The sequence below is a fragment of the Saccostrea echinata genome, unplaced genomic scaffold, assembly GCF_033153115.1.
Source record: "Saccostrea echinata isolate AGI-Se365-2 ecotype Australia unplaced genomic scaffold, CSIRO_AGI_Sech_v1 ptg000040l, whole genome shotgun sequence".
In the NCBI taxonomy this organism is placed as follows: domain Eukaryota; kingdom Metazoa; phylum Mollusca; class Bivalvia; order Ostreida; family Ostreidae; genus Saccostrea; species Saccostrea echinata.
In genome coordinates, this window is record NW_026889789.1 from 298,804 (window position 1) to 370,892 (window position 72,089).

The 72,089-nt window shown below is 32.3% G+C and overlaps 1 protein-coding gene and 1 pseudogene across 1 annotated transcript; one reads left to right on the top strand and one right to left on the bottom strand.

The window, feature by feature from the left end:
• Positions 1-5,812: 5,812 nt before the first annotated feature.
• On the bottom strand, positions 5,813-12,254 carry LOC133200616 (uncharacterized). Its single transcript, XM_061336406.1, has 8 exons — positions 12,177-12,254; positions 11,744-11,816; positions 10,712-10,833; positions 8,540-8,614; positions 7,740-7,859; positions 7,410-7,538; positions 7,128-7,223; positions 5,813-5,900 (listed from the first exon to the last, which is right to left on the bottom strand). The coding sequence occupies exons 1-8, from the start codon at positions 12,213-12,215 to the stop codon at positions 5,820-5,822; spliced, it is 735 nt and encodes a 244-aa protein (XP_061192390.1). The 5' UTR covers positions 12,216-12,254; the 3' UTR covers positions 5,813-5,819.
• A 12,154-nt stretch (positions 12,255-24,408) lies between these two features.
• LOC133200468 (uncharacterized) lies at positions 24,409-29,495 on the top strand (annotated as a pseudogene).
• The last annotated feature ends 42,594 nt before the right edge of the window (positions 29,496-72,089 follow it).

The following is a 72,089-nucleotide window of genomic DNA, read 5'->3' on the forward strand; positions in this document are numbered from 1 at the left end:
CAATGTAGGAAGATTATGTTTCAGAAGTTTTAATGCATACATCGTCATCAATTTGACATTTTTTATCTCAAAATAATGAATTCTCACTCATTAGTACCGTAAATCAGAGATTTCATTAAAAAACATCGCTGGAAATGATTTTAAAACATGATATTTACATTTCCAATGTCTTTGTCCGAGATAAAATTACAAATTGTAAAAATACTTTATTTCTACATAAATCTACTGGTTCATCGATAGGCGCGGTTAAAAAAAAATCACGTGCGGGGCGGGACAAATAGAGACAGAAGCGGGGCTATTAGCACGGGAATTTGCAGAATCAGGAGCATGTAAATATAAGGAATAACTGTCAGATTTTTTGGATTCATGACGATGATCAATCGATTGGCTTGCGTGATAATTTTATGCATAAACGCCTTCGGCGTTTATGCAAATTATCACGCAAGCCACTCGATTGATCACATCATGAATCCAAAAAATAAGACAGTTATTCCTTAAATAAAACTGTTGCAGCCGACCACCTATTTTGATTTTGTTTTACATGCCATTTCAATATACAAATGAAATACAACCTTATAAACCAAAATTGTGCATAAAAATCTAGTCAGACACATGCATTTTATGAGATATTTAATAAGTTTGCGTTTTTCTGGGACATCCCTCGTATATGAATAATTAAACTTTCAGTTTTCAACTATCCCTAAATAATTTTTAGATATAGAAAATTTGTTTATGTTATACTTCAAGAAAGCTTTATCCTAGATAAATATGTCAGTATTTTCCAAAATACATGGACTGCGAACAGTGGGTAAATTATAACGGTAGAATATGTACATTGTAGGCATTTAGAATCTGTATTTAACATTATGTGATTTTTTAAACTTTCTTACAGATGATAATTTTGTCTTCCAATTAAAGGTTAATCGCATTCATCTTTGCAATTTACAATGTACGATTGCTATGGTCTGTAGATGAAGATAATTTATGCGTAATAGAATAAATGCTCCCATACTGCCTAGTATTTGTTTCTCAAGAAATAGAAACTGTACTTACTTTACATTGTTATAACTATTTAAAAAACTTACAAAGTTATCAATCAATCATAAAAAGACTTCCCCTAAGATTTGCAAATTGTATATACTCCTTTCCTTAGCGCATGTTTATATTGTTGAAGTAGTAAATGGCCTTTACGAGGGCTTTTTATTTTTTGACTGTGTAATGTGCCTTTTTGACTGCTCATTCTTCAAGTTGATACACTCTGAAAGACTGTCCACAGAATGCATACAGTTGCAGGGAATAAATATCATCGGGTTTAACTTAGCAAGAATTTCAAGAGGTCGGCGATACATCTATGGTCTGTGTTTGTATATTAGAAAAAGGTTTCATATGTTAGAAAAATGTGTAATTTTAGGAATTAGTGATATAATTGTAAATTATTTTTCAGAGTCAATTTTGCGAGAGCTCGCAAAAAGGTACTTAAGTTTTAAAAGACCTATCATACAATTAAATACCTACCTCAACGTTAACTGTCTATTATTTAGTTCCGAAAGTATTCGAAAATTGAAATTATTTCATTCAAACTTATGTTCTGTCGATTTTGAATGACTGTTATTTTACATGGTTTGAAAATAGATTTTTTACCAGTATATTATGACAAACGTATGTGATTTTTTTAATCAAGAACTTCATTAAAACTGTTAGATTCTTACCTTGAAAAATAAAGATAACGAACATTTATCAAGATTTAAAGTCCATTGAAACAATACAAATGGAGAACAGAGTAATCATTTAAGGAATTCTTATTTGAGTGCTCGTGGTGCAACTTCCTGGATGGTGTGAAGACTGTTTGCCGACATTTGACGCGCATATTTTTAGGGAGGGGGCTATGTATTAATATCTTTCTTTCAATTTTATGTTTTAAAATCTGCACGAGGCGTTTTTTCCTGATGTCAAAGATTTATTCAAGCATCATTTTTTTTATTTTCCCCCGAGAGACTAGTAAAGGTAGTAGAAACCCCTGTGAAATCAATTTTAAATCATTTTCCTAAAATCACTCTGATGTCATTGATCAATAATTTTTGGAAGAAAAATACATAAACATTGACATGTTTTTACCCTGTTCTATAAAATCATCCCATGTATTGGACATTCTCACGTCTACATTTAGAATGTTTTTATGTTATCTACATGCATTTAATGAATTGCAACTTTTCCTTCCTTTATAGTATAGGCCTTATATTTGGACACATATATGAGGAGTCTCCTTGATTTATGTGCATTAAAAGTCAAGATTATATTAAGAAGTAAAAGGTCAAAAAGTCAAATTTGCGACTTTATTTACCGATTCTTCTTATTTTGTTGACTCTGAATTTTTTTAACCTGCAAAATATCTAAAACCCATGGTTCAATTTCCCCATTTTTGATTTTAGTCTTTAATTCATTTCAATTATTTTGTCGAAATTTTGTTAAATTTGAATTCTACATTTTTTCTAGAAAATCTTCATTTTTTTTAAATTAAAGTGCTCTCAAATATAATATTTAAATCTATTATACTGGTATCAATTAATTTTAATAATTTGAACATTTTTATAAACAAATACAGTCAAACCTTGTTATCTTCAACTCGAAGTTCGAGATTTCCGAGGATTCGAGATATCGACAGCAACATTCTAAAAGAATAAGCAGTTGAGGCTTCTCAATCAGCTCGACTTATCAATGGTATTTGAGATACTGGCGTTTGAGATACTAAAGTTAAGCTGTAAGTTGTTTACTCCACAGGCAGAACTGTAGTATTATGTATTATACATCTCTTAATGAAACATAAGTTGCGATAATGTGTTCATACATTAAAGTTTTCAATACTTGCCAAACTGACAATTGTAGAAAAAAATCATGTTTTTCTGAAAAATATTATTACTTTTTAGTATTTTGTCTGTCGGTTTTATACCACCTATTTGAAAAAAAATGAGAGGGGTGTGTTTTATTGGCGATGTCCGTCCTTTAGAGTAGCAATCTCTTGTCTGAAAGTCCTATTTCGTGTACACCACTGAATGTACATGTATTTCCCTTAGCAAAACATAGATACCAATATGTGAGCAGAGGTATCATTTTGTAAGCTCAGTCCTCGATCAGATTACCCACAGTTTTTTTCCATCTACAAACATTTATGCATATATTAGTTCCAAAATTTTGAATACCAGTGTTGAGGCATCCTGTGGCGGGGTTACAGGTGAGCATCTTTCCTGCATTTTTTTTCCATACAATGGGTAGGGACAAATAAAGCTGCAGTTTTCCCCCATGTATCCGTCCATGCATTCTATAAAAAGAAAACAAAGTATTCGGTATACAATGTATATCGATGTCTGTGAGTATTACCTGATTAGTCTAAGCAATGTATTCACAAAATCCAGATTTGTCTTTAATTTGAGTACGAGATCTAATTAATCTAGAGACGCTGTGCGCATTTAGCTCACAAAATGTTTCCCCACCCCATATGCGTTTTTTTTATGCTTTTGGAAATCCGGAATATTTGTTCATTCAGAGCATAAAATAGGTGTGAACAATAAGAAATCCCTGATCAGTGTCTAATATCGAAATTCAATCAAACAAAACTCAGAAGGAAGAATACCTTTTATTGTTATCAAACACTGCTGTTAAACAAAGTGACACCGACCTTCAATATGACTTTAAATTCAATTTATTCTTATATGTCAAAGTAAGGAAAATTTCAATTATAAAATGTTAAGAATCTCAGCAATATTCTTAAATGAAAGAGGACGACAGACTGACAAAAGAAAATGAATGATAACAAAGAGCCAATCGTCTCTGTGATAAAAAAGATAAAATGATACATAGAAAATTGAATTGCAATTATCTGAAAGTACGTTTCGCAAAAAATCAGATTTCACTGTGAATGTTCCCAGCGCAGCTATTTAAAGCTTCATTCCAGAAGTATCCATAGCAGCATCCTTTGTAAAGCCTGAAAATATATTCTTTGCAAAATCAAGGTAAGTAAATTCTAAGTCCACTAACTAACTTAACGTGTTCTAGAGAAGTGCAGAAAGAAAATGACAGAGAATGAAACGAGTCAATGAAAAAGTATTACTTATTTTAAGTGTTCTTCTCTGATTTGGGGTTGTAAAAAAAGAAACCAAGGTGCATGATAACGCTTAAAATAGAAAACTTGGAAAGACCTAACTTATCCTGACCATTCTTGATCTTCATCAGCACATACTTTTCCTTATATATTCACATGTAAAATTTGTTCACCCATTGCAGCCGAAGCCTAAACGCCAGGGTAAAGTTTTAAACAGATTCGAATTTACACTTTATGAGGATGCTATCTTATAAATATGACTTATCATGATTTTGGTGTTTCTGTGAAAAAAAAAAATGTTTATAGATCTTTTAAGTATTCCAATGTTAAAGTTTGATCGCCAATTGCGGTGCAATTCTACACAGGCAAAAGTGGCTCGCATAAATTTTATATGAAATTCGCATGAATTTCGTGTAAATTTTTCGCATGAAAAAGAGACGAAAAACAAATCGCATGAAATTTATGCGAAAACTTTATGTGATTTTGACATAATTTTCATATAAAGGATGACTGCACTTAAGGACATGCGGAATTTGCGACAAAATAATCTTTCAAAACAAGCATTTTTCTTTTCATTGCAAGAATGATCAACATCCAATCTACAACTTTATGTAATTACGCTTAATAAAAGTGTGTATTTACGAAGTTCGAATCTGTTTTCAAAGGCAGGGGTCATCACAATTTCTTGAATTTCCGTTCAATAATGAGGACGCCCACTTTTTTACTGACTTTATACATAGTCAGCGCATGTTTGTCTATTGTTCGCCGTTTAACAGTAGTTGTATATTTGCATAAATAATAATGTATCAAAAGGAGATTAATAGACAAACATGCGCTCATGGTTAAAAAGAGAAAAAAATGCTTCTTCTTACATTCGCTCTCTGTGTTGTAACCAAGGATTGTGACATGTTGAATATTATAATTCACCACGTGATTTCTTACTTCAGGTAACTTTGTGAATACTAAATTCCGACACGTGACTTGTAAGGAAGCATGTTTTGTGCTAACTAGGACATTGTGTTCGAACACATTAAGTCATCTGGCATTGATATAAAATCTGCTTTAATTACATTGACGTGCTCATATTGTTAATTTCGTTTTGAAACCTTTGTCAGAAGTGTATTTATGCCATACAGAATGGAGAGGAGATTGGAAAGAGTGATCACATTCGCTTTTTCAAACATGTCATTGTTATTTATCAGCTGTTTATGTAGTCTAATTTTAGAGCCATTCTTACAATGATAGCTCCACCTCTCATGCATATCTAATGTTCAATCAAGGGCAGGTAAGTGTAAATTCACTATATTTGGAAAGCAGTAAGGACAAAAAACATTGAATCATTTTATTGTATCACAGTCTAAAATCATTTTAAGATTAAAATGTGCTTCCAAATTGACAGTATTCTTTCATAAACATACAAAAGTGAGATAAGGTTTAGACATAAAAGCAGCACAAGCAACCGAAAAAGACCCAAAAACAGGCGTTAAGTGCAGTCATCCTTTCATATGATTTAAAATTCGCACGATATTCATGCGAAAATTTTTATGCACATTCATTGGATGATTTTCTGAATAATGTCATTTCATTTTACTTGAGATTCTCACTTAAGATAGACAATTATTTTTTTCTAATGGTATTGAATTTATATCCTGTGTTTCTTTTGATTACAATAATTGTATTATCATACAACTGGAACAATCACAACAAACACTGTGGTTTTTTTTCAATCTTCTTTATTTGAAGCTTCAATTTTTTTGACAATTCTCTGTTCCAATGCAACCCATCGTTCTGGAGACTGTTTCATCTGCAAAATAAAAAATAAAATAAAAAATTGCTTACTGCATGAGAATTCTGTATTAATGCTACTTCAATTGCTGTATCATACAACATGTAGTGGTATGTATATCTAAAGTTCCAACACAATTTTGTATATTTACATTTCCAAATATTTTTCCTTGAGATTCTTTGCAAATTAGAAGACCGTTCATTTTCTCATGAACTACGTACCATGGATGAGCATGAATATCTTCATTGTTATGTCATAATACCACATTATAAAAGATGGACAGAAGGACGGAAGATGGACATGACAAACACTATATGCCCCGGCCATATTCATGAAGGGGCATAAAAATGACAGTTAAATGGCGTAATTTGTGGCAACTCATCAGAAAAATAAAGTAAATATAAGAAATGAATTCAATTTTTGAAAATTCATGAGATATATGAACTTCAACGCTTCACACTGGCATATTCATGAGAAAGCGTCAACGCACTTCATGGAATATGCCGGCATGAAGTGTCATAGTTCATGTCCTCATGAATCTTCAAAAATTAAAATCATTTCTTACATAAATGTGGCCATGAACTTGCCAAAATGTTTTCGGTTAAAAAAAATATTCATTGTCTGGTCATACTTATCTTTGCGTGAAATGGATATCCAAAGTTTCTCCAATAGAGAATAATATATGAAAATGTCAATCAGGTCTTCTTATGTTCCTTTTTGTAAGATTTTGACCCCCCCCCCTCTCCCCCAGGGACCACTATTTACAAAAGGATCATTCAATATTTAATAATATGAATGACTTATCATAGCTTTATACCTTTCTTGAAAAGATTTTTAAAAAAACTCTTCTCAATATAACATTCCCATGATAAACTTTGATCCCCCTACACTAGCCCCACCCTACCCTCTGTGCCATGATTTGAATAAATTTGAATCTACACTTTGTCAGGAAGGCTTCATAAAAATTTCACCTTCTCTGGCCTAGTGAATTTTGCTGAGATTTTCTAAATTCCAATTAATTTTTTTTTCACTCTTTCTTAATTATCTCCCCTTGAAAGATTGCAAATTTAATGTACCCCTTTTATCCACATATGCTTTGTGATAAGTTGATTGCACTTGGCAAGGTGCTTCTGAAGGAATCCACAATTGTTTCAAGTTGACAAAAACATGGACAGACTGACAGACAATGTTGACAGGTGATCAGAATAAAATTTAACATTTGGTATGGGTGTGCAGAAACCTTACCATAGCATCAATGTTCTTCCTGAATGCCCTCCAGAAGTCAATGGAGGTTGCATCGGAACTTTTCTTAAACAACTTGTGCCCGTCGGCGAATGCTCTCTGTAAACAAAGTGAAGAAATAAAAACATCAGCAAGCAGAATGCACTGTGAATTTCACAAATTCTATCTGGTCCTGAGAAGAACATATTGGTAAAGTAAAAGAAAAATTGATTTTAGATTATAAATGTACCGAATGATGTCAATTTATTTACTGCTTTTTCTGCATAAAATGAAATGAAATCTTACCAGGGCAAGGGTCACTTTAAAGTTTGTCTTTTCATCAATGGGAGATGGACATACCCAGAAGGCACTGTAGAGGTACCTCTGCAGTGCCTTCAGAGGCATCCCCTCCACATTTTTTTCTGGAGTGACCAGCTGAAATACAGCATATTCATAGGTAAAAATATATATACATATATAATTGATACATGTATTATTTATGAATTTAACCGAATATCAAATATACCGCATATATCACAATAATCTGCATCCCAATTATTTTTCAAAGGATATTATTTTTATTTTTATGAATGCTATATGTATAGTTAAATAAATTGTCATATCTAATTAAGTTACCTTCTGTCTGACTTGGTTCCTCCAGCTGGTGAAGGAATGGGAGGCAAATGAGAAGCATGTGACCAGCATACTCCCATTTACCTCCCAACCACACTGGCTCAATATGGCTGTAATGTTTTGCTTAAAAGGGGATAAAAAAGAATTTTAAAAAAGAATATAAATCTTTGCCCCTAAAATTCAGGTTAAAAAAGAAATGAAATGCAGACATTTTGGAATTTAAACAAGTTGTTAGCTATAAAGAGTAACAACATGTTAGTATATATTACAATCAGTAGAGGAAAATGTATGTTCTTAATTTCAAGATTAAGTTTAGTTTTATGTATTATTTTACAAACACCAAAAAATACAATTTTCATAACCAGGAGATCTTATTAATTATGATACTTGGATGTTTCCAACAAAGATCAAATACAAACAAAACTCGATGAGTAACCTTGGTCTGTCATGTAAATTTATAACCTCGATATTAAATTTATGAACGATGACATCTTAGTTCTTTTAAAGAGTTAAAAAAAAATAATGATCTTTAAAAATTTTATATTTGCAGCAAATGGACATGTCAAAAGATAACAGATAGAATGATAAGAAATTTTACCCCTGTGATACCTTAATTTGAATAAATGCTGTAGACAGACATTGTGGTTTTTAAGTATCCCTAAAGCTTATCTGCTGGGAGAAGCTGGGGCATAATGAACACTTTTTTCCATTTCATGCTATGGCTAATTGATATACCAGGTACAAGCAAACTTGTTATAACATCATTTAAAGAAATTTGCTGCTTTCAGAAAGAATGAAGATACCTTTAGGTCATCATCTGTATCGCTGATCCAGGGATACATGAAGAATAAGGTCTTCAAAAAAGCTATTAGTGGTTTCTGTAAAAGATTTAAATAAATGTTTAAAGTAAAGAATGAATGTTATATTATCTATCCAAGTTATACATTTACTCTATTACCTGAATTGGGGAAATTTGGCAAAATTATCCAAACAAGTTATAAAATAATCTATAGGACAGCTATCAAATTTGAATTTATTTCTTAAAATCTAATTTTCTACCATTTAATAAAAACAAGGGCACTGCAAAGCAGAGCATCCCCTCGCAAAGAGCACATCTGAATTCCATATCATTCTATAAATCAAGCCACCATGCGACATCAATCCCGATGCAAATTACCTTCCGTTTCGCACAAGGACATTTAACTAACACACACACAAACTAACTCACAAATGTGTTACTGTATCTCTTTCAACTCCATTGCAAGGGGATAAAGTAAAACAAGAGGCCCATGGGCCACATTGCTCACCTGATCACATTGGCTAGGAAGAAGCAGAAATCAGTTCAGTATTGAACAGGGGGGATGCTTCTATAATAATATGACTAATCATGGCTTTGCTGAGCAAAAGATTTTTTCAAGATGGTTCCTATATATTCTTAAGCAAAACTTTGACCCTCTGTTGTGCCTCAAATCCCTGGGGCTTAGTTATTCTTGAGAAGAAGATTTCAAAGATATTTCCTATGTAACGTGTATGATCAGGTTCTTACAAGGGATATATAGGTTTTCCTTTTACTTTCAAGTTTGTCTGAGTTAATGACTGGAATGATTATTAAGATAGCTATGTCTGAGGGTATATCACACAGTACTTAAATTTTCTCTTATCTAGAGATGGGGACTGGGTTAAGCACTAACTTGCACTGAGTTTCTCCCATAGGTTCCCATTGATAGATAAGAACCAGGTGTCTCAATCTTCAGATTTACTACACCCATGCGCCAGAACTTAACATCAACTCCCTAGGATACTTGCTATTTGTTTTTATAACTTTTATACTTTTATTTTGCTCTTATCCTTAAGGTTTTCCATCCTGTATCCTTAAAAGTCCTTCACATACATAATACTCTGATATTAATTTAAAGCATTTTACAGTAGAAAAGGATTTACCAAGAGAAAGTGTCATAAATGTAACCAACTAAGCAGTAATTAATTAACAAAAACTGCATTGAAGTCTATGGGGACAAGTGATTTTTCAAAAATAAAAATTCAAATAATATCAATAAATAATGTGATGGAAAGATGCATTAAAACATTACAAATAGAATGACAATTGAAAATGATTTGGCTTATATACCCTTTGGTTTGACTAGTCTATTCCATGGGTTGTCAGATCATTCCTTCAATGCGTTTTACTTAAATGCTCCTTAACCATTACACCTATACATTCCTATGTATGTAAAACTTTGACCTACTGTTTTGGTCCCGCCCTACCCCCAGGGTTCATGATTCGAACAAACTTGAATCTTCACTACCTGAGGATACTTCTGTATTAATATGACTAATAATGGCCTAGCTGTTCTTGAGAAGAAGATTTTTAAAGACATTTCCTATATATTCCTATGGTAAACTTTGACCTACTGTTTTGGCCCCGCCCTACCCCCAGGGTTCATGATTTGAACAAACTTGAATCTACACTACCTGCATGAGGATACTTCTATTATAACATGACTATTCTGAAGAAGAAGATTTTTAAAGACATTTCCTATATATCCCTCTGTAAAACTTTGACCCCCTCTTATGGCCTGGCCCTGCCCCCAGGGGTTATGATATGAACAAACTAGAATCGAGAGTATGCAATGAAGCTTTCACGTAGGTTTCAGCTTCTCTTACCCAGTGGTTCTTGAGAAGATTTTTAAAAGATGCCACCAAATTTTCACAAATTCTTAATTATTTTTCCTTGAAAGAGGGTGTGGCACTTCCTGTGAACAAACTTTAATCCCCTTCACCCAAGGATGCTTTGTGGCAAGTTTGATTGAAATTGACACAGTGGTTTTCGAGAAGAAGTCGAAAATGTGAAAAGTTTGCAGACGACAGACACCAGACACTCTTCGATCAGAAAAGCTCACTTGAGCCTTTGGCTCAGGTGAGCTAAAATTGTGGTTATTCAAATACAATTACCATTGATATTACAATGAATGTACCTTGACATTTGATCCCTCCACTTGAAAGCTTCCAGGTTTTGTTGCACAGCTCGAACTCTTACTGACTTCCATTAGATTTCTTATCTCTTGTACTTCTTGTCTTAAACTACAGACCTCATCATCTGCAAGAGATTCAAGAAGCTCATTGATTGTAAATTCAACTGACTCATTTTAGCCTTAAATTTTCCAAGATTAAATTTTGAAGACCATCTCCCATTTAGAATGTTGTGTCCTCATTATAGCCCCAAGACATTATGAACAAACCTGAAAATATGCAACAAGGGCACACTAATATCAATATGACTGATTTGGCTTTGCTGTTCTGACTAGTAGAAGTGGTTTAAAGCAGATTTTATTGCCTGTACATAACTGTGACGTATAATTATTTCCTTTGTTTTAGCCAAATCCTGTCCATTAGAGCCATGCCTTTGTGTGGGTGGGGGAGTTATGATATCAATGGTTTTAAAAAAAATCATCCTTAATAACTTAACAATTTATATTCTCCCAGTCCACCTCCACCACATAAACACTTGCATCATTGCCTGTAAAATTACTAGCTGTTACAGGCCTTCCATTGTTGGAACCCACTGATTTTTCTCTTTGTTACACTACATTTGACGTTGAATGTAGTACGTGTAACGGAAAGAAAACTCATGGGTTTCGACGATGCAGCCCTTCTTAAGAAGCATGATTTCATTGATAAAAAGTTTGATACTCATAATTAGTTTTAAAAAGTTGACAAGGTAAAAGAAATATTATTACTATTCAAATACGGTAGATGTAAAATATTAAATACCACATGTAAACAAGAGCGGTTCTTGTTGTGATATTATGAAATTATGTGGGTTCTTAATTAATCCTCTATTAACAATTGATTAAAACAATGTATAAAACACATAAATATATATCTTGCAAAAATAATGACAGGGGTTCTTTTGATAAAAGCTTGAGGTCCTGGAAGGATACTTTTTTTTTATGATTTTTTCTCTCAATATTTTTTTTTTTAAATGTTAAATAAAGTTGAATACTTACAGATCATCTTCATGGTTACTGGTCTTTCCAGTGGAGGCAGATTAGGATTGGCAGAATGTGAATCTTGTGAACCCTTCAATTGAATAGTACTTTTACGATTACATTTTTAAAACTAATTACTTGGAACATACATTAATAAAAACGAGTTTAGCACACTGGTTTAATAGGAACAGGAGGGAGGGGGCGTGTGCCCCTAAAACATTTTTAATCTTGTCGACATATATGTACATATATATACTATAGAAAATCAGCTACTTCATGCTCATGCCCCCCCCCCCCCCCCCCATGATGCTATTATTCTCGTGTCAAGAATTTTTGCTTGGCAAATTGCCCTAATGAAAATATTTGGTTAACCCCCCCCCCCCCCCAAAAAAAAAAAAAAAGAAAAAAATATTTATATTTATATATATATTGCATCCTACAGGTAACTTACACGGAACAAATCTAGTGATTCTTGGGAATCGCTTGCCATTCTGATGTCAGATGAATCTATAGACAGTCTCAGCTTGTGTATCTACATATATGCATCCGATCCCGATGATAAATATAACAACGTGTTTTTGAGCGGCTCACTTGGATGGTAGATTCACACTGGTAATTAATTACCATCAATTCCATAGCTGGCACAAGACTAAAGGATTTATTGTTTATTACGAAAATTGAGCAGTTTTTAGGATCAAGGCTCTGTAATCCAGGTATTTGATTTAAAAGTTGATGAATCTAAAAACAAAATGGCGTCAGTGTACAAAACACGTGCTTCGACTGGGGTCAAGCAACCAAACAAAATGTATGAGGAGTGTATAACTGGAAGTGAACTTGATATTGCTTGTGAGAATGATGCCATTTTACACCAACAATGTGATGGCAAAATAAATAATATTACTTTCAAAACAAAGGACATCGAACTATGGAAATCTGTGTTACAAGACTTTTTTGAAAACACATGCGTATCAAACCCGAACAAAAGCAATTGTGTAATCAAGGTCATGTATGAAGAAAACAATTCTGTAAAATTCAACTTCTTCACTACAGGGACGGTAAACATTCAAGGAGCAACATGCTCATCTTTTTATAATAAATATTTCCAACAGCTTGAACACATTGTCATGTCCAAAAGATCAGACAGCAGCGAAAATACTCAACCCAAAACATTGCACAATGACTCAGACACCCATATTGACGGAACAAGCTCTGCCCACAACAACAATGATAACTCAGAAAACAACACTGATAACTCAGAAAAGGAAACACATGAACGTGAAGAGGTGAACTCACATTTACCTGACACAAACACCGACAAAAATAACAACCAACCAAAGCATGCATTACTGGTACAACCCGATCAGGGAAAACCTGAGCTGGAATTGATGGAATCTACATTAGTACAGGCTACAGATAAAATCTATAAACAGCTGACCAACATGATTTCAACCAAATTCCACGAGATCGAACAACAGCTAAACACAACCTGTGGCAAACAGGAATGTTTCCTAAAAACAAAAACTGACGAACTTAAGCAATCAATTGTGCTCCATGAAAAAAACGAAAAACAGAAAACAACAGACCAGCAAAAAATGGAGAAAGAAATTAAGCGCCTAGAGGAAACAGTTAACAAACTCCAAAAAACAAATGCTGACCTCACAAACCAAGTCTCTAATCTTCAATTTCAAAATGCTCTCCTTGAAGACAAATACAAAGGTGAGAAACAATCACATGAAACCACCAGATCTAACTTCAAGATCTTGAATGAAAGTCATCTGAAAGAAGATCAATACCTAACAATGAAACTAGAATCCAAAAACAAACAAATTGAAGAACTTGAAGTATCTCTTAACCACCTCAGGAAAATGCTAGACCAGAAGGAGGATGATATTTACAAGATGAAGTTACATATTGGGAGTGTAGCAGATACACAGGCAGGTAGTTTTATTGAAAAAGGAGGAGCCAGTCCCAACAGAGGAAACCAGGCAGGCAGTTCTATTGATAAAGAAGGAACCAGTCCAAAAAAAGGGAACCAAGCTTATGAACAAACACCAAAAAGAAAAACTGACAAGACATCCCTTGTTTTGATCGGAACATCTAACATTAAACACATAGAACCTCAAAGATGGTCTAAATACACTACAAGGAAAATCACTGCATATACCATTGAGGATGCTATCAACTACATTGGAACAATGAAAGAAGAACCAGATGTCATGGTATTCCACTCACTCACAAATGACATCAAACACATGACTCCAGATGAGTGTACTGCCAAAATGCTAGGTCTGCTCGAGAAAACTAAAAACAAAACTCCGGACACCAAAATCATTATCTCCCTGGCCACACCTAGAAGCGATTGTGAAGAATGGAACATCAAACAGGAAATAGTAAATGCCATGCTGAAACAAACATTGCGAGGAAAAGAAAAGGTATCCATATCCGAGAATAGTAACCTTGCCTACTATGGGCATCCTAAACGCGGATTAATAGAAAAAGACGGTGTACATTTGACAAGGGATGGGGCAGCTATTCTTGCATCAAATCTGAAAAGATCAGTCGACAAACTTTTTGACATTAACTCCGGAAACAGGAGATACTACCACCACCAGCGTGACTACCTCTACTATCCAATGAAGGGCTATTACTAAGGATCGAACCTCCGCCTCGTGCAGAAATCATTAACTTTTTTCATTTATCCTTTTTCCCTAATTCAGGGATATATTTTCTAGTCAACTGTATTATTATTATTATTATTATTATTATTATTATTTTTTTTTTTTTTTTTTTTTTTCTTCAGTCATACACGTTATCCTTTATTATGCCTTTTACACAGGCAGTTGAAAGTTATCTAAATATTTGTATGTGGAATGTAGGAGGTATGATTTCCGATGGTTTACATAAATCATCTGATAATTTATTCATCAAAAATGTGAAGGACCATGACTTAGTTCTACTTACTGAAACACATATTGGCTATGAAACATACATTGACATAGATGGTTTTATGTACTATCCCATAAGTAGGAAAAAATCTTCCAACAATAGATACTATGGTGGTTTAGGCATTCTAATTAAGAAAAATATAAGAAAAGGTCTTGCAATATTACAAAACACATCCACAGAATTTCAATGGCTTAGGCTCAAAAAAGAATTTTTCAAATTTAAGAAAGACGTTTATTTATGTTTAGCATATATATCCCCAGAAACATCATCTTTTAACAGAACACAAAATACAGACATATTAGAAGAGATAGAGAATGACATCATTAATAAATATAGTAAGCTTGGGAATATTATATTAACAGGTGACTTCAATGCAAGAACAGGTATTGAACTTGATTACATTAGGGGAGATTCAACCTCTTACATTCCTATAGACAATGAAATGTATAATATTGACATAGATATCGGGGTAAGACACAGTAGAGACAAAACACTAGACTGTAGAGGCAAAGATTTACTAGAAATGTGTATTACAAATAAACTAAGAATAACTAATGGCAGAACATTTGGTGATTGTCGAGGAAACTATACATGTCATAATTATGCAGGATCTAGTGTTGTAGATTATTTTATTGTTTCAGAGGAACTTTTAGAAGATATTTTATATGTTCATGTGGCAGATTTTATACCACTTTCAGATTGTCATTGTAGGTTATCTATGAAATTATTATCCTCTTTTGAACGTGAGAATGTTTGTGAGAATATGATACAAATGCCTAGTAGATACAAGTGGGACAATTTTTCAGTAGAAAATTTCCAAAAATCCTTTTCTCATCCTACAATTCAAAAAAATATAAACCAATTTTTGGAGAAACCTATTGAACAAAATGAAAAAAGCATAAACGATGCCACAAATTTTATTCACAATGTCATTGATTCAGTCGCAAAATTATCCCTTACACCCAAAAAATTACATAAAAGAAACAAAGCAGCAAATAAAAAATGGTTTGACCACGATCTCAAAAAGAAAAGAAAAGTATTAAATGAAAAAGCATTACTCCTTTCAAGATATCCTCAAAATCCACTCATTAGAGGCTCCTACTATAAATTCAATAAAGAATATGCTAAACTAAGAAAATACAAAAAAAGAGAATTCAAGCGAATCATACTTGACAGGTTAGACCAACTTAACGAAAATAACCCTAAAGAGTATTGGAAGTTAGTAAATTCCCTTCGCGAACTAGAGGACAAGAAAGACAAAATTGAAAAATCCATTGATGGTGACACTTGGCTAGATTATTTTCACTCCTTAACAAAGGTACCAGAAAAATTTAAAGATAGCATTGCAACTATTGAAAATAATATCCTGAAATTAAAAAACAATCAACTACATACTTCCTTCACCCAGTTAGATTTTAAAATATCATCTGCTGAAATTCATAAAGGTATGAAATCCTTGAAGTCCGAAAAAAGCCCAGGGTTAGACAATATCACAAACGAAATGTTGAAAGCATCACATACATACCTAGACACCTGCCTCCCGAAGTTATTTAACACAATATTTAATACTGGCATTTATCCAGAGAAATGGCTAGAAGGATATACAACACCAATATTTAAATCGGAAAATCCAAGGATCCCACAAAATTATAGAGGAATAACAATAACAAATAGCATTGGGAAACTTTTTAACACTATTTTAAATAATAGGCTTGATACTTTTTTGATTGAAAATAATATCATTCACGAAAGCCAAATTGGATTCTCAAAATCATCAAGAACATCAGATCATCTATTTGTTTTGAAGTGCCTCATAGATAAATACATCAATTCAAAGAACAGACACTTATATGTCTGTTTCGTGGACTTTCATAAAGCTTTTGATACAGTTATCCATGAAGGTATAAAACTAAAACTTCTCCAATTAAATATCAATGGTCTTTTCTATAATATATTATGTAACATGTATAGACACTGTAACATTCGAATTAAGATAGACGACAAACTTACAAGTCCTTATTCACCAGAAATTGGCGTACGTCAAGGGGACGTGTTAAGTCCAAATATATTCAAAATATTCCTAAATGATCTTTCTACCCTACTTGAAGAAGATAACTCATGTACCAATAATGTTTCCTTATCAGGAAAAAAAATCTCAGCTCTTCTGTATGCCGATGACCTTGCTTTAATATCTGACAACCAAATTGATTTGCAGAACAAACTAAATCTATTGAATAAATACTGTAATAAGTGGTGTCTAGAAGTAAATTGCAACAAAACAAAAATAATCATTTTTAACAAAAGTGGCCGTCTAATTCAGGAACCCTTTTTTCTTGGAAATAGAGAAATTGAATGTGTCAAGAGGTATAAATATCTGGGAATAGTACTATATTCATCCGGCTCCTTTAAAGAAGCAAAAGAAACATTATTTAAAAAAGCTTTGAAAGCCTCCTTCAAACTCCACAAAGATATGAAATCATCAGAACCATCTATAAAAACTCAGCTACACCTTTTTGACCACTTAATCAAACCAATATCATTATACAGCTGTGAAATTTGGGGCATGTTATCTAAATGCAACATTGAAAAAAATAAAGACATTTACACTATATATAAAGATTGGGATGTAGAGAAATTGAATATCAAATTTTGTAAATTTATTCTTGGTGTTGGTAAAAAGAGTACAAATATTGCTATTCTGTCTGAACTTGGTAGATTACCCATGTTTTGTTCAATCATCATTAGTTTACTATCTTATTGGCATAGATTAGAAAATATGTCAGAATCGTCTTTATTACATTGTGCATATAATGAGTGCAAAAATCTTAGTCAGTCTGACATCAATAACTGGTATGACACTGTTAAATTTTTATGTAACAAACTAGACCTTAATTTACTTGTATGTAAACAGTTAAATATGACCACATTTAAAGGACTACTGAAAAAACTTATCAAAAAGCATTTTTACCAATACTGGCTTAAAATACATGATGAGGGTCTAATACATGGAAAACTTGATACATATTTTTTGTTGAAGAATACCTTTGCCATTGAGAAATACTTGTCTTTAAAGTCTTTTGAACAGAGGAAAATACTGTGTAAATTCAGAATAAGTGCACATGAATTGAGAATTGAACGTGGTAGATATGAATATACAAAAGATATTAATGGGAAAAAGATCCCTCTAGAAAGAAGTCGACGGATATGTACTCTTTGTAATTCAAATTGTATTGAAGATGAAATCCATTTCCTTACAAATTGTTTTTTATATAATGAAGAAAGGAAAGTTTTGTTCAACTTTTTAAGTGACAATTATAAAAATTTCAACAGTCTGTCCAACAATCAAAAATTTTTATGGATTATGACAAATGAAGATCACAATATATTATTTAAACTATGTGACTTTTTATCCAAATCTTTTATTAAGAGAAAAAACCTCATAAAAAAATAATAAAAGTAAAAATGTTAGAAAATACATAATTTTTCAATTCATGTGTACTTCAGTCTTTACTACTAATGTACTTTGCATTTTTTTTTTTTTTTTTTATATTCTATCTTATAAACATTAAGTCTGAAAATGCATGTGCATTAATTGTCATTTTATGTTGATGCCCCCTACCACAATGTGTGTATATGTGTGTATGTATATGTATATATATGTGTATGTATGTGTATATGTATATGTGTATGTATATGTATATGTATATATATGTATATATATATATATATATGTATATATATATATGTGTGTATGTGTATATATGTATGTATGTGTATGTATGTATATGTATGTATATGTATGTATATATATGTATGTGTGTGTGTATGTGTGTGTATGTATGTATATGTGTATATATATGTATATATACATTGAAGAGTCATATGTCTATTTTATGTACATGTTTATATAGGTGCATGTATGTCTAAATGATTTTTTTTTTCTTTCAACTGTATTTTAGGCCTTTCTCTTGTAAGTTTGTTCTCTTTATGCTCATTTGGGCACTGAATTAGTAATAAAACATATCTTATCTTATCTTATCTTATCTTAAATTATATAAAATGGCTTGTTACTAAATTAAACAATATTTCCACATAATTAATACATGTAATAATAATTTAAATACATGTGTATTTAAATGAAATAGAATTACACTGCTTACTTTTGTCTTTACGCTCTCTCAGTCTCAGACAGATGATCGAGGACGTAAAATATTACGTAGAAACGTCAACATTGGGAACCGACAGGGAGTGTAATCGAGCCATTTTTTTCATGTTTTATATTATTTTGATATTGATGAAAATTGTTTTATTTTCTCCATTTTTAATTTCCTATGATATAAATTAAAGGAAAATTTCACGAAGAACGTATTGTATGAATGACATATTCAAAGTCATTTTTGTTAAGTTTTCCCAATTCCGAATTTCCTTTCGATTTTTTTCGCGCGATATTTCAATCTGACAGACGAGACAGCATGATGAGATAAAATGAAGAGACGTGCAGAGGATGCACTCTTTTGTCAATTATGCAACTTCTCGACAAATTTCAGCAGCCTCTTTCAGAGACACCTGAATACAGAAAAACATCTCCGTAACTGCAGAATCGTTGCATTTGAGACTCGACAGAATTTTACTGACCGTAGCTGCAGTGATGCAAATTACCCGACAGTGGCGACACGGAATTTTCCTCAATTCAGCCTACGGTATGTTTCATTTAATAACTTATCTTTGTAAATATTGTCTGCAAAAAATAAAAAGACACGGAGTTTTGTGACAAACAATATATGATTATACATGTATCCGATATACTTGCATGCAAAAAACATCGAGTGGTGATACGTACCCGGTTTATTTTATCTGTTTATTGTACCGTGGTGTTGATATGTGACATAAAATAGGCTAAATCGTTATCATTTTTCATGCCGACTCTCATATATTAAGCTAAAAATACAGGAACAATGACGCTGCATGTAAATTTTATCAGCAATTAAAATTAAATCATAAATATCTTAAATCTTTCAAATATTTTAACTTGATTTTTAAAACAAATTTTAAACTTTCAGACTAATGCCAACTCGGATAATGTTGAGATAATGATCAATGATCAGGAGAGCTCCACCTCCTCTAATGATGATGATGGTGATGATGATGATGATGTAGTGACCAATTCTCCAAATGATCAGCCAATTTGGTTTCCATTTTCGTCTAAGCTACAGATGTACTTGTATATATTGGTACACTCAAAAACGCACACAATAGTAAGTGCCAGTGAGAGAGAGGGAGAAAGAGAGAGAGAATTCTTTATGTTAAAACTTATCCATAACTGATTAGAATAATATTTTTTTTTAAGAGTGATGAAACAGCCAAATTCATCTGGTTTATTATGAAAGAAAGCGGAATAGAGATGCCATCTTTCAGTCAAAAACCTACAAATAAGTGGTGATATGACACCTGAGAGCATGTTGTCTCGTGTAAGTATCATGAATAAAATCACTATATAACATGACAATGAACAAAAGAGAGAGAGAGGATCTCCCATGGTTTTTGACTGGATATGAATTTCAACCAACAATAATAGTAAAGATAGAAATTTAAAATGTCAACCATAAAACTGTGTCCAGGCCTCTTTAATACACAATGTATATATTTTTATCCCATGTTTACCCCATTATCCCATGGATATCACTCACTAGATATTTTTGATATCCCACATTTGTGACATCGCAATGGGTTTTGTGTGAGAGGAATGAAGTAAAATAAAGTGGATTCACATATAAAAAACTGTGTAAATCATTCATAGTGATTTATAAGACATGGGATATAAAAAGAATCTTCCAAGATTTTTATCCAACTCGTGTGTTTTTATTCCCTGGCCAAGGCTAGGGGATAAAAATCATGCAACTCGGATAAAAATCATATCCAACCACAAGACATGGGAGATCCTATATTACCAACTGAAACTCTACAGTGCTTTTTTTTTGTTAAACATGTTATACATTAGTAGTTTCAACTGTGTACAGTCTGAATAAAATGTTTTGCCATTTTCATCTATTCACTAGCCATCTTTTGATTGAAATGCAATTGATTTAAAATACAGACTGATCATTAATAGATAAGGCCAAATAAAAAAAATATGTGTGGTTCCGGTTACCCGACCGTCCCTATTTTATACCCCCGACCCTAAACTTTTTTTTGGCAATTTTCATATTTTTTTTTCGAAATTTTCCCCGATTTCCATCAATAGCTTCGGTTTAAGTTTTAGTTTCAGCAATGACAGCCTCCTTGCAAAACATAGTGCAAGTGTTCAATAGTGCTAAATCCAAAGCAAGCTAGCATGTAGGTGTCCCCTACCAATATTTACTAGTATTTTATCACACCACATCTAAATGCCACTTGCAAAGCAGTGATAAGTATTATTTAGAAACATTTAAAAAATCATTTTGTTTAAAAAAAAAAAAATTCCCTACCTACCTACCCTAATTTTCTTGTAGGTGTAACCGGAACCACACATATCTTTTTATTTGGCCTAATTGATATATGATTTTGACTTTTTAGGAAGAAAGTAGTGATGGTAATCCTTTTTGGATAATCAAGCCAACTGCCTTGCTTAGCTTGACTCTATCACATCCCGACACTGCTACAAGCCTGCTTAGGTACAGTGATTTAAGTAAATTTGTACAATAACAAAGCAATTAACATGATTAATACATGTTTATATATACATGCATAATTTCAAAGACATATTTATGTTGAATTGTTAAGATTGTTTAGTCTTTAATTATCTTTGAGTGGATCACGGCGTAAGATCTTATTTAGGTATGGCAGAGTATCAAGTGATGGCCAGGTTTTGTTGAAAGAACAGTCAGATGGTAGTAAATGGGTTCATGAAATTCGGTCACATTATGCATCAAATGGGAAAAATACTTTCTTCTCAGGTAAGTCATTGATGATTCATATAATATAATAATCTGCTTTTACCTAATGGAATTGTATGAAACTGAAACATATTGAAAATTGCTGAACTTAGAAAGATATATTTCAGATTACTGATCTTAAGTAGATTAATTGATTTCAGCATGACTTAATAAAATAGTAAAATTAGTTGATCTATCACAGGTGACTTTGTTTCTTCATCTAATCATGATTCCCAAGACATTGGCCAGATTTTTACTTTCCTGCAAGACATTCAGGTATTAGAGATATATCATTAGGCCATCATTTAAAATATCTTTGTTTCTCCTAACCCGACCCAAAAATCTCAAGTTGAGTAGGTAGGTAGGCAAATTTTTTTTTTTTTTGACAGCAGCTTTGAAAATACATTCTTAAAATTAAATGGAATGATACCTTTATAGATACATGTAAGTTAAGTAGTAAGTACAGAAGAAAGCGATTTGTAAACAGCTAGAATACCATACAAATGCCATTAGGACTAACATTTAAGGTAAATTAATTCACGACTATTATTTAATCGAACTTGTGAAATATCTCATACCAGAGTAAATTTGTTAAAATTAAATGCATCAGTTTAAAAGATTCTCGGGTACGCAAAGACTGGACATACAAGTATTTTTTGTCATGCCTACTATCAGCTTTCAGTGCTTACACATGCAATGTACTTTTTCAAGGGCTTAATAGGTCATTGTATATTTTATTTTATTAACGAAGTGTTTCAAGAGTGTAGGATTCTTATATGCTAAAGGCATAAGTTTGATACGTCGTCTTTCTTTTAAAACATGAACTAACACTCCGTTACCGAGACATGTTGTGGACGCCATTTTAATTCCAACAAACGCTTGAAAATCACAGAACAAAATCAGTCGTTTTGATAAAAACGGATCTTGGTGGAAGTCTATTTTATAAAAAAAAGTTCATAAACCAAAAAAAAAAAAAAAAATGGAATAATCTTATGAAAAAAACTTTCCAGTCGGCGCGTTTTAATTGGGTCGGTCGCGTTAGGGGAAACAAAGGTATTTTTTAATTTGGCATTAATATATATATATATATATATATTTATCCCATGTTTACCCCTTTATCCCGTGGATATGACTCATTGGATAAATTTTTCATAATCCACAGTTGTGACGTCACAATGGTTTTTGCGTTAGCGCGATGAAGTAAAATAAAGTGGAGTCTTATATAAAACAGTGTAAAACATTGGTTGTGAAGTATTAAACATGGGATAAAAAGAATCTCCCATGATTTGTAGTTGGATATGACTTTTATCCAACGAGTTGTGTGTTTTTTTATCCCCGAGCCTTGGCGAGGGGATAAAAACACACAACTCGTTGGATAAAAATCATATCCAACTACAAATCATGGGAGATCCTACATATATATATATATATATATATATATATATATATATATATATATACACATACACACACACAAATGAAATCCATTCGTATATACATATATTACCAGTACATTAAATTAATATTATAATTGTGCATATGTATAATTACAGAATGATATTATATATGCCAAAGTAAAAATCTTCAGAGCAAATGCTTGTCCAGGACTTGCAGGAAAAAGGTATGTTTATGCAATGTTAAATATATGTCTGTTTGGCTTTTCAGTTCTTCATGCTTCTTAAGCACTGTCTGTAAATGCATGTATGTATATGTATCCACCTCTATAAAAGTTACACCTGCCTGATTAATTTTTATTAGAATCATATTCATTTACATTTCACTTTAGCTTGGTTTACTTGGAAACTTCAGAGATGTGGAATATTTGTCATTTATCACAAGTACAGAAAGTTCATGAATATACTTTCTACAAATCATTCAATGGGGAAGTGATTCCGATAGCAGATGATGTAAGTACATGTACTATTTGACATTAATATTTTTACACAATAATCTACGCTTTGGACTACATTGTAGACCTCATTGTAAATTGAATTGCTGTTAGTTCGATAATGAAATTGTTATTCAGGGACATATAAACTGTGAGTGATAGGGCAAGATCTCCCTCCCTCCTTACCATTTATATCACATACTGTGAGATTCATGACATTTTTAAATTCATATAGGAAAAGAACACTATTGTTTATCAAAATCCACATAAAGTGAGAGGTCTGCCAGTCTACACTGTGCCGCTGAATTTGTTCATGGATGATACTAGTGCGAATAAGTCTAAGAAATGGAAACCCCTCCACTGTGTGCAGTTACAGCTTGCAGGAATTCCAAAAGTAAGGAAACAGAATCCTGACACCATTAAATTTGTCAGTGCTTCCACAGAGGTGCCTATCCTAGAAATGGCCTCTTCTGTCATTGATGACATAAAGAATTCTGAGGGGTAACGTTGTATTAAATTGAAATTGACACATGTGAATGAGAAAGCAAGAAATGAAGAAATGAAACAAAATTATATATATATATATATATATATACATATATACATATATCCATGTATGATTTAGGTCTTTTTATTTTTCATGCCTTTGTTTTATTTTCATTTTGTTAACTTCTCCAACTGACTTATCTAATAGAATAATTTGTCATGATTCATGCTAAAAAGGTTGCAGTACTTGGGTAAACATTTTCTCTCTCTTTGGTAGTGGCATTTTGACTTTTGATGCACAAAGGAGAGAAAAGGTGACCATCATACCTTGCATAACAGTGTGTGTCTGTGACTTCAACATGTTGGCTGAAGCATCAAATCACATGGGAGCGAACACAAACAAATTTTGTCCCAGGTGTTATGTAAGTTTTTAAAACAATTTTAGGATATAAATGCCCACCAGGGACCCTCAAACACATATATACATGTGTATGTTTTAGTTTTCATTTTGTCCTACATTGTGTATCTTAAACCTTTAGTGGCTTTACTTATTTTAAGGCTCCGACAAAGATTCTTCTATATGGAAAGGGGATGAAAGACATCCTGCAGAAACCCAGAGAATATTAGGTCATTTGTCCATGAATAACAACAAAGAGATGAGACAGAATCATGGACTGAGCAAACCATATTCAAACCCTCTTTGGAACATTTTGAATCCACATAGGTAATGACTTTATCTATATATATATATATATATATATATATATATATATATATATATATATATATATATATATATATATATATATATATATATATATATATATATATATATATATATATATAGTGTATGTCGATATGTTGTTATAAGGGCCCATGTCAAGTCATAATTACCGAAGAAACAGAAAGTGATATCGACCAAGCCTAGTCAAAGGTGTCTAAGGTCAATATCATTTGACATGGGTCCTTATAACCACATATTGACTGTTAATGATCAAGTATAAAAAGTCTTATAAACTGGATGTTTTTATTTTAAGCTTCTAAAGAAATTTATAAACCTAGCGGCTGTTTCTAAAATTGGAAATGTTCTTCTGAGAAGCAACAATAGTACTGATGTCTCAATAGTCTTTATAAACTGGATGTTTCTAAAAACAGATACTGCAGCTGCTATTTGTAAATGTGACGTTCTAATGCGAATGACATAACAATGCCTTATACATGTTATATGAGAAAGTATTGAGTATTAGAAATATGGAATTTAAGACATTTCAAATTGACTGATAAAAAAATAATAAAACTATTGTAGCCTTTTGAATCGGTACAATCCCTAGATTGATATATAGACCTAAGAGAAAGCACTTTGTGCTCGGTGGATATGGTTTCTCTAAGTCTATATATCTAGGGATTGACCTCATCAAAAAGCTATAGTTGTATAGTAATCATATTAGTTATCCAGGTTCGAAGGGTGTATGGAATACAATCCGGGGTAAATCCCTGTACACCCTTGATTGGACCTGGATAATGAATTTATTTCCTATGTAACCAAATAAATTCTTTGTAAACAAGTCCAATCAAATGTGTTTCAAGCTATCAATAAGATTTTCTACATCCTACAATGCATCGTGACATTATGTTATTTGGTTTTTATCATAGAGAAACTGTGCATTGTGACGTCATGTCTTTTACCCCGGATCAAGTCGGTTGGATGGAAATATACACCCGACTTTGTATCCAATCAAAGCTCGTGTTACAAGCTGCATAGGAAATAATGTATTTTATATTTACATGTTCCTTTATTCTTAAAATTACTAAATGCCATACATGTATTTGAGATGATGACCGTCTATCTGATATCTAGTTGTCAAAAATTTACTAATGTGACTTGACATATTATATCAATCATGATATTTTCTATGATTATTGACACTTCATTTTCATTGTGATTTGTTTGCTTTTATTAAATTTAAGAGACATCCCTGTTGGAATTCTGCACTGGTTGTTCCTTGGTATTGGAAAGCATTTATTGAAAGCCTGTATACAAGATTTACCAGAAATTAAGCAAGAACAGCTATGCATGTTGATTGAAAGCTGTGACCAGAGTGCCTTCGGAACGAAAGTGTCGAGTGACACCATTAAATACATAGACAGTCGCCAAGGAAAAGATATTAAGACATATGTAAGTGTATTGAAATTAGAGAATAACTATTTCCTTATTTTTTATTTGCGTCCATTAATGCTGATTTAATAGTAGCAAACTGATCGAGTTTTACCAGCGACAAAGTGAAATCAAAACCACTGTAATGTAATCCACTTTTGGAGTAGTTTCAAATACAATTGTACTTCAAAATGACAAACACAGTGATATCTCGAATACCAAGAATTTATTTGACTAAGCAAGTTGGAATTACCTACCATATTTTCTCTACTTATTTTAATCTTGATATCTAGAATCCTCAGATATCTCCTAACTTTTTCTTGGTCCTATCGAGTTCAAAATAGCATGGTTTGACTGTTAATGTTTTTGAAATATGGAATGTGTTTTTCTTTTTCAGCTTCAGATTGCCCCATTTCATTTTGCCATAGTTGGATTGGATAGAAATAAAATAGGCCTTTTATGTCAACTTGCAGAGGTAGTTTTCTTCTTAGTCTCTATATTAAAGTTTCACACTATTGATTGTGCCCACCCAGCATGGCTTGGGAATTCATTTCATAAGAAGTCTTGTTCTCTATAAAATTTCATCTTATATTTCAGATCAGTAAACTTCTTACATGCACAAAAGAATTTAGTGAGACCTCTTTAGAAAGTCTGCAGAACCAAACTGATACATACTTGCAAGGACTCAGGAATTATGTACCACAACTGCAGCAGAAAGTCAAAACACATCTTTCTGTTCATATAGTAAGTCAAGCTATGGTTATTAATTGTAATTGCACCGTCAATATCTTCTTCATATGCATTGATCAGTAATATTTTGTTTTCATCATTTTTGTTCAATTGATAAATTACATACACCCCCCCCTTCCTCCATCAGACCAGCATTACAAGCACGTCAAATGCTTACAACTCTATTCAAAATTTGTGGTAATTTCAGGTAGATGACATATTTACACATGGCCCCATGGATTGCTATAAGGAAGATGCATTTGAAAAAATGCATGGTCGCATTCGTGACCAACTGTTCAAGCAAAATTTGCATGCCAGGAGCAGAGATAAGCTAGTGCTTTTGCTGAAATGGAGATACTTAACCATGTCATAACAGGTGGCTATATTTCCCTAATGGAGAGGAATGGTGAGAACTTACATTAATTTGCATTTGCTTAAAAGTAAACTAAATTTCTCCTATAACTCTTTTTACATTGCACATTATCTACTTGTAAACATTTACACAGAAACTTAATTACATTATTTAAGTAAAGTAAATGGTCAGCAGGCTACTGAAAAAAGTGTGACAGCTGATCAGGGATGGTCCACTCCAAATGTGTAATGCAACCCTAATTGCACACATTTACAGTAACTTAATTGACTTCCAAGGGATTCATTAACAATGTTTAGACATATATATACAAGCCATTTGCCTAAGTTCGAAATGTGGACTTGCATTAATTTTTAAAAGCTAAAATCATTGAAATATGAAACCATAAAAACAATTAGAGGTGGAAAAATTGTAATATTTAAATACCGTTAAGTAAATCTTAGTAGATGAGACTCGACTCTTTGGTAAGTGGCTGTTGAAAAAGTTGAACTTGATCTGATGCCACAATTCTTGCTTTGAAGATTGCATACAGTTTATTTGATTTATAATTTCATTTTTGCATTATGATTATTCATAGGCTGCAAGCATCAGGGTCTGTTCAAAGTACAGCTGCCTGTAAAGAGGTGAGGCAGTTTTTGGCACTACCTGACGAGTCAACCTCTACCACTATAAAGCTAAGAAAGGCAATGGAGAGGCAAAATGGATCGTTGGTGTGGGAGTTCATTGATGACGAAACCGTTCACATGTTGTCATTGATTTTCAATGATATTGATTTCACTGGGGCCAAACGAAGCAAATTTTATTCCATAAAGACCCAATCAGAACAGCTGGTCAACAAAGGAGCCTCCATTTTACACAGAGTAGATGACAATAAGGTAACAAAAAGACAGTGTTGAAAAAAATTAGGTAAAAGTTGAAAATTATGGATTATTCAAAAGATTTTTCCCAGTCAGACATAATCATAATATGATATATTTTTATGTAGGAATTCCTAAAATAATTACAGCTTTTATTCAAATAGTCAACATTTCAAGACCATTACTTTGAATACATCGTTCTCCTTGAAGAGAACTTTATTTATAGTTTCTGGTTGGTTACGAATTTGGCTTTGATATCTTAATTTTCATAAAAAATGTAGGAAGAAGTTGGTTTATTTGAAGAGGGATGGCTCGATCATATCAACTGCTGAAGGCATGCATTTTCATCTGGCAAAGATCTTCAGATTAACACCATTGAACAACTCAAGACTGAATGATATAGCCTTGGAGAGAGTTGCTATTACACAAGATTCTGTAGTGGTTCCTGTTTCAAGGATTTTAAGTATTATTTGTTTGGTGCATGACTGTCTGAGTGAGGGGTGTCGTGTAAAAGATGGTTTGGTGAGTGTGCATGTTGAGCAAGAGATGAAAGATGTGAGAAAGAAATTTTGGAAACATAAGAAAAATGTTGTTTATTTTTTAAACAGATTCAGTTTTGCCAATCCCAGATGTAAATATTTTGATTAATGTAGTGCAGCTGTGTTCAGTTCATCTGTTGTAAAATGATTATGCCCCCGTAATTGAAGATTCAGGGGTATATAGTTTTTGCTCTGTTCCCGTCCATATGTCTGTCTGTTCGCAAAACTTTAACCTTGGTCATAACTTTTGATTGGTTGGAGCTATGGCTTTCATATTTCACATATGTATTTCTTGTGACAAGACCTTCCCTTGTGTAACAACATATTTGACCTCTTGACCTTGGACGGCCCACTTTTGCAAAAATTTACCCAACTTTAACCTTGGCCATAAATTTTGAACAGTTGGTGCTAGGGCTTTCATATTTCATATGTATATTTATCATGACAAGACCTTTCCATGGGTGTAAATATTTCTGACCTGGACTTTAGAGTTTGACCTACTTTTTTAAAAACTTTAACCTTGGCCATATCTTTTGAGCGTTAGTACTAGGGCTCTCAAATTTCCTTTTGATGAGACCTTCCTTTGGATACCAACAATTTTTGGACATTGGAGTTTGACCTACATTTGAAAAACTTTAACTTTGCCATAACTTTTGAATAGTTGGTGCTGGGGCTTTTATATTTCGCATTTCTTATGACAAGGACTTGCCCTGCTTACCATTCATTTTGACCTTTTGACATTGACTTTCATTGACCTCCAGATGGTCCCAAGAGTCCCAAGAGTGTAGATATTGGGAAAAGATGTTTTCAGAGCATTAATTTTGTAAAAGAATTATTGGTGAATATTAACACAGGCAGTACATTTGTTTAACAACATTGATATACATGTACAGGTATATATCATAAAACTTTTATTCCTTAAATGTCTATGGATTGCTTTATGTTATTGTCTTATTTTGTATACTTTGTACCTTCTTATTCAATTTACAGTAATGTTTGACAGTAATATTTGTTCACGCATAATATTGAAGATTTTTTTTAAACTGTAAAACTTGAAATTTTACATATGTGATTGTGAAAAAAACTATACAAATGAAAAGAATATTATGGACATTGAAATAGTATGCTATTTTATAGAAGAATATTTGCTGTATAGAATTCATATCAGATCATGGACACACACACACAGACAAAACACACAGACACAGTTTGGATGAATATGTTTGTATGTATTTTTTGAGTCTTATTTTGTGTTTAAATGAAGCAAATGTCAAATTTCTAAAATATGAAGAAATTGTAGATTTTCTCTGATGTTCAATGTGTAAACTTTATGCCATCACCCTTCAATATTACTGAGAACCTTGAGCAAAGAATTCAACATTGTAGGCTTATCTTACCCTTTTACCTAATTTATGAAGTTTTAACTTAGATTTTTAGCTTTTGGCCTTTAATTTTACATGATGTGATGCAATCTCCAACTTGTGGTTTCTGTTAGAATTGTATTGGGGTTTAACAACAAAGAGTTAGAAGTTTGAACATCATTATAAAGAGTTTGTAAAATTTTAATGAAAAAGAGTTGATGAAAGAAATTGAAGATCTTAAACTTGAATTGTTTTTTACCTTTCATATGAATAATATACAATTTTTATATGAATATCGCATAATTTTCATATGAATTTTACATGAAGACCAAATTGCATAAATATCGCACGAAAAAAAATTCACATGAAAATTATATAAATATCATGCGAATATCATACAAACCAATTCGCATGATTTTCACATGAAAAAATATTCATATGATTTTCACATGATTTTCGCATAATTTTTATATAAAAAGAAAATCATGTGAAAATCATGCGAGCCACTTTTCCCTGTGTACCCCGGTGGTAATGTTGTGAACAAACTTATTTCTTCACTTCCTCAGAATTCTTCCTTTAAATATTATTTTTCATGGCTGTTCTGCTCTTGAGAAGAAAATACTTCCTATATAAACACATGTAATGCTTTGGTCACCCATTTTCACAGATTTTTTTTCTTGTGTAGGTTCTTGATTTTTTCTTTAAATTTACCAATTTATTTTTTGCTTTTTTCTACGCAGCACAGTTAAGGCTGCAGTAAGGAGGCGGGGCCTAATTTATACGGAAATGCTTACTATGACATCACACAAAAATATAAGTTCTTCAAATTACCACAAAATGAAATGATTTGTTATTTTAAACTGTTGAATAGCTTTAAACTATATCAATACTAACTAGTGCATGCATTATTGTTGCTGGTTAAATCCCACACAACAATATATAAACAATTCACTCATCGCAATGCACTTGGAAATGTGACGTCATATCGAAAAATTTGACGCAGTTTGTATGCAGTGAGAGGCGGATCAAATTATATTTATACAATGAAAAATGTATTTTGTAATTAAATGAAATATAAATTGTAGATATATAAGAGGCCATTAACTTGGACGCGATGTCTATTTTATAATTTTATTCATATACTTCCCGTATATTCCCTAGACAAGCGATACTGTCGTATATTTGTATGCAGATTCATTCAAGGGTAATAGAAGGGTCGTAATAAATCGATATATTGCAAGGGCATACTCTCAATGAATTATGACAAGCTTTTACACATAAACTCAAGAAGTATGAAGATATTTGAAAAGTGCTGCGAACCTGTTGAAATCTTTCAAATGAATTAACTATATCTATATTTATTGTACTTGACCAGCAAAATATTCAACATACGGTCTAACAAATGTAATTTAAGCAATTAGATGGTAGAATCTATATAGGTTCGCAGCACTTTTCACAAAATACAAACAGTGTTGAATATAGTTATATGAAAAACTTAGATTTTTAACTTGGTTATGCCCTTGCAATATTAGAATTTATAGATGACCTCAATACTTCAGGTATATTTGCTAAATTCACGTGACTGCCCTATCACGTGACAAGTCTAAATAAGAAATCTAATCGTACTCAACATGTAGTTTCCAACCACATTGCATTTGTTCGATAATAGTAAAGTCCTAAAAAGAAACACTCATCCTTGTAAAGAATGTATTTTCTATCTAAAATATTCGCCGATATTTCCATTTGGAACCTTTACTGCGTAATTATGTTCCCTTGGAAGTATGTAGCTCTTCATTTTAAAACAAACTCGAAATCCCTTTACCCAAATATACTTTGTGCTAAATGTAGTCGAAATTGGCCCAATGATTTTGGAGAAGAAGTTGAAATGGTAAACAAACTCGAAATCCCTTGATCAAAGTAATACTCTGTGCTAAATGTGGTCGACATTGGCCCAATGATTCCAGAGAAAAAGTTGAAATCATTATGGTAAAAGGTTTACCACGACACCGACAGTCAGTGGATCGATTTTAATCCGAAAAGCTCACTTGAGCCTTGGTTGAGCTAAAAAAAAAAACAAACAGAAAGAGGAATAGAGGGTTTCCATGTAAATAATTGAGATCCCGTTCCGTGCCTGTGTCACTGTGTAAATTCCATGCTAAAAACTTCATATTATTTTTTTTTATTAGATATACATAATTTATTTTAAAGAATCTGAATATTTTCAAGAGAAGATTCCCTCTCTCTGATTATCACAACCTGATATGGAAATATATAATGTGTTTTTACAAATGATAGTGTGCATATTGAGTTAAAGCCAAACCATTGTTTTGAATTGTATATATGTGTGTTTTATTTTTTGGCAACATAAATACATGCTTGCCAGAAATTTAAATATGGAGGGATTAGAACAAATTTAATAACTATTTTAAATATGGACTTAACAGTCAGATTAAGAATCAAAATCATTAATTTTTTTTGATTGATTGATTGTTTGTTGTTTTACGTCCAATTCAAAAATTTTTCACTCATATAGAGACGTCACTATATACCGGTGAAGGGCTTCAAATTTATACCTATACTGGGCACTCAGGGCCACTGAGCAGTGAGGATTCTTTATCGTGCCAACGCCTGCCGTGACACGGGGCCTCGGTTTTTAAGGTCTCATCCGAAGGACCCGCAACTTTCACTTCAGAATGCAGAGAGCATGGCACAGTTGCTGGCCATTTTTTTTTATCTAAGGACAGTCGCACCAAGACTCACGACCTCCCGATCACTGCGCAAGCGCTCTACCGACTGAGCTACCGTGAACGGTTTAATTTTTTTTTTTTTTTGAGGAGCAATTAAAATTGAAATAAAATGAATAGAGAAATATATGCTTTGGTAAGTTAATAAAGAGGTTCAATAATTTTTTAAAAAGTTGCCCTTCACAAATTGGAACACCATTACATATTTGAAATGGAATAAGAAAAACATCCAATAAAAGAATCAAAACGTGAACTCGTAGCATATTTTAAGGTTTAAACTACAAATAATGTTGAGTACAATAATCATTATTTCGTGTTTTTTTTTATTTATAATAAGTTTTTTTTTGTACATTCAGCTTGTTCATTGTGATACGGAAATATGTTCAACATTGATCGAATTTCAGGATATTTAAAATTCAATCTATTACTGGGAAGCATGTTTTAATTCGTTATATTTTTATGTTTACAATGTATTTTAAAACCAAGGGGGATGAAATTCACTTCACTGTAATGGTCCATTGTCTTTAAGTGTTTTAATGTAATTGTTAGCGGTTGTGCCTTGGTTGTCTCTTTGATTATAAAAATAAAAAATCATTTATCAATAGAACATATTTTCATAAATTTTTAGATCTCTCTTACCAATCTTTTTTTTTTTGGGCCATTATCGTTACACATCTTTATCTCAAAGTACTTGACCTACCCCCCCCCCCCTTATTGTACTCAGGAGCATTAATAAAGTATAAACTGCATTCTTTCTTTCTTTTTTTTGGTTTAATTTATTGAGTTAGTAAGAAAAGTATTTCAAAAAAGATTTTTCGGATTAAATGTCAGATTCAATTTGTTTCAACTGACCACTATGCATAACACAATAATTTAGAAATGTCCCTACTATAAATAAATACTTTTATAGTTGGAGTTTAGCCGTTCATGCTCTGAGGTAACTTTTGAGTTCATGTGTTAAAAGAATCTATTTTGTTCCAATTTAATTTGTAATGCTCGTCCTACTTTCATTTTATTTAACATTATTCAATAACTTAGAAAGTGTTGATTTATTCCATATCTTAAAAAAATCACACCAAGATAAACAAGGAAATGCCATATATAGACTACGTAATCGATCATAATGTTGTATAGCACTTGATGACGGAAATTGTTTTGTCGCTCTTCATTTATGTTTCCAAAAATTGATTTAAAGTAAACAAAAATAATTTTGTGCATTAAATTGAGTCAACTAAAACAATGATCCTTTCAATTCGAATTGAATAGTTCCTGTCTAGAGTCATTGTATGAGAGAAGTGAGCGTGCTAATTTGGATATCTGGATATTTATAACATATTTTTTAAGTACATTCAATTTAGTATTTGAGAGGACATTTCAACCCAAAACATAAAGTGTGTGTTCATGCTAAAACACAAGGAACATTTTTCTACCACACATAATGTCAACATCACCATGCAAATTATGATCATAGGGTTTTTTTCTAAACATGTGTACGTAAAACTATAAAGGTTATGCAGTAAACCTTTTATAGACATAATGTATCTAATAACATTTTTATAATGTATTCCTTTATGTAATATAGCTATTTCGTAGTCCCGGTAAAGTTTCCATATTAAAGCAGCTCACAACATTAATTCTCCTCGCATTTTAGGTGGTCTAGAATTATGGTGTTTTTTACATCATGAAGACGAGAATTTTTTTTCAATTCAAATCGGTGCAATTTCATGTTAAATAGATACAGAGACATGATTAAAAAAAGTTTGATTTCTTATGCATTGGGCTGCCTTTTTGCATACTTAATATTTCAGCATTGGATGAATTTTCCTTCGAGACCTTATCGTGATTTGAAAGAAAAATTAACTTTCCTCTAGAAAAGGACATTAATAGTGTATGTACATGATCAAGATTGTCATTGTTTATTTAAGAAATGAACAGCAACGTTAAAAAGTTCATTGGGAAATGAACATGGTTTGTCACGTGATCAAATCCTGTCAAGGCCGAAATGCTTCTCAGTAGATTCGATCACATACCCACCAAGTTAATTTCGCAGTGACCTTTTTTACATTTATGTTTATTACTTATATTTACATTTGCGAGGAATACAACTGCATGTATTACATGAACCGCCCGCAGTATTGCTTTGTTGTGAGGTGCAATAACTTAGAAAGTGTTTGGTCTTGAAAGGTCGCCTGGCTCTAACATTTGAAAATTTACATTGACGGTCAGCAGTCCAGTTCAGGAAATCTCTGTTTATAATGAAAGAACAATAATTGCTATTGAGAATGATCTCACGATTTCATGAGTTCTTTATATATATATATATATATATATATATATATATATATATATATATATATATATATATATATATATATATATATATATATATATATATATATATATATATACATACATACATACATACATACATATACATACATATATATATATATATATATATATATATATATATATATATATATATATATATATATATATATATATATATATATATATATATATATATATATATATATATATAAGTCAAAAGCGGTGTAATTGTCTGATTTAGTTTACATACTTTCAATGGTATTTCGAGTTAAAAAGGTAAGCGCGATTTTAGGCTAATTACATGTATATAAATAAAGAAACTCCTAGCCAAAAGGAATTTCACGAATCTTTTTGCTGCTGCACAAGATGGATCATTGAGGATATCCTTTCAATTCCTTTGTATGCAACACCTCTTACAACTATCCAGAATGATATTTTTTTGTTTTAGAAATGAAGCAGATCTCTTTTGTATTTCATCAATGAGAAGCTTCACTTCATTCTTCATCGAAGTTTCATCATCTGTTTTATCATTATGAAGTTTTTTTTTCATTATCAATCCTCTGTAGATGATATCGATGATGAACTGGCACACTGTATTTTCCACTGTATTTTCCTGGACTATGTTGACAATGCTGACAATGAACTTAGACCTTGTGGTTTCCTGACATCTGTGGAAGACAACAATGATGAGCTGAAACCTTGTGCATTAACATCTGTGGAGGATGTCAAGGATGAATTTGTGGTTTCTTGGCCTGTATGGAAGACGTCAGAGTTAGCAAACAGTCTGCTCCTAGCCACTATGGAAGTCATCACTTTCTGCGACCGAAACTTTGGTCTTTGATTTTGATTGTGTTTATATATAGTTTGTTTGATATGAGAAGTTATAAAAGCCAGTTTTTCTTTCGTTCAGTCTTTGATGTTAGAAATTGGAATTGAAATATTTCGCTTACTATGGTCTTTGATTTTGATTATGTATATATTTAGTGTGATTAATCTGGGAATTTATAAAAGTCAGTTTTTTCTCTTTCGTTCGGTATTTGATATTAGAAATTAAAATTTTATCAATTACTATGACATTTATGCATGTGTATTTGTGGTATATATCTGAAATCCTAAAATTCAACTAATTACAGACATTTTCCAATTGCAATTTAACCGATTCTTCATTTTATATAAAGATATTAAATTACAAATTAATTGGGGCAGTTCAGAGGAATTCAACATTTGTTACAGTGTATACCTAGCCACTTATCATACAGCCATAGATAAAATTTTCTCTCAAATTGATTGATTCAAATAAAGAATTTAAGTAATATAAATGAATTTATTTACATATATATACTTACCTACACCCTCTGAAAACAGCAATTTGATCATGTTTGTGGTAATATTTATCGAGTGCACTGTTCCATCTATGTTCACTTCTACATGTTATAAAAATACATGTAGTTACGTCGAGTGACCTCACAGTAATTCACAAAGTTTTTATTCAGACTTTAGGTGATGATCTAGTAAATGACTTTTGTCTGTCTTTTTGGTTCTAGATCCATTTTGACGATATTATTAATTTTAACACTTTTCCGGCTATTTTTTCAGGAATATAATAGAATTTATCTATCGATAGTAAGTAAATCATTTTTATGGAATTCAATTCGAAATCATATAAAAATTACTCCTGATACCTACATTCAGTTAAATATTATTTAAAAGAGGAGGCTGAGAACATAAAAACTTCCTTTTTCTGAGAGAATGTAGGCAACCACGATACATTTCCTTTGTCTAATATGGAAAAAATCTCTCATATTCATGACTGGTTTTCTTCATTTTTTTTTTTTTTATTAAAAATGACAGTTTAAATTATGTTGTTTTGTCTTGTTTATAATTACTTACAAATTATGCTCCGATACAGTTTATTTTACCAAGCTAAAGCTATAAAGCATCATTAAAGGAACTTGTTTCCCAAATTTGAGAATTCTGTAGGTACATGTATCTTTCATTTACTGGATCTCGACGTTAATAGAGACCATTAAACATACCATATATGTATCACTATGTTATAAGCTGTTTATGTACAGGAAAAGTGTGTATCATAGAATGTGTTCCCGGAGAATAGAAAAAAGGCTTCGTTACAACAATGCAGTGATCTTTAAGTATGGTTTAAAAATTTTTTCTACCCACCGGTAGCAAGCCAACTGTGTGTTCCTTATTTTTCATTTCGATTTATTAAGTTTGAGGGATTTGAGTTTTGTTAAAAATGAGTTTTAAAATATATTTCTTACAGTTCTAACAACTACATATCATTACAGAGTTGTGTTACATGCACGCATTTTTGTGTATTTGATCCAGATATGCACATGAAGTAAGTTTTAATTCTTTAAAACTGTATAAACACAAATATATTATGCAATAAATTATTTCACCTCATCATCACATGTTCTAACACTTGTTGGACACCATCTTGAACCGAATGGGACTACAGAATTATTACCTGGAATGCTGTCTGGTAATTTTCGACTACGGTTTGAAACATCCTGTGTAACAACGCTTGTTCGGAAGCATAGTTAAGCTCTGACTATAGTGAGCAACCAAATTCCCTCTGCATTAACATCACCGGATATTAATTTTTTAAAATATTTTTTTTCACAAAATGTGATCTCTTCCTATCAATTAAGTATTGGCTAGACATGGCTTATCTTCTCTTTTGAAGTATATTTTAAATAATATCGACAAAACTTATGACGTCCTATACTGACTCTTCTTATTTTTTTGGCATTGACATTTTTTTTTAGAATTGCGAAATATTCAAAATTCATGGTTCAATGTTCCACATTTTGAAATATTTCAAACTTTCTGTTGATTTGTTGTTAAATTAAAGAGTGCATTTTGTTCTAGGAGATCTTAAAATATAGCATATTTTTAATGTACATTTGCATTTCTCAAGCTATATACTTTCAATTTACAACATACATTATCTGTTTGTAATTTTTCAAGATATTATTTCATTAAAATGAAAGTACCTTCAAATGTTCCTAAGCAAAAAATCAGAACATACTACCAGGGGTTTTTAAGAGATAACATTATCGGTTGGTAATTTTTCAAGATATTCTTTCATTAAAATAAAGGTACCTTCAAATGTTCCTAGACCGTTCACAGTAGCTCAGTCGGTAGAGCGCTCGCTCCGTGATCGGGAAGTCGTGAGTTTGAATCTCGGCCGCGACTGACCTAAGTCGATAAAAAATGGGTAACAACTGTTCCTTCGCCATGCTCTCGGCACTTTGAAGTGAAAGTTGCGGGTCCTTCGGATGCGATCTTAAAAACCGAGGCCCCGAGTCACGGTAGGCGTTGGCACGATGAAGATCCCTCACTGCTCGATGGCCCCGAGTGCCGAGTAAAGGTGAAAATTTGAAGCCCTTCACCGGTATATGGTGAAGTCTCTATACGAGTGAAAAATTCTCGATTGGGACGTTAAACAACATACAATCAATCAATCAAATGTTCCTAGACAAAAAATCAGAATATATTACCGGGTGTTTTAAAGAGATAACATTTGATGAAAATTTGGTGTTTTTCAATGTAAAATATACCAAAATACTCAAACATACTTTTTAGCTGGTATTTCTTCAACTTTTTCTTCAGAGGAGAATTTCAGCAGTAGCTAATCCTAAACTCTAAATGCGAAACTCTAAAGTTTTCAACATATGAAACCAACCTTTTTTCTTTGAATTTTGTGGAAAATCCAATTTGCATAGTTGTTTATACCTGAGTTACCTTTCTTTGAAGAAAGAAAATGCCATATACCCAAACATACAACAGAAAGTACTGCAAGTTGCTGTACATTTAAAGTTGTTGTAGATTTATATTTTGATATTCCTGAAAAAATTCTGAAGTGACTGAATAATCTTTAAATTCCCTGTCACTTTTGTTTCTTCAGATTTTTTTCTAATAACAAAGATGTTAAGCTTTTCTTTGTCTCTGGATAAGCTAATCAAATATGCTGAAAATGATGTCCTGTTTATGCACCTTTGTTCACTGTAAACATTGATAAAATCTTAAATACAAATTATCAATAAGATTTTGTAATGATTGCATGTTTCTCATCTATATTTTTCATCATCCAAAAATTCAAATTATCAACAAATTCTGTAGGAAAAACATTCTTCAACATAATATAGCTAGATAAAAATGATAAAACATTAGTAAGGCTAAGGCATCAGACTTGGCCTCATAAACAGTCAAACACAGGTCCTTCCGCATGTTGGCATGTTGACTTGTTTATTTGTGCATAATGAATTATTTTTCAATTCTTCCGACATGAGTAAAGTTCTCTAAAGAGGGGTAATGTCTTTACAAACCCAATTACACGTTCCGAGACACTAATAGAATGCAACCTAGTACACGGTATAAAACACTATTACGTGACTAAGAGTCACTTGTCATTATGAGCAACCTCTGTAGCGAATTTTCTCCATTACAAACAAAGATATTCTGAAACTATCTCTACATGAACATACGAAAGAGCTTATCAAAGGACGCAATATAAAGTAAAAATTGAACCCAATTCGTGAAATTTTTACAAAATTATTTTTGGAACTCTTTATTATTAGGATATACCCCCCCCCCCCAAAAAAAAAAAAATAATAATAATAATAAAGTAAAAACTACGTTGCCTCTGTCCTTTAAGTAGTCTCAAATATACTAGACTAAGTATCAATTTACTTTACTGGAATCACGCGGGTATGTTAAGGCTACACCCAGAGATATACTACTTGCCTCTACAATATGACGTCAAAGTAAGCTGTGTGAAGTGAAGTTTAGAAATAATGATTTCTTAATATCTATATTTAAAGTTTGATTTCAGGTCCAAGAAATGAATGGAATCATTCAAAAACATAATATAAACAAAATCATATCGTTTTTGGGTGGTATAAACAGCTAAGTATTTATCAGGGGGGTTAAATACCAAACCCATGACGTCATAACTATTGATTAAATATTTGCCGAGTGAAAATGAAACGTGACGAGAATTCATGTCAACAAATATGTAAAATGGGAGTTTTCAAGCATATACAAAGAATGTTATGTGTGATTCGTAAGGAATTAAAGATTGAGGATCAAGTACGCTGATATATTCTAATCATGCTTTCTTATAATGAACACAGGCAGTGCTTTAAAATCCCGATCAACCTTTCCTCTGTCGTTCTATACCAACAAAGTTGCAAAAGTTCAACACTACGCCGCATACTTTGAGCCATAATTTTTGTTTGTGTCGAAAGCTTGTATTCTATGGTACTTGGAAAGTGCTGCTAGAATTGTGTGATTAACATGAATTGATGACAATTCCTTGATCGTTTGTACAAAATGAGATAATTTTGGTAAGGTTTCATGCGAAACTTTGAAATAATTTTTTCTGTGTCGGGAGAGTAGGATTCTAGCAGATTTTTTCATGACCTAGTTATGTTTTTACATTATTATTTTCACAAAAAGAATTGAATTATCCCCGGGGTAGTGTTGAACTTTTTAGTTTTTCATTAAGGCAAGTTTTCTATTTATAGACATCACGTGATGACGTTGTAGTGGAGTGTTTCTTTTAGCCTAAAACTAAATGACGTCTATACAATGGATAATTATAGTAAATGTTTTATCTATGGCTTTTCCGATTTATCAATGTTACATTTTACGAAAAAAGTCTAAATTCGCCGAAATATGATCTGGGTACTGCCTTAGCATACCTGCGCAATTAATTTTAATGAATTATAGAAACAAAAGGGTAAATTTTGTAAACAGCGTCACAAATATATGAAATATAGCAAAATGTAAGTTCTTATCAATGCACATTCTAATGTTGAATGTCTGATTCTACCCTCCTTTTTCTGGGTCTGAAAGGATATAGATAAAACTATGTCGGCAAACAAATGTGTAATTGAATTTTTTTCATATTACAGATAAAGAGAGATTATATATTTTAGAACAAAAAAAAAATCTTAAAGAGTTTGAATTTGAGGAAAAATTTGGCTCATCTGTCTGTACTTCCTTTATAAATCCGAGGAATGCCTATTCATGTACTGCTTTTGAAAATTTTTGTCTCTTGTTTTTATACCCTCATTTGAAAAATTGGCAGGGTGTATATATTGATGGGGTGTCCATCCTTTACACTCTAAGAAAACAATCTCTTATCCTCAATTCCTTTTTTCGTGTACATCACTGAGTATACATGCATTCAACTTTCACAAAATCTTCATTGCATAATGCCATTTTGTAACAACAATTTATGTTTAATTTTGATCATATACATATTGAGCGTCCCCTAGCAAAATTTAGATACTGTCATCCTTTCTATCTCTAACATAGGGGTACCCTTCTCTTAATCGTAATTCCTCCAATACCACTGATTTAAATTAAAAGAAATTCTTACAGAATCTTTATGACATAGTGTCATTGTGACCTCTTATTTTACGTTTTGATCGGACTGATATTTTTGCTTTCCTATAACAAAATATAGATTCTGCGATTATACTCATATCAGAGTAGGGTTTAGTTTCAATTTTGTAAGCTCATGGTTCAAAATACTTCCAGTTTCCTAATCAATATCTACAAACATTCATGTATGTGACAGTTCAAAATTTTTTATACCATTGTCTCGGCATCCTGATGCTGGGTTACAGGTCATTTTATCGCATTGACATTCCTTCCTGCATATCTTTCCATACAAAGGATAGGGACAAACAAGACTGCAGTTCTCACCTGTGTATCCATCCATGCATTCTTTGAAAAGAAAACAACGTACTAGCTCAGTATACAACATATATCGATACTAGTGGTAATTATCTTAAGAGTGAAAGCAAAGTATTCACAAAGTCCAAATTTCTCTTCAATTTGAGATAGAGATCTAATTAAACTAGAGGCATATCAGATAAAAAAAAATGATGCCCAACCCTATATGAGTTTTAAAACAAAGTTCATTTTTGCTTTTGGAAACATAAAATATATGTTCAATCAGAACATTAATAGGTTGTGAACAATCAGAATCGCTAATCAGAGTTAAATATCGAAACTCAATCAAACAAAACAATGCATTATCGAACACTGCAGTGAAATGAAGTGACCCTGGCTTTCAAATTAAAATGACATTTTATTAAGGTCTTCCGTCTTCAGGGAAGACCTTATAGTGATTCTACTGTTTCTTCTTATTATTATTTTTCCTCCCATGTAATTTTGTGCACGTGATTTCTCAAGGACAACTGGATGGATATCAATGAAATTTACAGGAACAATATTAATGCGTTATCTACGGAAGTTATTTTATCCGAGAGAAAATTTGAAAATTCGCTTCCGGTGCCAAGTTATCGACCATTTTCTGAATTTAAAATGACATTTTGTCCGCGGATAATCTCAAGAACGATAAAAGATATCAATGTGAAACTTTCAGGGATTTTAGATAGTGATAAATACTAGCCAGGACGTGATTTTTTGTTCGTCGTCAATACTTCCGGTCGCTACCGGAAACGAACTTAAAATAGTCCAATTTTTCAACTTTAATGTTTTTCAGTATTTCGTGATGAAATTTACGGGAATTATAGAGATTCTTTTCATCATGCTTAATATATAATTTATTTGATAATTCATAAATACAAACTTGAGATATTTATCTGTTTTCAAAACTGGATTGAAATGCTGTTTGAAAGTAGAATTTCAATCCTATGTTTTCGCAGACGTCCGAGAAAACATTAAATTGAATTGAATGTCTTCTTAGACGTCCGCATTGAGTTTATTGCGGACGTCGGAGAAAACATTGGGTTGAAATTTTTCTTTGCAGTTGAATTTCAATCCATCTTGGTCATTCTCTTAGACAAAGTGTTAATGATTCATCTAATGGACAAATGATATTATTTTAATTTACTTTAATATAAAATTAATAGAAATAAGACTTTTCTATCCAATTTCTCAAAAGAAATTTATGACTTTCTTAGGGTAATTTGACAATTAAGGACTGGGGAGATGGCATTTTTGGAAATGAACAATCCGTTTACGAAAATATAAATACTCTGTCCTGCTAAGGAAATAAAATAAGTAATCTGACATTGAATTATGGGCCTTCAGTCATCTGATCTGTGAGTATCTGTAATAAATTTCAACTCTTTGCTAGAAAAAAAAAATGAAAAATCGAGTTCATGAGTATCTCTCCTCCTTGTTTAGTTTAAACGATAAAATATGTTCCTGGTCATCTCAGGAAAAAATATATTGCCTGCAATGGCATAAAATGAACTTTGAGCAATAATTTTGATCCAATGTTTTCTCAATGTCTGCGTTGAATTCTACCTACCTATTTCATTGTGATATTTTCCTTGATACTTATTTCTTTTAAAGTGCGCATTTCCTATGTGTTACACTATTACAAGCATATACATAAATATGTATATAAATATGTTTAATGGCACACAATAATGCAAGGATGGAAAATATGACAGAAGACCTCTCGTTACTCGCAACAAGTTTCTAGTTCAAATTATATTCTTACTCGTCAAAGTAAGGGAAATTTCCATTGACAAATGTTAAGAATCTCAAATGCATGCTTGATTGACAGAAGACGACAGACTGACAGAAGATAATGTATGAGCACTAGCTTATAGATGCCCTTCCTCCAGGCAACAAAAAAAGGTAAATTATAGATAGAGAATTGAATTGCAATCGTCTAAAAATATACATGTAGCTGAAAATCAAATTTCATTATTTATATTACCAGTGCAGTTATTCAAAGCTTCATTCCAGAAATAGCCTTGGCAGCATCCTTTGTAATGCCTGTAAAATGTAAAATTTATTTGCATTGTATGATTGTTTTGTAATATCTAATTCTTTATTTCTTGTAAAGAAGTCAGCGTTCTTCGAAGATGTAATATTTGCTACAAATTTAAAAAAAAATGATTGTATTATCTCAGGTTAAACATTATTCTAAAAAATCTCATTTTAATAATCTGAAAAAAAATATTTTTGCTATCATAAGGCTTTATTGATCATTGCGGCATAAAATCCAGTGTCCGACGTTACCTACATGTATAGATTATTGTTTGCCCAACTACAAAATATAAAAAGATCCACTTTGAATCCTCTAAATTAGATAAAGAACAAGGTACAGTTTCAATACAAATCTTGCCCAGTATTTTTCAAAAATATGAAAGTGATGTAAAAAAATTAAAACTCATGCTTTCTGAGTTGTTGAAATTCCATGCAGTAAAAATATAAAAATCGTTTTTCTCATATGACTTCTTAAAGGCTAATTGTGACGTCATACACTTGTGAATTTTCCCGTATTTTCTTTAAAAGTTGCAGAAGACATCAATTTTCAGTGAATTTTTCTCTCAGATAATATAGAGCACATGCATCGCCCACAAAGATTTTCAGAAATATGATTTTTCAAAGGATTGTACACAACATATCCAAAAACTGCAATGGGCGACGGCTGTGGACACTATTTTCTTAAGGAAAATAACCCAGGAAATGAGTCATTTTGAGGCTTTTTCTGTTAAAAACTTAGAAATGTACCAAATTAAGTACGTCATATTTCCAGAATGGTCCTCCTTCATGCCGTATTCTTTCATGATTTATCACATTCATATACTCACCTCATATTTAAGCCAATTCCATAAGTTTTTTTTAAAAAACATTAAATTTGTAGGGCACAAAAAAGCCAGAACTGTACCTTCTTTGTGGGGACACAATAATATGTATTTATTCTTTGTAATATTTTTGATTTTTTTTTTGGACTTCATTTATCAATTTCATGAATGAACTGAATCTACAGTAGTGCGTAAGTACAATGTACAACAGAAATATTTCGTTCCCTAACGTTGACATTAGTGTACCTGTCATCGAGTAATCCCTATCTCATTATTTTAGAGTAGTCTCTTATATTTTTCATCCCCACCCCTTTTTAATTTTGTTGCAACATTATCAAAATCTCTCACGTTAAATTGTTCTAATTTTTTGGCCGAAAATGAGAATGAGACCCCCCCCCCCCCTCCCTCCAAAAAAAAAATAGTTATAGGACTTTTTTTACTTTTGGCGATTAGCAAGTTTTTTTATAATTCAAATACCCCTTTTTTCAATAACATCCCTCTTGCCCCCTTCAAAAACCACCAAACTGTCTATTCCAAGAGTTTCAAGCATTCTTAATTTTATTTTACAGTTTTCAATACTAAACACAAAAAGCAGCTTACTACAATGACTAAAAATTAAAAGCATGAAAAGTGTAATTAGAATTACGGCCGTTATATATTTTCTTAGTTACATGTAAGAGTCCACCTATAACTGAAAACACTTATCTACCTATTCCCGAAAACACAAAAGCACAAAAGGCCCAAATTTAAGCAAGCACTTTATACCGGGTGTTATAAATATCACATCATTCAGATATTTTGATCATAATTTTCTATCTCTCGTAGAAAGATGTTGACAAAATGTATTCTTTGCAAAATCAAAATAAGTAAGTGTTAAGCTCACTAGCTAATTTAAGATGTTCTTGAGAATTGTAGAAAGAAATGACAGAATTAAAAAAGTGTCAATGAAAAAAAGATTACTTATTTTGTGTGCTGTTCTCTGATCTGGGAGTGTCAAAAACCAAGGTGCTTGATGCCCCTAAAATAGAAAACTATGAAGACCTAACTTAACCTGGCTCTTCTTGTTCTTTATCAGCGCATACTTTTCCCTATATATTCCCATGTTAAACTTGTTCACACATTACACCCAGGGGTAAAGTTTTGAACAAACTTGAATCTACACTATATGAGGATGCTTCTTTATAAATAAGACTAAACATGATTTTGCTGTTCCTGTGAAAGAAGATGTTAAAGATTTTTTTTTATGTATTCCCATGTAACAGTTTGATCGTCAGTTGAGGTGTCACTCTACTCCCGGTGGTCATGATGTGAACAAACTGGAGTCTACACTACCTAAGAATTCTACCTTAAATATGATTTACAATTGCCGGTGGAGAGCTGCAAATTTTGTTCTATACTCGGCACTTACGGCTATTGAGCAATGAGGGATCTTTTTCGTGCCAGCACCTACTGCGACAGGGGACCTCGGTTTATACGGTCTCATCCGAAGGACCGGTCTTCACGTCCCACAATAAATTAGAAATATCCCTACTATAAATGAAAATGCTTTTATAGTTGGACTTATGCCGTTCATGCTTTGAGAATAGGTAAATTTTGAGTTCATGTATTATAAAGATATATTTTGTTCAAATTTTTAATGAGTGTCCTACTTTTCATTTTATTTGCTTTATTTATTCCATGTCTCACACAATCACACAAAGATAAACAAGGAAATGCTATATATAGACTACTTAATCGATCATCGATTAATGACGGAAATTGTTCTGTCGCTCTTCATTGATGTTTCCAAAATATAATTAGGAGTAAACAAAAATCATTTTGTGTATTAAATTGATTCAACTTAGACAATGATTCTTTGAATTTGAATTAAATAGTTCCTCCCTAGAGTCATTGTAACAGAGAAGTTTGGATATTTTTTAAAACATAATTTTTAAGTATATTCAATCAAGAATGAGAGGACATTTCAACCCAAAACATAGTGTATGTACCTGCTAAAAACACTATGAACAGTTTTTCTACCACGAATAATGTCAACACCACCATGCAAATTATGATCATAGGGTTTCTTTAACATGTTTACGTAAAACTAAAGGTTATGCAGAAAAACTTTTATAGACATAATGTATAATTGTAATAACATTTTATAATGCATTCTTTATGTAACATAACTACATGTTTTCCTAGTTCCGGTAAGTTTCCATATTAAAGCATCTTACAACATTTTCGAATTTTACATACTGCTGCTTACACAGTGACAGAAAATTTGTCCTGATACACAAAAATTATACCCTTTATAATGTTTTTGCCAACTGGTTTTACACGGTTACAATCAGTTTGGTGACAAAAGATTGGTCATGATCATCGACAAATGCGAGATGGCAATCGGAATATATGCAAATCAACGCTGCTTCAAACATCTTTAATCTTTGCAAGTTGGTTACGCATAAAACGGAAGCAATAGATAGGTGCAAACCAGTACAATAAATGCCGATCCATGTAACAAAAAAAGTCATTTGCTTATTTTATTGTAATATTCTGTGTAAAAATGCTTCTTGTCTAGATTGATTCAAAAGATTACTATATTTCAAACTGAATATTTTTGGAATGTTTTATCGAAGATTCAAAATTGCAAACATAATTTAAATAATTATAATATGATAATAATAATACAAAAATCTTATAATACATTTTACTGACTTTCCTGAGTCAGCTTTTCGTAAACTTTATGGTCGTTATAATGAACTTGTCAGCAAATATAACCTTTCATTGGGTCGTATTTTGGCCGACTTGTTTCATACCAATTGTTAGGCCTTTGTTTTTATACTGAATTGACTTCGGATAGTTCCGTCAACCTGATCAATAGATAGGGCTCACAGCGGATGTGACCGGTCAACAAAGGATGCTTACTCTTCCTGGGCACCTGATCCCAGCTTTGGAATTTCAAGGGATTCGTGTTTTATGCCCTCATCACATATTTGTATTGTTTATAGCTTTTTTGAGATCGGTTCCTGTTCGTTATCTCTACCCTTTACATTCCGCGAAAACGATTTGTTAGATTTTAAACCACTGACAAATACTTTTCAATGATTAGGTTTTCTTGAAAATTACTCTAATAAAACTTCTTAAATTCAGCAAACAAAAATAATTAAAAAAGAGGAAGATACAGAAACAAATGATTTCGGTACCCCGGGCAACTCGAGTAATTAAAGAGGTCATTAAAAAGCTGACAAGGAAATATTTAAGATACAAAGTATATCCTGTCAAATCACATTAGATCAATCAATCTGTTCTCAACGTATTATTACATTGATCTATAAATGCTTGAATTCTTTCCTTGTTCTAAAATGGAAGCATCGACACCGGATTAAATCTCCTCCCATTTGTAGGTGGTCTAGCAGTATGGCGTCTTTACCTCATCAAAGCGAAATTTTTTTCAATACAAATCGGTAAATATCCTCCTAAATAGATATGTATGTAATGCAAGTATAAGATCACTGTTACAGAGTCAATTTTCCAAATAAAGTTAAAAATTTTTATTTCTTATTCGCTGGCCTTCCTTTTTTGCATACTAAATATTTCAGCATTTGATGAATTTTCCTTCGAGACTTTATCATGATTTGAAAGAAAAAATAAGTTACTTGTAAAATATTGGACATTTTTAGTATATTCACATGATCATAATCAAGATTGTCTTTTTTTATTTAAAAATAAACAGCAATGTTAAAAAGTTCACTGGGAAATGAACTGGGTTGGTCACGTGAACAAATCCTGTTAAGCACGAAGGGCTTCTCAGTAGACTTGATAACGTACTAACCAAGTTCATTTTGCAGTGAACTTTTTTACATTGATGTTTATTACTTATAATTACAGTTGAGAAGAGTAGAACTGTATGTATTACATGAACGGCCCGCCGTAATGCTATGTTGTGACGCGCAATGACCTTGAAGTTTTTTGGTCATGAAAGTTCGCCTCGTTCCAACATTCGAATAATTACACTGATGTTCAGCAGTCCAGTTCAGGAAATCTCTGTTTACATGTATAATGAAAGACTAATGATCGCTACTGAGAATAATCTCACTATATTATGAGTTCTTTATACGAGGGTTGTTCGGAAAGTTCGTGGACCAGCATCGTTACTCTTTTACTTAACTTCAATATAACGAAGATTGACATGCCTTCAATTTAATTTCGAGTTAAAAAGATAATCACGATTTTAGGTTAATTATATTATTCAAAACATTCTTCACACATGAGAAAGATCTACTGAACATTTGTTGAAGGAAAAAAAATCCATATCTTTTTCATTGCTATCTACTCTGTACGTTGAGTGACTCGGACGACCCAATGAACTACTTATGCCTTGATTATATATATATATATATATATATATATATATATATATATATATATATATATATATATATATATATATATATATATATATATATATATATATATATATATATATATATATATATATATATATATCTGTAAAGATTTATTTTGTCTCTTAAGAAATTAAATCAACGCTAAAATCATATCTACCTATTTAGTAAAATTCTTTTCAAATATAGTACCATAATGTATTTTTTAAAGCTTGAATTTATCTTCCTTCATATAGAGAATGTATTAAATTAAAAAAAAAACACTGAAAAAAGATCAACATTTGACCAGCAAAAAAAGAAGTATACATTACTTACTGTAAAAAGACAAAAATATTATAGACCAACACAATTTCCGACTACATAAACAAAAAACATAAAATAGACAAATCTGAACTGCTAATATCAATGTTATTGGATGTAGCTGAAAATTTTAACTTTTAGGAAAGGGTTGATTATTACTGTCAATTGTCACAATACTCTCCTTGTATTATCCTCAAATATTTATCAGATTTAATCATTTTGTCGGTGTGCATTTTCATAGTTTTTCCCATGAAATGTTTGTGGTATTTTTTATGACATAATATAAATTCTCAAACTTCATTTTCCATTTTTAGGTCACCTGAGTCACTCAGGTGACCTATTGCTATCCGTTTTTGTCCGTCGTCGTGCGTCGTGCGTCGTCCGTCGTCCATCTAGCGTTAACATTTAAACATTTTCAGCTTCTTCTCTGAAACCGCTCAACCAGTTTCAACCAATTTTGACATATAGCATCTGTGGGTAAAGGGGGACAAAAATTGTGAATTTCATGGTCCCTGCCCCCCTGGGGCCTGAGGGGTGGGGCTAAAACCACCAAAATTAATGCAATCTTTAAAAATCTTCTTCTTTACTCCTGGACATCAAGCAGTCAAACTGTTGACATGATTGTAATAAGCATTGAGCCCTCTACCAAAATTGTGAAATTCATGGCCCCAGGGTCAGGGGTTCTGGTGCTAGGGCGGGGCTATATAGATCATATAGTGAAAGTGCATTATTTCTTTGAAAATCTTCTTCTCATCTCTTGGGTATTATTGAAACTAATTGAATACATAGTTATGATAAGCAAGGGTGACTCTACCAAAATTGTGAAATTCATGGCCCAAGGGTCAGGGGTTCTGGTGCTAGGGCGGGGCTATACAGATCATATAGTGAAAGTGCATTATTTCTTTGAAAATCTTCTTCTCTACTCCTGGGTATTATTGAAACAAATTGAATACATAGTTATGATAAGCAAGGGTGACTCTACCAAAATTGTGAAATTCATGGCCCCAGGATCAGGGGTTCTGGTGCTAGGGCGGGGCTATATAGATCATATAGTGAAAGTGCATTATTTCTTTAAAAATCTTCTTCTCAACTCCTGGGTATTACTGAAACTAATTGAATACATAGTTATGATAAGCAAGGGTGACTCTACCAAAATTGTGAAATTCATGGCCCAAGGGTCAGGGGTTCTGGTGCTAGGGCGGGGCTATACAGATCATATAGTGAAAGTGCATTATTTCCTTGAAAATCTTCTTCTCTACTCCTGGGTATTATTGATACAAATTAAATACATAGTTATGATAAGCAAGGATGCCTCTTCCAAAATTGTGAATTTAATGGCCCCTGAATCAGGGGTTCTGGTGTTAGGGTGGGGCTCTATTTATTATATAGTGAAAATGCATTAGTGCTTTAAAAATCTTCTTCTCAATTCCTGGGTATTATTGAAACAAATTGAATACATAGTTATGATAAGCAAGGGTGACTCTACCAAAATTGTGAAATTCATGGCCCCATGGTCAAGGGTTCTGGTGAAAAAAAAAGGGGGGGGGGCTCTATTGATTATATAGTGAAAAAGCAAAATTTCTCTGAAAATGTTCCTTTCTGCTTCTGGTTAAAAAACAAAGAAGCTAGTGTATAGTTATGATGAGCAAGAGTGCTTCTTCCAGATTAGTGAATTGCATGACCCCTGGGTCAGATGTGCTGGTGTAAGGGTGGGGCTCTTGATAATATAGTGAAAATGCATTAATTCTATTAAATAATCCTTTCTGCTCATCAGTGTTAAGCAGATAAACAAAGTGATTACTTATGATGTGCAAACTTCTGGTCCCAGGGTGAGAGGCTCTGGTGTTTCTCGATGGGGAGGGGGGGGGGGGGGGGCTCTATTGATAATATAGTGAATCAGTAGTAAAAATGCATTATTTCTTTAAAAATCTTCTCTGCACCTGGGCATATCAGAGGCAAAAAGAGTAAAAGTTTTAATAAGGAAGGATATTTTTACCAGGTATTTGAACATCTGGACCATTTAGTCAAGTGTTCTGGTCCTATCTAGGCCACTATTAATTTGTAATCTACTGAGAGGAGTTATTCCCCTTTGCCATTTACTTTTGATAATTTATCACTGTATATAATGTACTTGAAAGGTTAACAGAATAAGAGAATTATGCAAGAATTTTTATTGTATAATACAAAAAGTACTTTCATAGTTTTAATGATCAGGTAGACTTGTAAGTAATAGATAAATAAAAATGAGACAAAAATAACTTGTCTTATTAAATGTTCATCAAAGATCAAGAGAGGCCAATGTAAGAGATTTCAACAAGGAATTTAGATAGTTCAGAAGCAGTGATAGTTTGTTAATTAATTTACTGTAAGGTGGGTACATGCCTCTAATTATTTTTAGAATCGGTAGGAGAAGAAAGTAGTGCAGAAAAAATTACAAGTTCCTTAATTTGCAGACCTGAATTAAAAAAAATGTGATAAGGTATTAAACTGAGCCTCATACTTGTTGATAAGTAGTATGTTCCCTTGCAAAAAAGCTTGGCAGATGTAATTTATCAAGAAGCTCAGCAGAATTATTTTATGTATTATTACACCAGTGAGAAGTCTTGAAATCCCCTACTTTCACTTTCATTTTCAGAGGTTAACGCAGACAGACGCATTTTGCCGGAAAACGAATCTGACATGCCACCTCGAGATTTTAACCAAGGAAAGACAACTTGATGTGCTTTGATTTGAGGGGTCACTCAATGCTGAACGAAAATTAGGGACATTGCTATGTGAAGAAACGTTAACATTGCCGCCTATGGGAAAACAATTAGTGGGCTGTACCCAGGTGATAGTGTTAAATGGGGAACAGATTAGAACCTAATTTATGAACTGTTAATGAATGCTAGACTAATTATTTTTTTGATCCTGATCACTCTATTTTTCTTGCTTTTGGGCAACAAAGCTTCACCTTTCAGTTCATTTTATACTCTATGGATCCTCTAAATTGTTGTATTATACTCAGGTGACCGTTAAGGCCCTTGGGCCTCTTGTCTTTTGTTTACACCTGCTTATGATGCACCTTGCTCTTGGGACTCATATGTAATAGAAGTAACTGAAAGTGGATTGTCTATCTTATCTTGAGAAATATATTGAGATAACGTACAGTATTCAAGCTCAAAAGTCCATTTACCCCTTCACTCCCACACCGGTCAATTTGACCGGTGGCGCGTTAAAACACGACTTCGCGAAAATAAGATCTCCGTATTCATTTTATGATAGCATAAAGGTAGATAAACTATATATCATCTTTTTGGAAATTTTCTCTACTTTTTAACTATGTAAAAATTTTATGTCTTAATGTCGGTGATGAATATATTTTACGTTTTGAAGACATACATGACTTTTTGAAAATGGCGCAATTTTCAATAGTAATTGACGATTTTCCCGACGATTGACATTTTTTTCCTGATTAACTTAACAAAGAAAGTATGATATATTCTTAAAGCATATTTTCTCTGCTTTTAAAACATGTAAAAATTATTGTTATTACTTTAAAATATTTTGTCAAAACAAGAATTTTCTTGCACGTATGTGTTTTTTCTTGTTTTTATTCGTAATATTTAAACAAAGCTCAGCTTTACGCGTATTTCTGTACTGAAATAGGGAAAACAAAATACAGCTGGTAAAAGTAGTGGAAATTTCCTTTTCAACAAGCCTTTAGAAGTCTTCTTGCTCTTAGGTATTTTCTTAATTACGAAATGTTTCAATTTGTGACCTTCGCATATTTTTTGTAGGAAAATGGGGGGCGATCAATATTTAACGTCAAGGTCAATTTTGTTGCGTCTTACTACAACATATTATTTTATAAGTACTATTTTAATGCATACTTTTAATGAAATAAATGCTTAATACAAAATAATTGGTTTAAAAAACAAATATATACTATCTTTCTACCTTTTCTGAAGTTTATTTTTTTTTTCATATCATGAATTTATCTACATTACATGTACAATGTACAATAATGATAAAAAAAAAAAAAAAAAAATAGATTCCTTAAACGTCTTTACGCCGAAAAAAAAATCAGATTTATTGCTGTATGTTATTTATATTCTTAATAAGAAATGTCATTAGATCTATACTGACACGGAATTTAACAACAAAAACTCGCATTTACACGACTCATCACTCTAAGAGTTGATACGAATTGAGATTACCACGTGTTTCCGCTGTGGTGGCAGGGGATAGTTTCGTACTAAAGACCCGGTCAAATTTCTTTAAAAAAACTGTTTGATGTGATATTTTATGTAGAAAAATGATCAGAATAATTACTATACGGAACACATTTGCAGTGTAGCAGAGTGCTTGCTGAAAAAAAATGATGTGCAACATGTAGGTGTCACTATGACGCTTATCATATACCGAGTTGTAAATGCGAAACTAAGACACGTGGTCAGTTGCAGAGGAAATTCAGCTGAAAAGCAGTAGGCCTTAGAAGAAGGTGTGTATCTCAGAGGGAAGGTGAATGGGTCTCATATCAACTGGTGAATTTTCATTAGGGCATGCATTGATTTACAGACTACTGGGTGTTTTATCAGGTCTGGGCGGCCTCCCTTTATGGAGGATAGCTAAATTCAATATGGCGGCCAAAATTTTTACCATATATGGAAACACCGTTGCATTGTGGGATAGTTTATCCTCCTATTTAAGAGGATAACACAGGTAATTTTCAAACACCTCGTGCCTACCTTTAATCAAAAAGTGCAAGTACCAGAGTACATGCAAATAAAAGTTCAAACATTGAACTATCGATTGTATGTGGCGATTTGAGATTCTATGTCTAGATATTTTGCAATTTATTTTAAAAGTTATCACTTTTTGCGCTCCATTATTACTGAATATTTCTTGTTATTTTATTTTATTTTTTATGATTTTTATCTATCTATACAATTAAAAGAGGACTTTAATATTTCTTTTATATTTTCTTTAAATTCAAAAAAAGGAAACACAAAATGAAACACATTTTAAGCGTATTTAATACGCAAAATATACTCTGCCTTATAATTTAAGCAAATAAAAGTATAAATGGATTGAATGAATAATTATAAAAATAAATAAATAATTTGAATAGCATAAGTAAATAAAATAAATAATTTGACATGTTTACTAAGAAATTAACATATATTCATAAAGCCATGTGTATACATAAACTAATAAAATATTAAAAGTGATGTGTTAAAGAATTATTAAATGAAAGAAATAATACATGATTAAACTTAATTTTTCAAAACAAATTGTTCATCAAAATTTCTAAACTGCTTATCACATAATTACGGTACTGGAAAATCAGCGTGGTTATAATTAACCCCAGTCGCAGGCAGGTAAAAGCAATATTTCTTTTCCAAGCTGTATACCGAATAACTGATTGACGGCAGTTACAAAAATAAAGAGATATTGATTTAATATCTGGAATTATCCATCATCATAGGAAATTGTACCTTTTATTTGTTCTGATTTCGAAATCAGCGTTCGGTTCATAAATGCAAGAGTTGCTGTTATTTGTTTGGTAAGAGTTAACTGCCCTTAGTTTTGAAAATTCCGGTAGGTGGCAAGACCGCTATCCTCTGTTTTCAGAGGTGAAAATCTATACTCCAAAAACAGAGGCCGCCTAGACCTGTTTATCCTGCTCACTCGGGCCTGGGGGTGGGTTGTATGGGTGCGACTAAGGCCTGAATCTTGGAAAAACAAGCCAAAATTTGGGGAGTCCCCAGGTGCATTTTTGGTACATGTGCACTCTAATAGGCAGATTACATGTAATATGTTGACATAATTTGTGAGCCATGGGCATAGGAAGTGTAATTAATTAGCCCCTGGAAAACTGTCCCCATGTACATGTTTTTATGGATCGCATGTATATGTGTACCCCCTCGGCACATGTTTGGCATGAAAAAAAAAAAAAAACTATCCTCTGCCACCTTCAAGAAAACACCAATTTTCAGAAATATGTAATTTAGTCTAATTCTTGTCTTAATACGTTTATTGATGTATATCATTTTCAAAACCCACCATATTTCTTTTATTTGACTCTTATTCATTTAGGTAGAGAGACCTGAACACAAGGGGGGGTAAATCTTTCCCAGTACACATTTTCAAAGAGTTTGAAGCATCAGCATAACAAATCTTAACAGAGTAAGGTAATTTTTTTCTGAGAAAAATTTATTTGTTTGAAAATAATAGTTTGGGTACTGTCACTTATATTTTATCAAATTTTGATGCATTTACTTAGTATTAATTAAAATTAAAGGGGTTTAATTATTGTGATATCACTGAAATTACATTAACTTACTCTTTTTTTTTTTTTTTTACATGTATTTCACTAAATATCATTATTTTGAAAAAGAATGTGTCAATATGCAAAAATATCAGTTCACAGGACCACATTTATTCAAAGAATTGCTGTGCTTTAATTTTTTTTTCAAATTAGATCCATTTTGCTATTGATGATTACATAAAAAAAAATACCCCCCACCCCCTTGACCCCCCCCCCTCATTTGTCTTCAATAATGTGATAGAACTTAAACTTTTCATTATTTTCATATAGATTATACATTTTTTTTAAATTATAACAAAACAGATGGTCTTTTTGCATATTTAATGAAAAAAAAATACCAAAAATATGTATATTTTCATGTAATTATTGGATTCTACTAAGCACCTGAAATTTACTCAGCAATGCCAAGTAAGGACAGGATGATCAATTCAAATATTCAGGGGAATCAAATGCATGTATTTGATCATTCAGATACGTTGAAATTGAATGTAATAAACTCAGAAAAAGGACAGTCAGGAAAATCAGATTTCCACAGTATATTTTCAATAGAATCAGGTAAGGGTTGGAGTGGTAGGGTAGATAACTGCAATTTCCAGGACACTTCTTGAACTTTTGATGCAAGAGGGGTTTTTGTATATTACAATAAATATCCTGAAAAATAGATTAGGTTTTCTTTTTGCATAAAAGCTATAGATGTATAAATTCAAGCAATTAAGAGGTAAAATGGGATTTCTCAAAACATCAAAAATAGGAGAGTATGTGTTACATGTGAGTACATTTCATCAAGGCATGCAATTCTTATTAAATTTTTTATATGTAGCTGCATTTGAAATTGATCAAAGTTACCATTAAACACTGTTTTGATAAGAAATAGTTTCTTTTGGATTGTAAGAGTTGGTCATTTTTGAAGTAACACAAAGAATATGGGGTTAAGGTGGTTGACCGACAATTGGTGGGGTCACTTTTTTGCCTGTAACTTTTTCATTTTTCATTGAAATAAGACATATTTAGTATATTTTTACTCAGAATTGATTGCACTTTCTAAATATGGAAAGTTATTTTAATTGAAAAGCAAACTTTGAAAGTTAAAGGTGGCAGGGGATAGTTTCGTACTAAAGACCCGGTCAAATTTCTTAAAAAAACTGAGATATTCACTGTTTGATGTGATATTTTATGTACGCAGCTATGTTAAGGCTTCCCGAAGCTTTAAAATGCGCTCAAAACATAATATGTCATTGCGAGGTCGGTTTTGGTTTTAATTTATAAGTATTGAACTTTAGTACTTCCAATTTATATAAAGGGTTTCCTCGGCTATATATTAGCATATTTGTTATGATATCACATGACTTTGTTGATCACGTGACGGTCATTTATAATTTTTTGAGGTGTTTCATATAAATCGCTTCGGCGCAGCTGATTAACACAATAATTATCAACATTTTGTTATATAAATAAACTCATCGTATCCTTGTGTATCCGAAATGTGCTTGGGAAAAGTCATAGTATTACTTGGGTATAAAATATTTCCTGAGAAACTCAACTTACCTACAAATTTGAGGGTATTTTCCACACAATATCGTAATCTGTATTAAAACAAAGCCAACACACATTTTTCCCAAGCAAGATTCAGTTAGAGAACAACCTCTTCTTACAGATTTCCACAAAAATTCTCAGATTAATCCTCATTAATCACCTGCGCCAGACTCTTTTATACACACAAAATAAATTCTACCTCCAACCACGGGTATAAAACAGAGTACATTTCAAAAGTATATTTTTCATAAGCATTTTGAACATGATGAATTTCAATCAAGGGTAGGTAAGCGGTGTATTTTTAAAATATTCGGACATATAAGACTTAAAAAACCTTTAACGACTCGTGAATTTTTCAATAGCTATCTAGCATTTTACATGCAGTTTGAAATAAAGTGTAAAGTTCATGACACTCTCCCCGTCATAAAACCTCAAGTTTGCAGTGACCTGACGTCATTTTCAATTATGACGTCATATTTTGGTAGTTCAGAGTTGTGAAGGCACAGAGTGCACTGTCATATTCTACGGGAAGCCTTAACCTACCTGCGTAGAAAAATGATTAGAATAATTATGGAACACATTTGCAGTGTAGCAGAGTGATTGCTGAAAAAAAAATGATGTGCAACATGTAGGTGTCACTATGACGCTTATCATGTACAGAGTTGTAAATGCGAAACTAAGACACGTGATCAGTTGCAGAGGAAATTCAGCTGAAAAGCAGTAGGCCTTAGAAGAAGGTGTGTATCTCAGAGGGAAGGTGAATGGCCCCATATCAATTGGTGAATTTTCATTAGGGCATGCATTGATTTTCAGACTACTGGGTGTTTTATCCTGCTCGCTCGGGCCTGGGGGTGGATTGTATGGGTGCGACTGAGGCCTAAATCTTGGAAAAACAAGCCAAAATTTGGGGAGTCCCCAGGTGCATTTTTGGTATATGTGCACTCTAATAGGCAGATTACATGTAATTTGTTGACATAATTTGTGAGCCATGGGCATAGGAAGTGTAATTAATTAGCCCCTGGAAAACTGTCCCCATGTACATGTTTTTATGGATCGCATGTATATGTGTACCCCCTCGGCACATGTTTGGCATTAAAAAAAAACTATCCTCTGCCACCTGTAGCAGTAAACAACAACATGATGATGATCTGAACAGTGAACGTCAGTTTTCATGATAATTTTACGACGAAGAACATCACATCAATACATCAAATAATACGGTCTTTCCTTTGGTATTAGAGGTGAGTAAGTATTGACTGAAGAGTTTAAAATTGTCTTTAAAATGCATTAATTCACGTTCAAATGAAAACAAAATGTACACATGTACGAGATCTTCCTGTATAGGCGCTACCCTGTTTCAGTGTTTGTATTTTAGATTGAAACTGGTTCAGCCAATTTTGTGTTACTTTTGAAGTGTATGCTTTTGACGACCAACCTTAAGTACCTTTCAAAGCAAAATCAATTTGGCATAATAATGGAAAGTTGTTGTCAGTATGTGTGTACATGTAAGTCTATCACATTGAATTTTTAGGGTGCTGGCACCATATGCTTCAGTACTTTCATCAGTGAAGACCCACTTGCTAACCCAACCACGCTCTAGAAAGACCATTTTGTGGGGACACAGGTGCTTATTATGACCAATGAACAGGTAAATTTTTGTTTTGGTAGTGAAAGTTTCTGTATCTCTAAAAATTCTAAATAAAGTGAAATTTCAATTGCATTCTCTTGATATTGCATTCACACAAGTTTATAAAGTTTGATTTATATTTTGAAAAAAAAGTGTGTGATACACATGATATTTATGATGCATGATTATACATATAAACACACTTTATTTGAATTTATGCTCAGAAAAGGAACAAGCTGTCTTTTATAGACTGCTGTGGTATTTTAAATCTCGTGAAGTATGTGTTTACAATTTCCATTTTCTCAATTTTTCAGTCACTTTCGAATAACTGTATACAGGGTTATTTTCGCCCTTTCACACTTGCAAACAATTTTGCCCCGTTTTAAATTCGCCCACTCATAGTTTGTTTAAGAAATTATACTGTATTCTTTGAATTCGCCCCGTTTTAAATTCGCCCAAGTGAGAGTAGGGCGAAAGGGGCGAAAATAAAACGGGGACGAAAATTTCCCTGTATACAGTATCATGTACATGTATACATGGGTGGTCAAAGTATATTCACTGGAAGGCTATTTATCAACACTCCCATGTACACGAACAGCCTTGCCCCAGGAATTTTGCCCTGAAGTAACAGTTTTCAGTCCATTGTGACCTTTTTGTAAACAACACGGACAGCCAGGTATGCCATTTCTTTTAGTTCAATAATTCAACCATAATAGATGATACATGTAGTTTAATACTAGGTTGATGATTTTTCAGTCCTAATACATTGACTTTACCAGATCATTTAACTACATGAATCACATGATAAATATACTTTTAATTTCAAAAGGAAAATTATTTCAATGTTTTAATTGTAGCATTTTGAATTTTATATATATATATATATATATATATATATATATATATATATATATATATATATATATATATATATATATATATATATATATATATATATATATATATATATATATATATATATAAATATATAAATTCACATAATCTGTTTTAAATATTTAAATCTTGTACAGGACAGAAGCTGATTACATTTACTTGACATAAAATGATTATGTCTTGGACAAGTCAAAGAGGGTCCTCCAGTCTTTCAGAGAAATGACAGTTTATAAAAGAATGGTGACCACAAAGTAAAAGTGCTCTGGTTTTCAACATTTTGTGGACGATTAAATCAGTCTGATTTAGAATTCAGCTTGCAATATTTCTGGATTTGTATATTTGGATAAAAACATCACATTTTCAACTTATTGACTAAACAGTTTAGTGTTAAATATTGCCAATGCCATCTATTATTTTTTTCCCCTCCAAGATGACATGTCAAGTCTTTATTGTATCCCTTAAGCACTTTTACCAGAAAAATCTTGTAATGAAATCAATTAGTTTATTTTTTCTTGTTAAATTAAAAATTGGGGGAAAAGTCTATGAAAATAGAGGTTATTTTTAATTGCATCAAGAAAATGGATTTGTTTTTGTTTAACAGATAGATTGTATATATGTTGTAGTCACTGTTAAGTAATTTTTACATCACTGTTCAGCCAGACCATTTTGTTATTTTTTTTTTTTTTTTGAGTGAGGAAAAATTTAAAAACCTTTATTAGCCACATCTTTCAGGAAATGTATAGGGCCTATGGGTCTTGAATTTAATTTGCATGTAAATATGCTTCATAAATTGGAACAAAGTTGCACTAGTGGAAAGTACTGTGTTTTTTTTTTTAATTTACTTGATATTATGGTTGTGAATTTTTTTCTTTTTTTAAATTAGAACACAAGGAACCCTGTTTGGAAATTGTATTCAAATTTTTGACTACCTTTTTTTTTAATTACAAGCATTGTCAATTTATTATTGCCTTAAAAGACTAAGTCAAATGTTTCTCATCAAACATGGCTAGTGGCTGCCATCTTCACCAGTGAAGGGATTTGCTATTCTTCTCACAAACCTTTGGTCTATCTTGCTATCAAAAGTCAGGATTTTTTTCACAAGTTGTGATTGGAGTTAATTGACATCATTTGACCAAGTGCTATAGTAAATGACAATATCTTCATTCAGGATATTTCTTGACTCTATATTCTCAGTAATAAAAGCCCTTATAAACAATGATTCATAAGATAACATTCCATTCTTGAAATTGCTATGGCAGATCATCCAACGTGAAGATTATGTGCACATAATGTAAACCGGAACCTGTATTGCAGATAAAGACTTGCAAACTTACTCACAAATAAACCTATCTTCTTGTTTATTATTCTCCAGATACTTCACTTTTATAAATGCTCTTTTTTCTATGAATGATGCAAGCTGTGATTCGAGATCAGGTGACGCAAACAATCCTTACTTTTGATAGCATGATAGGCTATTGGTTTGTAAGTAGCAGAGTAGCAGACAAGAATCCTTTGCTTGCAAAGATGAGCGAATCCATTTGACATAAATAAGATGAATGAAAGGATTGTAATGCAAAAGCTACTTATTTGAAAATGAGATTCCAAGTTCCATCCATTGTCATTTTTTTTGAAAATGATGAAATAAGTACTTAACATATTATTTTAATATGTGTGTCACTAAGGTTGAATTACATGCAACGGCGTCTTACGAATTTTTTTTTCCGTTCACAAGTTTTAAATGGATTTTTGGAATGGCAACCAAGATATACAAAATAAAAATGATTAATTCGTTTTTTTAAATTTCTCTTGGGATTCTGTTGTTCACAATTTTTTTTACGTCAACTATTAGATGATATATCCCTAGTGATTGCAGCATTTCAAAATTGATATACACTTGCAATTTAAGGCAGAATTCTGTACTGATATGATCTTGACCCCCCCCCCCCAAGAACAGAAGCGTTAAGGTCAATACTTAACTCAATAATGTTCTTTACATTATTTTGGCTCATGTCTTTCTTAAAATATCATACACAAAAAGTGTCTAGAATGAGCGATAACGAACATACAATGTATACAGCCAAAACACTGAAAATGTTTTTGCTTAGCAACCACTTAAAGGTCATTTAACAAATATTTGAACTAAAATGGTGTATGGATATTGCAGTTCTGATGCCTTCTTCAGAGTATATTCAGAATTTTCTATTTCAGCATCTATTGTGTAAAATTTTAGCAGGAATATTTAAGTGTTCAAAAAGTTGATGAAATTTTTGCACTTATTTATCCTTTCACCTGCTAAAAATAGTTCTAATGAGGTCAAACTTTAAGACAATTTATCTGCTGGATATCCCTTTTAATTTTATGACCTTATATCTGACTTTAGAATGTGCTGGAATGCATAAATTTGTCTAGGATGAGAAAAAACGAAAATTGCTGCCCGGAAAATGGAAAAATACCCCGTTGCTAAGCAACCTCTTTAAAGTCATCACATGAAGAATTGAAAAAAAAAGTTTATGTGATTGATGTAGTATAGTATAATGCTCTTTTGCGAGTATATCCAAATTTCCTATTTCCACATACATCATTGTAAATTTTTAGCTTGAAGATTAAAAAGTATCGAAAAATTCGACAAAATTTTGCACTTATTTGACCTTTGACCTCCATTTCTACTAATAAAGTCAGTCGTTGGGTATCTGAATAGTCATGAACTATCATCTCTAAGAAATTTCCTTCAAAATGGTATGCATTATGCCTAGCTTTCTCCTTGGATAAAAGGGTTAGAAATAATTTGATACAGCTATGTCAAAAGGTCTCCAAAATCACGTAAAATGCGCCGGTAGAGAAAGGGTTAAACAATACAAAATAGCAGAGCAAACACGGATCTCCAAAACATTAGAGGTGGGATCAGGTGCCATGGAGGAGTGAGCATCCCTGCCGACCGGTCACATCCGTCGTGCGCTCCCTGACATAACCGGGAAATAACGGAAAAATCCGTCGACAATTCAGTCTGTAAATAATAGCCTAACAATTAGTATGAAAAACGTCAATCAGCATTTGTCTCAATAACAAATTGTATTTGCTGACAAGGTCATTGTATCGACCATAGAACTTACGAAATGATGACTGTAAACGAGATTGCTGATATTCTTGTTTCATCAACCTGTTTGTCAATAATTTACCTCGTTTTGAAAATTGTACATACGTCGAACATGCTCTTGCGTCTCGAATCAACTGAGAGATATAAACCCCGTATGCAGGTGATGAAGGTATGCAGGTGATAAAGCTTGGTTGTTAAATAACCATTAACGTCTTTTTCAAGTAAAATATCCAAATATGAAACAGATGTGTCAGACTCAGTGGTATCTTTTATCTCAAGCTCACCGGGATATATCGTATCGACATAAGAATGGAAATAACCATTGTTAATTGACAATACGTCTCCGATATATCTAAATGTCGAGTTGAAGGCCACAGCAAGTGTTTTCTTCTTTAAGATTTTGGACAAATTCTGCTTCATATGAATAAAAAAAGGTCTGCTAATAATGGGGTGCAATTGGAACCCATGGGAATTCCAACAGATTGTTGGAAGACCTGGTCTCCAAAAACCACATAGACACTGTCAATCAGAAACTTAAGCGTCGTTTTAATGTCAACTTCATAGATGAATAGCTTGCTCGCTTTTGTGCCACAAATAAGCTCCAAGCCAAAAATAACTTTACGAATATTTTTGCTCCTGCACAAGATGGACTTCAATGATCCCCTTTCACTTCTTTTTATAGGTCATTATAGTTGTACATAGCTTGTGTGGGTGCGGCCTTTGTATGCAATACCTCGCACAGCTATACAGAATGATAATAGTTTTTTTTAATATTGTTTTTAGAAATGAAGCAGATTTCTTATGTCTTTCATAAATGAGAAGATTCACTTCAATCTTCATCCAAGTTTTATCATCTGTTTTATCATTATGACGTTTAATCATTAACAATCCTCTGTAGAATATGTAGATGCTTATCTGGCACACTGTATTTTCCTCGATTATGGACAATGCTGACAAGAACTTGAACCTTGTGGTTTCCTAACAACTTGAACCTTGTGGTTTCCTGAAATTTGTGGAAGACATCAATGATGAGCTGAAACCTAATGTATTAACAACTGTGGAGGATGTTGATGATGAATTTGATGTTTGTGTTTTTTAACTTCTGTCGAATATGATGATGATAAGCTGGGACACTGTGGTTTCTTGGCCTATATGGAAGACGTCAGAGTTAGCACACAGAGTGCTGCTCCTAGTCGCTATGGAAGTCAACACTTTCAGCGGCCGAAACGTTGATCTTTGATTTTGATTATGTTCATATTCATTGTGTTTGATATGAGAATTTATAAAAATCAGTTTCTCTTTCGTCAGTATTTGATATAAGAAATGGACATTTTATCAGTTACCATGACATTTATGCATGTGTATTTGTGGTATATATCTGAAATCCTGAGAGTCAACTGATTACAGACATTTTCCAATTGAAATTTAACCGATCCCTCATTTTATATAAACATATTAAATTACAAATTAATTGGGGCAGTTCAGATGAATTCAACATTTGTAACAGTGTATACCTAGCCACTTATCAGACAGCCCAAGATAAAATTTTCTTTCAAATTGATTGATTCAAATAAAGCATTTTAGTAATATAAATGAATTTATTTACACATATATATACTTACCTACACCCTCTGAAAACAGCAATTTGGTGTTTGTGGTAATATTTATCGAGTGCACTGTTCCATCTATGTTCACTTAAACTGGTTTGAAAGTACATTTAATGAAGTCGAGTGACCTCACAGTAATTCACAAAGTTTTTATTCAGACTTAAGGTGAAGATCTAGTAAATGACTTTAGACTGCCTTCTTGGCTCTAGATCCATTTTGACGATATTATTAATTTTAACACTTTTCCGGCAATTTTTTTAGCGCTATGATAGAAATTATCTAGCTATAGAAACTAACAACTTCCTTTTTCTGAGAGAATGTAGGCAACCTCGATACATTTCCTTTGTCTAATATGGAAAAAATCGTTCATATTCATGACTGGTTTTCTTCACTTTTTATTAAAAATGACAGTTTAAATTATATTGTTTTGTCTTGTTTATAATTACTTACAAATTATGCTCCGATACAGTTTATTTTACCAAGCTAAAGCTATAAAGCATCATTAAAGGAACTTGTTTCCCAAAATTGAGAAATCTGTAGGCACCTTTCATTTACTAGATCTCGACGTTAATAGAGACTATTAAACATACTATATATGTATTACTATGTTATAAGCTGGTTATGTACAGGAAAAGTGTGTATCATGAGAATGTGTTCTCGGAGAATAGAAAAAAGGCTTCGTTACAACAATGCAGTGATCTTAAAGTATGGGTTTCAATTTTTTTTTCTACCAACCGGTAGCAATCCAACAGTGCGTGTTCCTTATTTTTCATTTCGATTTATTAAGTTTGAAGGATTTAAGTTTGGTTAAAAATGAGTTTTAAAATATATTTCTTACAGGGCTAACAACTACATATCATTACAGAGTTGTGTTACATGCACGCATCTTGTGTATTTGATCCAGATATATGCACATAAGTAAGTTTAAATTCTTTAAAACTTTATAAACACAAATATATTATGCAATAAATTATTTAACCTCATAATCACATGTTCTAACACTTGCTGGACACCTTCTTGAACCGAATGGGACTACAGAATTAGTACCTGGAATGCTGGCTGGTAATTTTCGACTACGGTTTGAAACATCCTATGTAACAACGCTTGTTCGGAAGCATAGTTAAGCTCTGACTATAGTGAGCAACCCAATTCCCTCTGCATTAACATCAACGGATATTAATTTTTTTAAAATATTTTTTTTCACAAAATGTGATCGCTTCCTATTAATTAAGTATTGGCTTGACATGGCTTATCTTCTCTTTTGAAGTATATTTTAAATAATATCGACAAAACTTATGACGTCCTCTGCTGACCCTTCTTATTTTTTTGGCATTGAATTTTTTTTTAGAATTGCAAACATTCAAAATTCATGGTTCTATGTTCCAAATTTTGAAATATTTTAAACTTTGTTTTATTTCAATCATTCTGTTGATTTGTTGTTAAATTAAAGAGTGCATTTTGTTCTAGGAGATCTTAAAGTATAGCATATTTTTAATGTACATTTGCATTTCTCAAGCTATATACTTTCAATTTTTACATTAAGGTTATACGCAACATACATTATCTGTTTGTAATTTTTCATGATATTATTTCATTAAACTGAAGATACCTTCAAATGTTCCTAAGCAAAAAATCAGAACGTACTATCAGGGGTTTTTAAGAGATAACATTAACGGTTAGTAATTTTTCAAGATATTCTTTCATTAAAATGAAGGTACCTTCAAATGTTCCTAGACCGTTCACGGTAGCTCAGTCGGTAGAGCGCTCGCTCCGTGATCGGGAAGTCGTGAGTTTGAATCTCGGCCGCGACTGACCTAAGTCGATAAAAGAATGGGTAGCAACTGTTCCTTCGCCATGCTCTCTGCACTTGGAAGTAAAAGTTGCGGGTCCTTCGGATGAGACCTTAAAAACCGAGGCCCCGTGTCACGGTAGGCGTTCGCACGATAAAGATCCCTCATTGCTCAATGGCCCTGAGTGCCGAGTAAATGTCAAAATTTGAAGCCCTTCACTGGTATATGGTGAAGTCTCTATACGAGTGAAAAATTCTCGAATGGGATGTTAAACAACATACAATCAATCAATCAATCAATCAAATGTTCCTAGACAAAAAATCAGAATATATTACCGGGTGTTTTAAAGAGATAACATTTGATGAAAATTTGGTGTTTTTCAATGTAAAATATACCAAAATACTCAAATATATTTTTAGCTGGTGTTTCTTCAACTTTTTCTTCAGAGGAGAATTTCAGCAATAGCTAATGCGAAACTCTAAAGTTTTCAACATATGAAACCAACCTTTTTTCTTTGAATTTTGTGGAAATTCCAATTTGCATAGTTGTGTATACCTGAGGTACCTCTCTTTGAAGAAAAAAATGCAATATACCCAAACATACAACAGAAAGTACTGCAAGTTGTTGTACATTTAAAGTTGTTGTAGATTTATATTTTGATATTCCTGGAAAAATTCTGAAGAGACTGAATTATCTCTGAATTCCTTGTCACTCTTGCTTCTTCTGACTGTTTTTCTAATAACAGAGATGTTAACCTTTTCTTTGTCTCTTGGATAAGGTAATCAAATATGCTGAAAATTATGTCCTGTTTATGCAGTTTTGTTCATTGTAAACTTTGATAAAATCTTAAATACAAATTATTAATAAGATTTTGTAATGATTGCATGTTTCTCATCTATATTTTTCATCATCCAAAATTCAAATTATCAACAAATTCTATATGAAAAACATTCTTCAACATATAAAAGATAGATATTCACAAAAATGGTAAAACGTTTGTAAGGCTAAGGCATCAGACTTGGCATCAAAAACAGTCAAACACAGGTCCTTCCGGATGTTCACTAGTTTATTTGTGCATAATGAATTATTTGTTTTCAATTCTTCCGACCTGAGTAAAATTCTCTAAAAAGAGGTAATGTCTTTACAAACCCAATTACATGTTTCGAGACACTAATAACAATGCAACCTAGTATACGGAATATAATACTCTTACGTGACTAAGAGTCACTTGTCATTATGAGCAATCTCTCTCTCAGATTTTCTCCATTACAAACAAAGATATTCTAAAACTATCTCTATGTACGAAAGAGCTTATCAAGGGACGCAATCTAAAGGAAAAAATCTAACCCAATTCGTGAAATTTTACGGAATGATTATTTGAACTCTGTATTATTAGGAGATACAAAAAAATTAAGTAAAATATACGTTGCGTCTGTCCTTAAAGTATTCGCAAATATACTAGACAAAGTATCAATTTACTTCACTAGTATCAACTAATCTTACTGAATTATAGTAACGAAAGGGTAAATTTTATAAACAGCATCACAAATATATGAAATATATAAAATATATATTCTAAACAATGCACATTCTAATGTTGAATGATTGATTCTACCCTCTTCTTTCTTGGTCTGAAAGGCAAACAAATGTCGGCAAACAAATGTGTAATTGAATTTCTTTCATATTACAGATAAAGAGAGATTTTATGTCTTAGAACAAAATAACAAAAAACATTCTTAAACAGTTTGAATTAGAAGAAAAATTCGGCTTATCTGTTTTGTGCTACCTTTATAAATCCAAGGAATGCCTATTTTCATACTGTTTTTGATAATTTTTGTCTCTTGATTTTTTACCCTCTTTTGAAAAATTTAGAGGGGGTATATATTGATGGGGTCCATCCTTTACACTCTAGGAAAGCAATCTCTTATCCTCAATTCCTTTTTCGTGTATATCACTGAATATACATGTATTATAATGAAACTTTCATAAAATATTTTTTGCATAATGTCATTTTAATTCACCAATTTATGGTTTGATCAAAAACATATTTGAGAGTCCCAAAGCAAACTTAGACACTGTCATTCTTTCTATCTATAATACTGGAGTATCCTTCTCTTAACCGTAATTCATCCAATACCACTGACTTAGATTAAAAGATATTATTATAGAATCTTTATGACATAGTGCCATTGTGTCTTCTTATTTTACGTTTTGATCGAACTGATATTTTTGCTTTCCTATAGCAAAATATAGATTCTGCGATTATACTCATATCAGAGCAGGGTTTAGTTGCAATTTTGTACGCTCATTGTTCAAAATACTTCCAGTTTCCTAATGAATATCTACAAACATTCATGTATAAAACGATTTCAAAGTTTTTATACCTGGTCCAGTGTCTCGGCATCCTGATGCTGGGTTACATGTGAGATTGTCGCATTTACATTCTTTCCTGCATTTCTTTCCATACAAAGGATAGGGACAAGGAAAACTGCAGTTTTCACCCAAGTATCCGTCCATGCATTCTACGAAAAGAAAATCCAGCACTCGCTCAGTATACAGTTTATCGATACAAGTGATTATTAGCATAAGAGTGTAAGCGAAGTATATATTCACAAAACCCAAATTTCTTTTTAATTTGAGATAGAGATCTTATTAAAATAGAAGCATATGAGTTAAGGAAATGTTGCACTACCCCATATAAGTTTTAAAGCAAAGTCCATTTTTGCTTTTGGAAACCCAAAATATATGTTCAATCAGAATATTAATAGGTTGTGAACAATCAGAATCCCTTATCAGAGTCTAATATCGAAATTCAATCAAACAAAACAATGCATTATCAAACACTGCAGCTAAATGAAGTGACCCTGGCTTTCAAATTAAAATGACATTTATTTCAATTTATATTCTTATATGTCAAAGTAAGGAAAATTTCCATTAACAAATATTAAAAATCTCGAATATATGCTTTATTCACAAAACACGACAGACTGACAAAAGAAAATGTTTGAACACTAGGTGCCCTCCCCCCAGGCAACAAAAATAAATAAAACTAGAAACTCATTGCGAGCAATGAGAGGTCTTCCGTCCGATTTTGAAAATAAAAATGTAAATTCAAGGTGAAAAGCTGAAAAAAAAATTCAGACACTTTGGAGATTTAATCCTGGTCCTCAGCGTGAAAATCCAACGTGCTAACCATTACGCCATTTCAACTCCCACTTCAAAGTGAAAATGACGAATATCAAGAGTTTGGATTTATCAATTCGGAAAACAAATTATATATTTAGTATTTTGAAAAGAGGCTCTCTTAACCCTAATATTACAGAAAAATATTGAAGTTGAAAAAATCGATTTTTTAAATTCGCTTCCGGAACTAACGACGACGCATGAAAAGGTCCCTTCGCCAATCTAGAAATCATGATTTATCATCTCTAACAAAAAAAAAAAAAAAAAAAAAAAAAAAAAAAAAACCACTCAACATTATTTATAAAGTTGAGAACGTAAATTTAAGCAAACAAATTCGGGATTAAACCCAGATCGCCTTCGTGAAAATTCAATATGGAAGCCACTTTACCAGCACAATTTTACCAGCCATAATCAATGTTTACTTTGTATCATTGCCTGAAGTAACGAGCGTCAGGGAGGTTAAAAGTTTTTTTTATATAGTGCAGAATTATAGAATGAGAGCTACAATATGTAGCTAGCCAAATTTTGTGCAAGCAGATACAAAGCGGAATTCGTTACTTGAGTTTAAACAATAACAAATAATCTATTACTGATGAACTGATGATACTGTTTATTTCCTTTATTCTTTCTGTATTGAACTTTTTATTCCATGTAATTCCTTATACCTGTATTTCATACAAACGTGTCCTTGTAATCTTTTTCTGCACTTCTGCATCAGACCATTTTTCTACTATGAAAGAAGAGTCACGATACATTACGTCACGAGTAAATCTTCGCGCCTTTTCTTTGAAATGTATGTTCTATTAAATGGTCTCCATTCTCACATATACTCAGTGTTATTGTATGTACTGTACAAATTACTCATTTTATTGCATTTGGAGGTCAGAGTATATATGCTTTCAAAGACAGATTACCCATTTCATAATCTGAAAGATCCAACAATTCCTTCATATTTCATTGATCCTTATGGTATTTTCGTTCAACAAGACGCTCGGCTCTCTCCGTAAACTCCAACCTGCCAATCGGCAATCCTCGACTGACTCCGCTACGCTCCATACAAACCTCGGAAGTGATTGGTGGAGAAATATGCATCAAATAGATTACATTTCTCCGTCAGAAACTGCCTTGTAACTCATTTCATATTTAATTCTGCATAAAGTTCTTCAAACATTTTTTTTCTCCTGTCTAATTCTTCCTTGAATATTGGTTTTGATCACAACATCATGTAAGTAGACTTTGATAGCAAAACTTAGTGTTGGGCGTGCTTCGAAGTAACTCAGACTTCAAAGGTATAACATTTGGAGGAATTTCAAATAAGATCACATGACTGTATCAGCAACATGGTAGAACACCATTGACGTCCGAGGTTAGTGTGCGAGGAACGAGCCACCCGAGGAGCTCCGAGTGCCGACCTGCTCGTCGGAGTTTGCGAAGAAAGCCGCCATTTTGGACCCGCTTCAAATTTTAAAATGCGAATATCTAGAGTCTAGATTTATCAGTTTAAAAACAAATTATATATTAAGCATTTTCAGAAGTGCCTCTATTAACACTACTACTATCAAAGAAAAATATTGAAAATCAAGAAAGTTTAAAAAAATCAACTTTTTAAATTCGCATCTCTTAGCGACCGGAAGTAATGACGACGCACGAAAAGGAGATTCCGCATATCTAAAAGACATGCCCTATACTCTCTAACAAGTCTCCAGTTCAAATCTTTTATCATTTTTTAAAAAAAGGGGCGGCAAAATTTCATTTTAAAATCAGAAAACTGTCCATAACGTGGAGCCGGAAGCGAATTATTCAAAAAATCTTCCAAATGTAACAATGGCATTAAATAGCGCATTACCTCTGAAAGTTTGATGAAAAACCACTGAATAGTTCTCGAGATATCGCGTGCACAAAATTTGTCTAAAAAATAAGAATAATAATAAGAAACAGTAGAATCACTATAAGGTCTTCCGTGAAGACGGAAGACCTTAATGATAAAGAATCGAATTGCAGTTGTCTAAAAAATATTGCTGGAAATCAAATTTCATTATCATCATTACCCGTACAGTTATTCAAAGCTTCATTCCAGAAGAATCCTGGGCAGCATCCTTTGTAAAACCTGGAAAATATAAAATTTTATTCGTATTGCATGCTGCTATTGTAATATCTAATTCTTTATTTGTTGTAAAGAAGGCAGCGTTTTTCGAAGATGTAATGTTTGCTTGAAATTAAAAAAGAAATTGATTTTATTATCTCAGGTAAAACATTATTCTAAAAATTTTCATTTTAATAATCTGAAAATACTTTTGCTATCATAAGGCTTTATTGATCATCACGGCAAAATCCAATGCCCGGCGATATGAATAGATTATTGTTTGCCCAACTATAAAAAATATTATTGTATATTTCATTCCCCACCCCCTCTTTAATTTTGTGGCAACATTATCGAAATATCTATCGTTATATTGTTCTATTTTTTGGCCGAAAATGAAATGAGAATGAGAACCATATCCCCTACCCCCCCCCCCCCCCAAAGTTATAGGATTTTTGACTTTTGGCGATTAGCAAGTTTTTCAATTTGGTTTGTCAATTTCTTTAAAGGTGAACGCCCAAACCCCCCTTTTTCAATAATATCCCTCTTGCCCCCCTATAAGCCATCTAATTGCCTATATCGAGAGTTTCAAGCATTCTTATTTTATTTTACAGTTTTCAACACTAAACA

Bases quoted from the DNA above. Each gene is read 5' to 3' on its own strand.
- LOC133200616 (XM_061336406.1), bottom strand. From the start codon at position 12,215: ATGGCAAGCGATTCCCAAGAATCACTAGATTTGTTCCGT. The intron at 8,615-10,711 runs GTACATTCATTG...AATCTTTTACAG, and splicing joins TGGAGGGATCAAATGTCAAG to AAACCACTAATAGCTTTTTT. The intron at 7,860-8,539 runs GTATCTTCATTC...TCCCCTTTTAAG, and splicing joins ATACAGATGATGACCTAAAG to CAAAACATTACAGCCATATT.